This window comes from Pongo pygmaeus, chromosome 5, assembly GCF_028885625.2.
Source record: "Pongo pygmaeus isolate AG05252 chromosome 5, NHGRI_mPonPyg2-v2.0_pri, whole genome shotgun sequence".
NCBI classification, from domain to species: domain Eukaryota; kingdom Metazoa; phylum Chordata; class Mammalia; order Primates; family Hominidae; genus Pongo; species Pongo pygmaeus.
In genome coordinates, this window is record NC_072378.2 from 33,043,412 (window position 1) to 33,115,500 (window position 72,089).

At 39.6% G+C, this 72,089-nt stretch overlaps 2 protein-coding genes across 4 annotated transcripts; one reads left to right on the top strand and one right to left on the bottom strand.

Moving 5' to 3' along the window:
* Window positions 1–32,834: 32,834 nt before the first annotated feature.
* LOC129038029 (HLA class II histocompatibility antigen, DQ alpha 2 chain) lies at window positions 32,835–38,658 on the top strand. The gene is made up of 5 exons (XM_054490529.2): window positions 32,835–32,969; window positions 36,580–36,828; window positions 37,242–37,523; window positions 37,691–37,865; window positions 38,033–38,658. Exons 1-4 carry the CDS (start codon window positions 32,888–32,890, stop codon window positions 37,843–37,845), a joined length of 768 nt encoding a protein of 255 aa, XP_054346504.2. The 5' UTR covers window positions 32,835–32,887; the 3' UTR covers window positions 37,846–37,865; window positions 38,033–38,658.
* Window positions 38,659–47,575: 8,917 nt separating this feature from the next.
* On the bottom strand, window positions 47,576–55,011 carry LOC129038031 (HLA class II histocompatibility antigen, DQ beta 2 chain). Of its 3 annotated transcripts, XM_054490532.2 has the most exons (6): window positions 54,850–55,008; window positions 53,156–53,422; window positions 50,351–50,632; window positions 49,265–49,375; window positions 48,773–48,796; window positions 47,576–47,946 (listed from the first exon to the last, which is right to left on the bottom strand). In XM_054490532.2, the coding sequence occupies exons 1-6, from the start codon at window positions 54,956–54,958 to the stop codon at window positions 47,933–47,935; spliced, it is 807 nt and encodes a 268-aa protein (XP_054346507.2). In that variant the 5' UTR covers window positions 54,959–55,008; the 3' UTR covers window positions 47,576–47,932. The 3 variants fall into 3 exon arrangements, with proteins under 3 accessions (XP_054346507.2, XP_054346508.2, XP_054346506.2); XM_054490533.2 differs by lacking the exon at window positions 48,773–48,796 and having other exon boundaries at window positions 47,578–47,946; window positions 54,850–55,010; XM_054490531.2 differs by lacking the exon at window positions 47,576–47,946 and having other exon boundaries at window positions 48,726–48,796; window positions 54,850–55,011.
* Between the last annotated feature and the right edge of the window lie 17,078 nt (window positions 55,012–72,089).

A 72,089-nucleotide genomic window follows, 5' to 3' on the forward strand; every position in this document is an offset into this window, starting at 1 on the left:
ACAGACGTATTTAGGAGAGGTACTTCTAAAGGGTTCAGGGGAAGAATACCTGTTGGGGGTCAATGTCCTCCTAATTCTGGGGTTGGTGCTAAACTGGAGTGATAGAATGCCCAGAAAAAAACCAGCGAAGAAGAATACTTCTGAGATAATAAATAGGAGCATCCCGTGTCGGAGGTCTTTTTGGACAATTGTTGTGTGGTGGCCTTGGAATATACTGTCTCGGACAGTATCACGTCATCATTGATGTATAGTCAGTGTGTTGGTTAGTAGGACTAAAGTTAAAAGAGTGGTAGAATTAAAGTGAAATCATATGGCCAGGTCAGATGTTATTAGGAGAGCCGAGAGAGCTCCTGTGAGTGGTCAAGGGCTAGGTACAGCTATATGGTAGGCATGAGTTTGGTGGGTCATTATGTATTATCATGCAGATAAAGACTTACTAATAGTGCGAAGACATAAGCTTGAATAAGAGCGACAGCGAACTCGAGAATAGTTAGTAGAATTAGAATAATAAGAGATACTGAAGTTGCGGAGACACTAATAATTGATAATATTAGCACTGCACTGCCACTGTGGTCGGCGATTATCCCACTTCCAGGGCCAATCAGGCTAACAAATTATTTCAAACCTATTACAACTCCCTACAATGCTTCAAGCCCCAAGGCCCCCCCGTTGGAGGGCCTATAACTAAACACACCCCTCTTTTACAATAAGCCTCACTTTGCTTTTCAGCCTCTGAAGGAAATTTCCCTGTAGGATCCTTCACACCTAACCACTGCAACCGCACTATCATTATTAAACACCCCTCTGACCATCAGACTAACCAAGCTGACTACCAAGTATCACCTGAAGCAAATGGAAAGTTTCTGCATCTGGCTTGTTTTACAGCCTCTCCCTTAACCAATGCATCTGAACTAACTTGTGCTGTCCTTGGTTCCCACCTTTTTCCATGGCTCAATATCAATAATGCAACATCCAATCACATTAAACGTGGAAAAAATAACTCTTGCTATATCTCTACTACAGTGGATGTCTCCCTGGCCTCCTCCTTGTCCATCTGGAGTAATGAACCGCAGGAAAGAAACAACATCCAATCGTTAACACACTTTCTCTTTCCATATCTCTGCCTGTATTTACGACAAAGACTTGTTCTTTTTGTGTGGCACCAGCACATATCTTTGTCTCCCCACCAACCAGACCGGAACCTGTTCTCTGGTTTATCTTTCTCCTTCCATTGGACTAGTTCCTCCTAATCAACTTTTGTCTATCCCATCCATCCAATATGTTAGGAAAATGACAGCCATCCACATCATTCCTTAATGGCCACCTAGGGTATAACCTCTGGACTTAGAGAGGGAGCAGGTGGATTAGCCACATACTTTAAGATTCTTTCAACAGAACTACAGGGATCTCTAGAAGATATAGCCTGAAGCCTTGTAAGAGTCCAAGACCAACTAGGCTCCTTAGCTGGTGTAGTCCTCCAGAACAGACAGAGACTAGATCTTATAATGGTTGAAAAAGAGGGCCTCTGCCTCTCACTGGGTGAGGAAAGTTGTTTCTATCTCAACCAATCAGGCCTAGTAAAAGATGCTGCCGAAAAACTTAAAGAAAGGGCTAAAAAGCTTATATTCTCTTTTTTCCTTTTGAATAATAGCCATCCTAACATGTGTATGCACAACTACACATAAAAAAATGGTGAATCTCGTAAAAGCAATATTTATCAAAGGAAAGAAACAAATCCAATAAATTATTTTATTTATATAAAATTTAAGACCATGCACACATTTTTAAAAAGTAAATAATTAGCACAAAATCAGAGTAATGTTTTCCTCCAAGGGAAAGATGGTAGGTAGAAGGTGCACACAGAGGGCTTCTGGGAAGCTGGATAAGCTTTTTAGTCTGTGTCATTAATTATTTATTAAACTCTATATACATGTTTATGCAACTCTATGCTTAAGTTATGTGTCAGTCTAAAAGAAATGCTACTATTAAATCCTCAATTATGAAAATCTTACTCTTCAGTCATGAGCTGAAGAATAGCAATACAAGTTGTTGATCGCTCTTCTGGATAGAAATCCAGGATAAGAAATACAAATTGAATTTACTCTGAGAAATGTATCTTTCAAGACATATGAAGTATTTAAATTTAAGAGAGGTGAAGATACTTTTTACTAATATAAATTTAAGATCCAATTCCCTTCAAAGATGTGGACTTTAGGGAAAAAATTAATTGTTATTAAGGATTATGGTGATTATGGTGATTCTGCTCCATAGCAGCTTCATTAAAGGACCTAGTCTAAGTTCAAGATTAAAAGGTTATATGAGGCATATGTGTATGAGCAGGATAGAGAAAAATAGCAAAAATATCTTCTTTTGAACCATGGGACTCTTTGTGAAGAAGTTTCACGGTGGCAAAACCTCAAGAAGAACATCACCAGTGATGTTTTGTGGCAAGTTATATATATCAAAGTTAGTAAAGATCGGAAATTGAATGTGGTAGGCCTCTTGTGTATGACACAAAGCAAGACAATGAGGAAGAAGTAGGTATTTCATGGAAAAATAAAATACCCTGAGAAGAAAAAAAGAGGGAGGGGAAGTGAATCATTGGTATAGTGAGTTACTGAAAATGGCAAAATAGAGAATTAAAAATAATAAATAAGGCTTTTGTATCCTGCAGCTCAGAAGGGTATGTTTGGTCCAGATTTCACCTCTGCAGATAAGCATTGAAAAAGGCATGAGTGTGAAAGTGCAGTTTTGAGTAGCTTAATCAAAATTGTTTTCTCTTGAATTTTACATTGACTAAAACAAATCTGGATCTAAGCAAATTGTTTTATATTGTGTTGTGAAATTGTCAAAGATAAAAACTCGTACACTTGTATAGGGCACTTGAATGGAGCTTGCAGGGCTGGAAGTTGCTCTGGGTGAATCAGCGAGTGAGTGGTGAGTGAATGAAGGTCTAGGCCTTTATTGTACACCATTAAGTATTTCGTAAACACTGTACACGGCCTACACTAAACTTACAGAAAAAAAAGTCTTTCTTCAATGATGAATTAACCTTAGTTTAGTGTACCCTTTTTACTTTATAAACTTTCTGAATTATTATAAACTTTTTGACTCATGTAATAACACTTAGCTTAAAATACAAACACACTTAGAGTTATACAAATGTATTTTCTTTCTCTATATCTTTATTGTTTAAACTTTTTTCTAAACCTTTTACTTTTTATACTTTTTTTTTCTAAACAGTTAAGGTTCAAACACACACGTTAGCTCAGGCCTACACAGGGTCAGGATCATCAATATCATTGTCTTGCACTTTCCCATTTTGTCCCATTGGAAGGCCTTTAGGGGCAATAACACAAACACACATGGAGCTGTCACTTGCTATGATAACAATGTTTTCTTCAGGAATACCTCCTGAGGGATCTACCTGAGGCTGTTTTACGGTTAATTGTCTTTTTATAAGGAAGAGTACACTCTAAAATAACAATAGCTTATTTTAGCTTATTAGCTAGTGCAGTCCTCCAAAACAGACAAGGACTAGATCTTATAATGGTTGAAGAAAGAGGGCGTCTATATAGTGTATAGTATACTATATACATAGACCAGTACCGTAGTCATTTGTTGTCGTTATTGAGTATTGTGTACTGTACATAATTGTATCGCTATACTTTCATGTGACTGGCAGCACAGGAGATTTGTTTGCACCAGCGTCACCACAAACGTGTGAGTAATGCATTATGCTACAATGTTACAATGGCTATTATATAGGGATAGGATATTTTCAGCTCCATTATAATCTCGTGATGACCAACCTATATATGTTCCTTCCTTGACTGAACTGTCGTTATGTGGTACATGACTGTATTACACTGTAAGCTCTGGGTCCCATTAAAATTCTAGGAGAAGGTTGAATTTTTTGTTTTAGCAAGAACTAATCACATCAAGTTTAGAATGCAAGCTGTATCTCGCTTTCTGTGTAGTTCTAACGTCATTATAGTTTCCCAAGACTTTGCCATGCTGTTTGTGCCTGCCCTGTGCCTGGGCCTCTCAGCCACTAGTCTGGCACTAGGACTGTGATATTTGTATCATAGTTCAGCTCCTAATGGCTTTGATATGCTGGTGTGAAACTGTCCCCTCATGTGCGGCTTGGGGAGCCCAAGACCCTGAGAGTTATGATGGTTCATGTATAGAATTAGGGATCCCTTTCTCTCACTCTCTCCTCTGAGATTTTTCCCATACTCTCCAGTTCCCATAGGTCCCTCTTACCAGTTCCTCTGGCCAAAAAGGTTGGTTTCTCTCAAAGTATTGTCATGTGATTCTGCACAACTGGGGCTTCCCTTGAGGCAAAGTGGGAAGAGAAAATTGAGGAAAAATATAAAGGGAAATACCTCATATTCCTTAGGCCACAGGGTTCCTTTTCCCTAGTTCTTTTGGGATTTTTCTCTCAGAGTTTTTGATGGTTCCACCACAGCAGCCTTACTACAGCTTCCTGATTCTGACCACACTAGGGAAGAACTAGAAGTGAAAAAAGAAGTAAAGTTCCAAAAAAGGAATATTGCCCCACACACTCTCTGGAGACCCCCTTTGCAATCTGTACAGAAAGAGGAGGTGTCTCTTGGAGTTTCTTCTGTCTGCTCTCACTGCACACTGCCATGTCTGGAGTTACCTTCAAGTCAAAGCCAGGAGACAAAAGAGGAAAAACCCTAGGAACTCACTCCCTTACTATTATTTCTCCAAGTTCTGACTTCCATCCCCAATATTCATGCTATTGTGTACTTTTCAAGGTCCACAGATAGCTGCCTTTTATATTCTGCCTGATGTTTCCCATTGTAATTAGTGTAAGATACAGACTATAGTGGGCTTATTCCAACTTGGCCGTCACAGAAAGATCCTCTCAGCTTTGTTGCTGAAGGATGTTTTTACTGATTTTAGAATTCTAGGTTCGTGTTAGGGGTAGAAGTTTTCTCAGTGTATCTTAAGGTTTCATTCCAATTTCCTCCAGATTCCAAAGTTTCTATTGAAAGTCAGCCTTAATCTTTTTTGTTCTTTTTTTCCAAAGACAAGGCACTTTCGTCTCTGGCTGATTTAAACATTTTCTCTTTATCTTTGGTTTTGAGCAATTTATTATTTTTTTTTACATATGGTTTTATTTCACTAGTCTATGATTGAGGTTGATAAGTTTCTTGAATCTGTGTTTGGACATCTGTAATCAGTTTTGGAAAATTTTCTGCCATTATCTTTTTGTTTTCTCTGCTGCACTCTTTATCCCTTATTTTTATGAACAATTGTAAGTATATTTGACCATTAGATAATGCCTGCATGTCTCTGATGCTGATATCTTTCTTCTTCATTTTATCTTGTGCTATGCTTCAGAGTAGATGCTTTCTATTAAACTGTCTTCAAGTTAACTACTACTGCATTTGCCTGTGACCAGTCTGCTGTGAAATTCACCCATTAAGTTTTAATTTTAGACGATGTACTCTGATTTCTTTTATTTAGATTCCATATCTAAAAGATTCCACATTCATATTCTTTTTTAGATTGTAAATCTTTTTCTTTACTATATATTATTTCATATTTATGAATATATGGTTAAATAGAGTTAATTTAAAGCTCTTTTGTGCTAAGAGATTAAGTCTAGAGAGAGCTTTGTGTCTCCCCAAAAATTGTGGGTTGAGGCTGTTGGCATTCAGAGTATCATGGGATCAAATATATAAAAAACTCACAACATTTTTTATTCAGCTGTATTGGTAAAACTGCCACCAGTCTGAACTGAAAGAGACTGAGGTGGTTTAAAATGTAAAAGGGCAATGTATCTGCAACTCTCTATGTAAAAGAAACAGGCTGAGAAAGTTGTTCAAAGTGCTGATCATCCTATGTGCTCTTTAAAGGTGGCCAAGGAGGGAAACAGAAAAGAAAGTACTTTTCAAAGGAAAGAGCATAGAATTCTGACGACAGGTGGACTAATGAGAAACTCCCAAAGAAAGGAGTCAGGGGCTAATCAAGGAATATTGTCCACCTCTAGAGGGGATGTGCAAGGCAGCATTTGTTCAGTGGAATTTCAGAATTGCTAGGGATCAGTGACTGTTAAGTCCCCCATTCTTTCCGTTTTTGAATGGGCATGTTTAGTATCATTATCTTGACCCAGTTTCAGCACTGTATGTTGAGTGCTGACGGAAAGACAACTTTGTTGCTATTGTTGTAGTTTGTATGTCTTAGATTAATGAAAGAGGAGGCCGGTCGCAGTGGCTCAGGCTTGTAATTCCAGCACTTTGGGAGGCTGAGGCAGGTGGATCATGAGGTCAGGAGATGGAGACCATCCTGGCTAACACGGTGAAACCGTGTGTCTCTACTAAAAATACAAAAAATAAGCCGGGTATGGTGGCACACGCCTGTAGTCCCAGCTATTCGGGAGGCTGAGGCAGGAGAATCGCTTGAACCCAGAAGGCAGAAGTTGTGGTGAGCTGAGGTGGCGCCACTGCACTTCAATCGACAGAGTGAGACTCCATCTCAAAACAAACAAACAAACAAAAAAAAAAAAAGAAAGAAAGGAAGAAAGAAAAAGAAAGAGGAAAGAAACATGAAAAGGTGGCTCACCAGTCACGGCACGCTTATTTTAGAGAAAACAAACCAGAGAGGCGCCTTCTGGCCGAGTTAGGTCAGAGGCACGCTCTCTTATAGACTAAGTTTTTTAAGGATTCAGGGTGGGAGAGTTTATCCGAGGCTTGGACTGCATCTGTGTCTCTTTGTTGTGCTTATCTGGGAGGGAGAGTTGTGTGTCTGTTCCCATACATCTTTTTTGCAGCTGCAGGCATATCCCCAGAGTCTGCTTTTAGCTTCCCTATCTTAGTGCACCTGAAGGGAAAGGAATGTGCTTATTAAGGCCCACTGTTTTAGGGCCCGTTGTATGAGGGTGAAGTTTGGCAGTTAACGCAGGAGACCTTCCCCCCCCCACCTTTCTCTGTGCCCGAACTGTCTTATCTGTGTTTTACTGTCTGCTCTTTCTGGCTACTTGTAGTTAGAAGAGAAGTGATTTCCTTGAAATGCATGAGGCTAGAAAGGGAGCTGGAATTTAAAGTGGTGGTGTTTGTCCGAGATGACAGTGCTCTGGCTCTATCAGTATGTTTCTGGATTAAGGAGAACTGCACTCTGACCTGCATCCTGATTGTGAGATTTTGAACTTGATGGCTGATGCCATGATTGCATGAGACTTCTGGTGATCCCAGATTAGGGGTAAGCATATTTTTCATGTTGGAAGAATATGAAAAATTGTAGCAATAAAAGTGGACTGTAATAGATTATGATGATGATCCTAATTCATCATCCCTCCCTATACCCACGCCCTTTGCAATCTAACTTTACTATGCTTTCCCATTATGGATGGGTGACTTGAAGTGCCTCTCAACATTAGGCCTAACCATGTGTTGCTCTACAGCCAAGGAGTTATTAGCAAATGTCACACACTCTGGGCCTTGAAATTGACATATGTATTGGAGCTAACATTTTGCTTGCTTCTGCATTGCCATAAGGACATTTCTAGGCAAGTCCACCGGCCCTAAGAAGAGGATGAGAGGCATGTGAAGAAGAGTCCACCTTGGATACATAAGTGAGCTTGGCCAAGGTTAGCAGTGCCACCTAGCTGACCCAGACATAGAAGCATACTATTATCTGCCACTGGTGATTTGTGTTGTTTGTAATGCAGCATTGTTGTGACGACAGATGACTAATACACTAACTAATGTACCTTTTAAAAGGTTGTCTATGATCTGTTCCTACACCACTAAAATATACGTCCCATGAGGACAGGAATAATTTTTTCTGCCTTATATCTGTTGCATCTTTAGTACCTCCAACACTTTCTGGCACAAAGCAGTTTTCTCAAATATATATACACACACATATGTATATGTATATACATATATACACACACATATGTATATGTATATACATATATACACACACATATGTATATGTATATACACACACACATATGTATATGTATATACACACACACGTGTATAGGTATATACCTATACACACACACGTGTATAGGTATATACCTATACACACACATATGTGTATAGGTATATACCTATACACACACATATGTGTATAGGTATATACCTATACACACACATATGTGTATAGGTATATACCTATACACACACATATGTGTATAGGTATATACCTATACACACACATATGTGTATGTATATACATATATGTATATATAGTATATATATTGTGTATATACATATACATATATGTGTATATATAGTATACGTACACATATATATGTGTATATGTATATACACAATATATGTACTATATATATAGAGTCTCATTCTGCTGCCCAGGCTGGAGTGCAGTGGTGCAATCTCATTTCACTGCGACCTCTGCCTCCCAGGTTCAAGTGATTCTCCTGCCTCAGCCTCCCAAGTAGCTGGGATTACAAGCGTGCACCACAACACCTGGCTAATTTTTGTATTTTTAGTAGAGACAGGGTTTCACCATGTTGGCCAGGCTGGTCTCGAACTCCTGACCTCAGGTGATCTGCCCACCTGAGCCTCCCCAAGTGCTGGGATTACAGGTGTGAGCCACCACGCCCAGCCAAAAATACTTTTAATGAATAATGAATTTCAAATTTTAAAAATCTTCATATGAAAAAACCTCTTGGAGAGTTTAATGTACATACATATTCCAGAGTTTGGACAATTCAGTAGATTGGTACCTGGGGTATGCTGAAGAATACTGAAGTCTGAGAGTCAACTTATCTATATGTTTTTGAAACAGAAAAAATTCCATTGTTCCCTTTGCAGGGAGTACGATGTGGCTCTCTTCTCCAGTGCCTGCTGCTGACACCTCCAGGGGAGCATACAGATTGTCAGGCTGTGAGGCTCTGATCCCACAGCAGTGCCTAGGGGTGAATGTTTACAGCTCCTGAAGCCCCAGTGGTTATGTTCCTCTGCTGATGTGCTCTCTCTCAACGTTCAGCAGCTTCTGTCCCTGCCTTGCTAGGGTCTCAGGTTTTTATAGGCACAGGATGGGGCATGGCAGGCCAGAGTGGTCTTGGGAAATGCAACATTTGGACAGGAAATGCCTGTTCTCACCTAGGTCCGTGGGGGTGGAGCCCTAGCCAGGGACCATACCCTCCTCTACCCAGCACTTCTGTTCCCCGCTTCCCTATCATTTAAAGGGACCACACTCTTGCCTTCCTAGCACTCACGTACCATTTTCAAGCAGAGTAAAGAACAAGTAGCTACACTAGGATTTGCCTGACTTCCAGAAGGAAAGAGATTCATGTTTCCTTGGCAATCGACATAGACCAAAAGTAAGGGAAAGGTCTGGGGTCTGCTTGTCTTAGTATCTCAAGGCAGCCTCCAAGAGAAACAGATCATAGAAGAAAGAGGCTGCTAGTATTCCAGAGTGTCTAGTGACTGAGAATTCCATGAGAATGGAGATGCAGTAGCCCTAACTGGGCTCTGAACTAGAGGAGTGTGGATTCTCAAAGAATTCATGAAAATATTCACAATAGAGTCTTCTTATGCATCTGTTTTCCCTAGAATATTCAATCCAAGCACCTGAAATATCAGGCAAGTAAAAACTGTCCTCTTCTGCTCTTCATGCCTCAACTCGCAGGGGTCTGAAACTACATCAAGTAAAAGAAAGAGAAGCACAAGCTGTAGAAACAAAAGAAGCTAATTTTGCACCTTCACTGTTTGTGAGCTTCTCATCTGCAACACCCTTGAATAGGCAAGAGTGTGAGGCCTCAGTTTTGAATAAAATATAGAAATTTGACTATTGAATGGGGCTAATTGAATACCTTTCCTTTTTTACTTAAACATTATCAGAGAGGTTATGAAGCCTTCCTGAATGCTCATTCAAGGGAAGGAGTTGGCTAACCCCAAAGAACACATTGAAAAGAAAAAATGGTAATAGGATTAAATTAAATACGTTTTATTACATTGCATCAGTTTAGATGTTCAATATATTCTTTTTTAATAAAGAAAAGTTTATTTGGCTCATGATTTTCAGGTTGTACAAGAAGCATGGCACCAGCATCTGCATCTGATGAGGACCTCAGGGTGCTTCCACTTGTGGCGGAAGAAGGGGAGCCGGCATGTGCAGATATCACATGGAGAGAGATGAAGGAAGAGAAAGAGGAGGAAGCTTCCAGGCTCTTTTTAACAATCAGACCTCACAGGAACTAATAGTGTGAGAAGATGTTTAACATATTCTAATAAAAAAGATATTCATAATAAACTGCCGTGAGATAACTGCTGTATTAGTCTGCTCTCACGCTTCTAATAAAGACATATCCAATACTGGGTAATTTATAAAGGAAAGAGGTTTAATGGACGCATAGTTCCACATGGCTGGAGAGGCCTCACAATCATGGTGGGAGGCAAAAGAGAAACAAAAGCATGTCTTACATGACAGCAGGCAAGAGAGAGCTTGTTCAGCGGAACTCCCATTTACAAAACCATCAGATCTTGTGAGACTATTAAAAGAACAGCATGGGAAAGTCCCACTCCCCTGATTCAATTACTTCTGACTGGATCCCTCCCAAGTCATGTGGGAATTATGGAAACTACAGTTCAAGATGAGATTTGGGTGTGGACACAGCCAAACCATATAAACTGTAGGTTATTTTTTAATTATGACTCATATCATAAAGGAAAAGGGTTGCTCCAGTAATCTGTACCCCATTTCATATTCATAAGGAAAATATTCTTTTATTGGCTAATTGTTCGTGTTTAAATAAAAATCTTATAATTTTACAAGGCTTTGCCTTTTACACTTGATACTGAAATCAAGAAGTCTTTTAAAAAATAATTTTCTTTTAAACTTTGAGTACAGGTTTTCACTAGGATTGCCAATATGATGAAATGAAGATTTCTCTTATTTAAAGAATATATTAAAGTGTTTATTATTCATTACTCTTTTAATGTAAAGATTTTTGTCTTTTATGGTAATTTGACTTGTTTTGGTTTGGTTTCCATTTGATACTGAGGATGAAGGGAAATTAGAGCAGAATTGCTTATTTACATTATTTCAAACTTCCAACCATGAAAGGAAAAGGTTTGGGATCTTGTTTGTAAAACCAAGTGTGTGTGTGTGTGTGTGTGTATGTGTTTGAAAGGGGCTTATTTACACTGGGTTTTACTTTGCTATGGAGGTAACTCTTATCCAAGTGTGGTTGGTTCAAAGGACAAGTAGGGATGATAAGAGGCTGCTTGGCACTAAGGATTAGGTAGAGTTGGGGCTGAGTCATGGTTGTGTGGAAAGCTAGGATCATGGTTGGGGATGGAAGGAGGCTAAATCTACACAATTTGAAACTAGGGCATGATAGTGTGGCAAAGAAGAGATAGAGCTTGAAATAGAAGTAGTTACTTATTTAGCATGTGTATTAATTACTATATGATTAGCTCAGTGTCATCTGACTAAAATGGAGATTAGTACTAATGATTAATTTATATGGGTTTTGTTTATATTATTATCTAATATAGGCTATGTAATAATCTAAGTTAGAGAGACAATGTTTTATGAGACAAATAAGGTTGCTGCTATCAAAGAAATCAAATAAGTGAAGAATGTTTATCATATAGTAATGAGTGCTCTCAGAGGAGAAAAACAAAAGTAATTGGGAGTGATTTGAGGGAACTTCTTTAGGTTGAGTGACTAGAAATAGTTATTCTAGAAATACTCTATTTGAAAAGAGACCTGAATGATAAGAAAAAGCCAGCTATTCAAAATCCATAGCAAACCACTCCACACAGCAAGAACATAAGTGAAAATTGCTAAGGAAGGAACAAATCTGCATGTTAGAGAAACAGATAGGGAGTTAGTGTACTTAAGTTTATTGAGAGACAAAAAGAATGTTATATTGTGGAATAAGTAAAACTGTAGAGAAAAACACATTGTAGAAGAACTACTCGGATTGCCCTGTGATTTTCTGGAAACTTCCTGGCCACAGCCGACTGAAAGGGACATTGTGGTAATGCTGGCTTCTCTAGACTGAAACCAAAGCCTATGGCTTGAAAGATTAAAAAGAGATAATGAGCTTATCATTCATTAAAGAAAGCAAGCCATACAAATAGCTTAAAATATGGAATAAGAGACAGGCATGTCAATTATTTCTCCTTGGCACTGGATTAACAAAAACTTTGTGGTTGGTGTTGGTGGTATATTAAGTAGAAAAGGTCTATTGGGCCTAAAAATTATTGATATGCACATTATCTATTCTGTAATGACGCCATCCCTCCTAGTTTCCATTGCAGAGGATTGGATCTGGAAATTGTGTTACTAATACAAATGCAGAAGGTTTGAGTGTCCCTATTCCCATATGTAGTGGATTGTTATGAAACATACCTCTCAACCTCTTCTGGTGCATTTCTCCTGTACTGCAAAAGATGTACAATTGAAAAGAACATTTCCTGGAGAGCATTTGATGTCATTTAGATTTAGCCAATCAGAGGCATTCTGGTAAAGTTTGGACATGCTGAGGGGGTTTTTTTTTTGACCTGAAAAGGCACCAGTGTAGGGGTGCCTTATTTTCTGTGTCAGAATTAGGAGAGATTTTCATGTCTGATAACTGACTTCATGGATATAAAGAGGCAGCATGCAGGGTGTCTGTTACTGGTGCATATTGTAGCAGGTGATCATGGGGGCTTACTGAATGGAGGAGCTTCCCAAATATGGCTGTTCTGGGCAGCATGAGTTCCTGATTGTAGAAGAGGAGGTGGTTTCCTTGGTTGCCTGATTCAGTTCCTTCTGTTGTCCTGATGATTCTCTAAGCTATATTAAGGTCTGTAATAAACTCCTTTCCGCTCAAAATCAACTAAGGTAAATTTTGTTCTCTGTAGCTATTCAATACTCCATGTCTACCACTTGAACAGACAGAATAAAAAACCTTTTTGATGGCAACTCAACACCCTCTTCTGTAATAAATAAATAAATTGTGACTTGAACTCCTACTCTAGTTGGCACTATATGTAGGAATATGGATTCTGGGGTCGTGTCTGTTTTCAGTGATCATTTATTACCTTGATCAGAGGGAGTCCTCAGCATCTTCACCCTCAAGGCCAAGACATGAAGACCCTCCTCCCAATTGTCCCTGAAATTGATCTTCTTCTTGGGAATTTTCGTTCAGCACACTGAGTCCCAGTGGGTAACTGATGGCCTCTTTATTTTTTCATGGAGAACCAGAACAGAACGGAAGACTTGAGCAACATCAAAGAGTTAGCTATATTTGAAATCCATATAAAACTTACATTTTGAGTAATGAATAGGATACCATAGAGAACCCATCTCTTCTTGACATGTTTTCTCTGGTTCATAGAAATTAGATAGTAATTATTTTCTCTTGTTTCTGGCATTAAAAACCTAAGACAAAGCCTTAGAATAAGAACTTCAATATAGGCATATCCGGTAGGCTGAAAAACAAAACAAGAATGGCAGCTATAACATCTACTAGGTGTTTATTGTATGTCCCTTCCAATGCAGTAGAGACAGAAAAAGAAGAAGCTATAAAGTTTGAAGAGAAAGAAAAGCTATCATTTTTAGCAGATGTTATAACTATGTACAAAGGAAATACACAAAATAATTTCAAAGGTGGACTATGCAATTGATAAGAGTGTGTAGCAAGATTGTTGATTTGAAGGTCTTGTATGATAAAGCATTGTATTTCTGTAGAAAATACAATATTGAAGATTTTTAAAATACCATTTTAAATAACATCATTTCATATTCATAAAAGGGAAATGTGGAAAACACAAAAGTTAATACTGAATAATAATGATGGAATTCTGCCTTATGAAAATATTACCACCACTACCACCATATATGTGTCAATGGACAAAAATAGCCAAGAAAATTTTGCAAAGGAAAATCAAGAATGAGGAAGAGGGCACCCTAGATATCAAAGTATATTATAAAATAATAATGTGTGATATTGGCACAGGAGTACCAAAACATGCCCAAGAAAAGAGGAAAGATTTGAGAGACAGGTGAATTCCTGAAGAAAAAGTCATCATGTAGTCAACCAGCAAATATTTATTAAGCACCTACTGTATACCAGGCGGTGTTCTAAGTACTTAGAATATTGTTGAACAAAATAGACAAGGTCTCTCTTTCGATTTTATACTCTAAATAAATAGATGAATAAATGATAATGATAGATAATAATTGTAGATCAATAGATTGACAGAGACCAGAAAAATAAGAGATTATATGTTTATATTATGATCAATTAAGCAAAAACAAAATGACCAGGTAGAATATACAATTTCATTGAATTGATTTGTTGGTTTAACTGGCATATTTCATTTCTTCAGTAAACAAGCTGATGCCCGTGACATGCCAACAGCTCACAGCTGTTCTTTGGCCTTCCTGTATATTTCTGCTTCCATTAGTTGAGTTTAATGTTTACCAAAGGTTACTGGCTTTTGCTAACAAACCTGTTCATCTCTATTGACTTGTTATTGTAATTATATATTTAAATAAAGTAAATATTCATTATGAATTTTAAAAGGGAAATTTTAAGTTCTTAAATCATTAAATGCTTTGGAAATAATAAAGATAAGTTGTCTAATAAAATGTTATTAAATTGGATATAGGTAAAATAACTTTTAAAATGGAGAAAATGAGGTGAAAATCTAAGGGGTTTCTAAATTCAGAATTCTTTGTAATGTTTCACTCTAAATTCTCATAAACTTTTTAAAAAACTAGAATTTGATACGATAGAAAGTTTGTTATGGGTGTTGTTTAGGCATTTAAGATAACCTAAAACTCTAAACAACAGACACATTCTCCAAGTGAAGGTTTGGTTCTATGTCAACATACTGCCAAACAAATATACATGTATACATGTATTTACTTAAGTTAAAATAAAATGTTTACCACATTATATATTTACAAATAATTCTAATTATTCTCAACTGCAATTGACTTTTAAAAATAACTGTTCAACTACCAGGTCTTACAATTGAATATATGGCTGTCACAAATGTGATAACTGATATGAAGAAAATTAATATTTAATTAAGAGTAACTGAGTGGCAACTCCAAATTTGGTCATCAGGAAAATCTTTTCTTAGGTTATATTTAAGCTGAAACATAAATAACATAAAGGAGCTAGAAATAAGACAATGTACATATAACAATCAGGAAAAGAAATATTCCGGGCGGAAGAAACCACCCTAACGTAGACCAAACCTGAAATGTTAAAAAAACAGCAATGAGGTCAGTGGAAGAGATGGCTGGATTTCCACCAAAATTTGTGCACTCCTCCTCCTGCTGCTTAGAGATATTGCTCAGAAATGGCAGTCCAAGTAAGAACTCCACTTTCACGCTTTTTCATCTAGGTGGGATCACATCACTAGTTCTCACCATGAAATGTGACTGAAAGTGAAGTGTGTTGCTGGCACACCAAGGAATTAAGTAACAAGTGTGCCTTCTCCACCCTCTCTCTTTTGCCTTTCATCATTGGAAGCAGAGGGCAAAAAGTCCAGTAAAAGAGCAGAATCACTACATGTGAAGGGCCTGGGTCCCTGAGTCACTATGTGGAAAAAAATATCTAGACTATTAGCAATCTGGCAATGGACTGTTACGTGAATAAGAAGAGAATGTCTATTTAGCTAGTCCCCTGATATTTTTCTCTTTATTCTGGATAGCAGCTGGTGTTACCCAAACTGATAAAACGAGACAGTTAAAAGGCAGACAATGAACTCAGTAGTATGGGCAAAGGGCAGATCACAGAAGATTTTATTAGCCAGGCAGAAGATTTTATTAGCCAGGTAATATATCTAGGTTTAATTCTAGATGCCATAAGAAAACATTTGAGGTGTTTAATCATCATATAGATGTGATATAGTTTGAGTTTTATAAACATTTCTAGCAGTTGTGTGGAAAATGAACTTTAGGAATCAAGAAGGAAGTAGGGCGATGGGGTGGGAGGCTATTTCAACAATTCAGGAGGAAAATGGCAGTATCTTAAAGTCAACTGGTTACAAAGAAGATGAATAAAATGGACTAAGTTGAGAAATATTTTATCATTTAATTGATAGAATTCACCAACTGGCTGAATGTGGAAGTTGAGAATGTGACAAATCAAGGATAATTCCTCCTTGCCCTGATGCCTTTCTGTTATTTCTTTTATTAAATAAAACCAGTGATGTAAACTAAAAAGTGTGGAAGAAGCTAAAGGCAAAATATTCCCACACATCTGAAGTCATAGATAGGTAGGATCTAGTATTTCATAACTGTCCAATCGGATTATTTAAACCTGAAATAGGGGCAGGACTCCAAGAGCTAAGCTGCTATTGACTCCTCACTCCTCACTAGAAAACCTTAATAACAGAGCATCTTCAACCTATACCTGAAAACGTTCATAACCAAAGAGACTCACATGGACATGACAAATCTCAAATGATATTGATATCTGCCCTAATTTTGCCAACCGTATTTTCATTGATGACTCCCTCCAAAATAGACAGTAGTAGCAGACACATGTTGGGGACGGTGTGTGAGGAGTGCCCTGTTACATAACTCCAGCTGCTTTTGCATTTGTGTCCTAGTGACTCGTTCTTTCTCCATAAGAGATTACATCCCCATGAAACAGCAGCGGGCAACAGATTTCACCTAGCCTTTCAATACCTCATCACATTGCGTAGAAGTGATCATTAATTATGGTTTCATTGTGGTTATGTTATTATTTCCACCTGTATTGAAGGTAGATTCATCTATTATTTCATCATAGTTTGTAGGACCAATAAGAGCCATGTTCAAAGCAGTTAAGGAGAAATTCATATCACCAGAGTTCTTGGAGTTGGAGGTTTTTATAATTTGGGATTTTCTCATTTTAGAATGGGACAAATGAAGCTTCAGTTGTGTAAGAACTACATATATTATACTTAAAGGGAGCATCTTCTGAATTTTTTAATGTGAAAAGGAACAGAGAGAAACAGAGAGAGAAAGAGAGACTTCATATATAAGAGCTTTGTATGATGGATTATGATAGTTATTATTTTTATTGCCACTACTATTATTACCTATCCAGCCTTGTTCTTTTTCCATCTTTGTTTAGGAAAAAGAAAATCTGTATTCCTGACACAGAAGTTGGTTCAAATCTAAGGCCTGGCTAATCAGAGTCCCACATCGCATGGCAAAAGTGATTGGTTGAGAAACTGGAATGCCACTCAAGCTAAGCTTTCTTCAGATTATCAAAATGGAGCTGACATATTTGATCTGTTGCTATTCAGATGATGAGCTCAAAATATAAGATGTCCATCTTCGTAGCCATGTAGGAAATGTTTGACTTTCATAGGAGAAAATAAGAGTAATCAATAGGAAAAAAGCTGAACTCAAAGAGACCACACAGAGAATACAAGCAAGAGACAAAGAAATACTTACACACAAGGAGAAACAGAAACTGAAATATGCAGGGAAATAAACAACATAAACATAAAATATAGACAAAGAAAAAGACAATGAACAGATGGAATGACAGGGAAAAAATGGCAGTGAGGCACACAGGCCAGTAAAGAGATGGAAGCGGGGAAAAGAGGTGGACAGAGAGACAACCCAAGAGGCAGATAATAAATTATATATATACACACACACACATATATATATACACACACACACATATATATATATGTAAGAGAGAGTCACAGAGAGGAAAAAGAAACAGCAATTCAGAGAAATGGATATAGGGGAAAATGCAAATCGAAGAAAGACAGAAAAGCTATTAGATATATTAATGGGGAGGAGGTCTTTCAGACAGAGATAGAAAAGAGATTTGAAGAGAAAGGAAGGGACAAACAGTCAGAGAGAAATATAGAGTAGAATGAAACAGAAGTGCACTGAGAGAAGGGAATGAGGTCAGAAGGGGGAGAGAAGGGTCAGAGAGAGAGAGGGAGGGAACTGAAAGAGAAGAGAGAAAAAAGTCTCATTTGTGTCCAGTATCTAGGCATTTTTCAGAAGCTAAATTCACCTAGAAACTTTCTGATTGCATGAACCCCAAAATTAATTTTTCCCCTTAAGATGGTACTAATAGAGTTTCCATTATAAGCAACCAAAATGCTACTCTCTAATAAAACTTCCATTGGTAGTTATACAATTGGGTAGGTTGTATGGAATTAACAATCATTGTATTTTGCCCTGAAGAACACAGTGTACTCACCAGAAGATATTTGTGGTGCCATTTGGTTAAGTTAAGGCATTAGGTACCACGACTGGTGCAAAACAATTCTACTTGCACAAATAAGTGAAACTAATCAGACTATTGCAGAAGCCAGGAAAGACTGCTGCACACAATCCCAAATTCCAAGCCCCACTGATGATGGAAAATTAAATTTATTTCATATCTCATTTCACATTCTTATGTAGCACCTGACTTAGACCAAGTATGGGGACTCATGATTTTTGAGTGTCCTTGCCTGGACATTGTCTTCTTTGGGGGTCATAACTGAACTAAAGTTCTAGAATCTGATCCCTTTCTTAGCTCAGTGTTTCCCACCAACACCACTACCCTACTCAATCAGAATTAGAAACATAAGTGACCCACAAATCTATTTAATTTTGAAAAAGTAATGATTGAATTATAAGAAGTTTGACATTTAGTTCATGATCAGTTTTCAGAAACAGAAGAAGGTAGTAAAAGCTTATGAAAGTATTTATGGTCCAAACAGGGACAGCAGACAGCAGAGAGCAGAGCTCTCATTATCATGGTAATGAGCAAATATTTAGGAAATTTCTTGCAGGCAGGAATTTAGGAAAGACAAGAACAAGCGACAACCTGGCAACCACTTCTCAGTCACTGTGGGAGTCATGTCCTGATGGGTGACACAGCTGGCAGAAATGGCTTGCTCACAGGCCTGACAGAAGGGGGGCTGGGAATTACAGACAAGAGTAAAGCCAAGACAAGACAAGAAAGAGGTAACAGATCCCAGAAAGAAAAATATTTGCAGTCAATGCGTGAACCCTCTAGGAGACAGAAGAAACAATCACATGTCACACCAACCCCTGAAGAAACACAGCCCCTCCCTCCCTTGGGGCCTCTCTGCAGTTGTCAGGACACTAAGGTTGCGCTTATGTCAACACCTGCTCCTTGTTACCTTTCCTGATAACTGAGTAGAGATGGCAACAGGAATGCCTCATTTTATTGCGCTATGCTTTGTTGTGCTTCTCAAGTATTGTGGTTTTTTAAAAAATTGAAGGGTTGCATCAAGCAAGTCTATCAGCACCATTTCACCAATAGCATGTCCTCACTTTGTGTCTCTGTGTCATATTTTGGTAATTCTTGCAATATTTCACATTTTCATTACTATTACATGCTGATCTGTGATCAGTGATGTTTGATATTACTGTCGTAATTGTTTTGGGGCACCGTGAACTGAACCCATATAAGATAATGAAGTTTATTGTTAGATGTTGTGTATGTTCAGACTGCTCCACTGTCCAGCCATCCTCCCTCTCTTTCTTCCTCTTCTCAGGCCTCCCTATTCCCTGAGAACACAAGAACATTAAAATTGGGCCAATTAGTAAACCTACAATGGCCTCTAAATAAAGTCACTTGTCTCTCACTTTAAATCAAAAGCTAGACATGATTAAGCTTAGTGAAGAAGACATGTCAAAAGCCAAGATGGGCTAAAAGCTAGGTCTCTTGCTTTCAACAATTAGTCAAGTTGTGAATGCAAAGGAAAAGATCTTGAAGGAAAGAAATTAAAAGTGCTACTCAAGTGAACATACAAATGATAAGAAAGTAACAGTTTTATTGCTGATGTGGAAAAAGTTTGAGTGATCTGGATAGATCAAACCAGCCACAACATTTCCTTAAGCCAAAGTCTAATCTAGAGAAAGGCCCTCATTCTCTTTAGTTCTATGAAGGCCAAGAGATGTGAGGAAGCTGCAGGAAAAAAGTCTGAATCTAGCAGAGGTTGATTCATGAGGCTTAAGGAAAAAAGCCACCTTCATAATACCAAAGTACAAGATGATGTAGCAAGTGGTGATATAGAAGCTGTAGCAATTTATCCAGAAGATCTAGCTAAGATCACTGATAAAGGTGGCTACATTAAATCATAGATTTTCAATAGAGATGAAACAGCCTTCTATTGGAAGAAGGTGTCTCCTAGGATTTTCAGAGTTAGAGAGAAGTCAATGCTGGCTTCAAAACTTCAAAGATCAGGCTGACTCTCTTGCTAGGGACTAATGCAGCTGGTGCCTTTAAATTGAAGCCAGTGCTCATTTACCATTTCAAAAATACTAGGGCCCTTAAGAATTATGCTAAATCTACTCTGCCTGTGCTCAATAAATGAAACAACGAAGCCTGATAACAGCACACCTGTTTAAAATATAGTTGGCTGAATATTTTAAGCCTATTGTTGGGACCCATTGCCCAGACAAAGATATTCCTCTCAAAATACTACTGCTCATTGACAAGGTACCTAGTCATCCAAGAGCTCTGATGGATATGTACAAGGAGATGAATGTTGTTTTCATGCCTGCTAATGCAACATCCATTCTGCAACTCATGGATCAAGGGGTAATTTTAACTTTCAAGTCTTATTATTTAATACATTACATAAGGCTATTGCTGTCAGAGACAGTGATTCCTCTGATGGATCTGGGGAAAGCAAATTGAAAACCTTCTGAAAAGCCTTCACCATTCTAGATGTCATTGAGAACATTCATGATTCATGGGAGAAGGTCGAAATATCAACATTAACAGGAGATTGGGAGAAGCTGATTCCAGCCCTCATGGATGATTTGAGACGTTTAAGACTTCAGTGGAGGAAGGAACTATAGATGTCGTGGAAATAGCAAGAGAACTCGAATTAGAAGTGGAACCGGAAGATGTAACTAAATTGTTGCAATCTGATGATAGAACTTGAATGGATGAGGAACTGCTGCTTATGGATGAGCAAAGAAAGTGGTTTCTTGAGATGGAATCTACCCCTGGTGAAGATGCTATGAATGTTGTTGAAGTGGCAACAAAGGATTTAGAATATTACATAACTTAGTTGAGAAAGCAGCAGCAGGGTTTGAGAGGATTGACTACAATTTTGAAAGAAGGTCTACTGTGGGTAAAATGATATCAAACATCATCACATGCTACAAAAAATGTTTCATGAAAGAAAGAGTCAATCTATGTAGCAAACTTCATTGTTCTTTCATTTTAAGAAATTCTCACTGCCACCTCAAACTGCAGCAGCAGCCATCAACATCAAGGAAAGAACCTTCTATGAGCAAAAAGACTATAACTCACTAAAGGCTCAGAGGATTGTTAGTATTTTTATCCATAAAATATTTTAATTAAGATATGCACTTTTTTAGACATAATGCCATTTCACACTTAATAGACTACTGTATATTGTAAACATGACTTTTATATGAGCTGGGAAACCAAAAGATATGTTCGACTTTCTTGCAGTGCTCTCTGGAACCAAAAATCGCAATATATCTGAAGTGCACTTTACTCTGTTAAAGTGAACACAAAACAACAGCTTGAAGGGGCCTGTGGAAGGCAGAAGAGGATGTCTAAATGCTTTGGTGATGCACAGGTCGTGGACTAACTGGAATGGTAACAACTGTAATTCCCTCTCATCTCACCTACCACCAAGTTCAGCAGCACTCTCTGCAATTTGGGGATATGGGGGCATCATCCAAGCCTCACTGAATGACTGATACCACAGGTTGGGTCTTATTCTGAGGAATAATCCCTGAAGTTTAGAGCAGAGACTTTTCAGAATATTCAAGAATTTTTCCAGAATTTTTTCAAGAATATTCCAGAATTTTGTTTCATGCCACATTCATTCAGTAACAGCAAAATAACTGAAGCATGTTCAAGTGTCCAGAAAAACCCACTCAACTCTTTTTTCCACCTTATGTGTGTCATATTTCTGGGCAAGGAGAGCAGGGATCTTATCTGTGAGCGGAGCCCTGTCTATTTAAGAATAACCCTCCACCACTCACTTCTGTAATGATGCAGACATGACCCAGGCCAGGCAGCTCTCAGTGTTCCTAATTTCTGTGATCTATCTCCATCCCACCTTAGCTGCCTTTCCATTATAGAGTCAGACAGGACGAGTTACATCAAAAAGCTTCAGTCCCAGCACCAGTCTCTCCATCTTCTTCAAAGGTGCCTTACCTTTCTTATTCCAAAAATGGCTGGGCCACAAGGCCCAAACCAGGAGAGATCAGCCCCAGCACAAGACCCCGAAGGCCACTCAGCATCTTGCTCTGGGCAGATTCAGACAGGGTCCCTGGGAAGTGAAAGCCTGTGTGTCAGAGCCTGTCCCCACACCCCACAGTGTCCTCATCTGGAAACCTGGAATCCTATCCAGGATATAAGAGACAGAGGTAGTCTGTCACCAAGCAAAGGAGATGACAGGCAGGCAAAGACCCCAAGGGGCAGCATGGATGGATGAGGAGGAGGGGAAAAAGGGACAGCAACTCCTCAAGGATAGGTCCTTCTATAACCCCACAGACCATCTCCAAGACATCAGCCCTAAGGTCAAAACCCAGAACTTCAACACCTCAGAAGGCACACCAACAAGGCTGACCTGTAGTCTGGGAGTCAGGTGATACAAAGGGGCCACCATAATAACCTGGGAGAAAAGGAGGTCAGTTCTCAGCAAGTGCCTTTTGACTTGAGACAATGGGATCTCAGTCTTCCATGACTACTAGTCCAGAAATTATATCGGGATACAGTTGTGCAGGAGAGAAGGTATGAAAATGTATAACAAGCAGAGGTTAGTAGTGACCTCACCCCTGCAAGACCCAGAGTCCCTCCGCCCTTCCTTTTTTCCATTGAATTTATGATATCAATAAAGTGCTGCTTACGTCATCCTACTGTGATGGGGCTCTGGAGGCTGGGGTGCTCCAGATGGTAGGTATAGACATCTCCACCCTGGGGTATTATTTCTAGCATTGCAAGAATCTGGTAGGTCTAATCCCTATTCTGAATAGAAGGTGTGGACACAACTCCAGCAGTCTCCTCCTGTTTTTTCTGGAACTGTCTGACTTTTACTTGGCAAGGAAAGAAATTTTTCACCAAACAGACCAGCAAGTTGTGATGGTTGACCTCTGTCCTAGCAGAGGAGATGGTCACTGCAGGCTCCACTAGGAGGAATGACAACAGGAAAAGAAACTTAGAGGGTAAGGCAGCAAAGAAATCCTCAACATGGGCTTACATCCCTCCTTTGATACTAAAGTGGAGAAGACAGCAGATATTAATTAGTCTTCTACTCCAATCCCAGATCTAGGTTTTAATTAGCTAACTTGTTGGCCTACTCTTTAGAAAAGCAATACTTTTATTCAGTGGTCACTTGTTTATTAAACCAGATCATTCATGTGAAAGCTCTTTGTAACACAGACTGATAATATTTCAAATATGCGTATATACATATATGTGTAGGTATGTGTACTTGCCGTCTTATGTCTGGTAAAAATAATAATTAAAAAAGGTCTGACAATGTGTAACTATGTGTGATTTCTTACAAAACAAAGATCTTCATGTTTAAATAAGTCTTTAGCTCCATTATTCACAGGTTGTAGGGAAAACTGGCTAGCCATATGCAGAAAACTGAAACTGGACCCCTTCCTTACACCTTATACAAAACATTTTTGACTTTTCTATTTCTCCTTTCATTTCTATCGGCTTTTGTCTCATGTATTTCGAAGCTCTGCTGTTAGGTGCATACACACTTAAGATTGTTATATGTCTTTGGAGAAACAACCCCTTATCATTAAATAATATCCCTCTTTATCCCTGGTAATATTCCTTGTTCTGACATCTACTTTGTCTAGTATTGACATAATTATCTCATTGTGGTTTTGATTTGCATTTCTCTAATGACCAGTGATGATGAGCTTTTCTTCATATGTTTGTTAGCCACATAAATGTCTTCCTTTTGAGAAGGGTCTGTTCGTATATTTTGACCACTTTTTTATGGTTTTTTTTTCTTGTAAATTTGTTTAAATTCCTTGTAGATTCTGGATATTAGCCCTTTGTCAAATAGATAGATCACAAAATTTTTCTCCCATTCTGTAGGTTGCCTGTTCACTCTGATGACAGTTTCTTTTGCTGTGCAGAAGCTCTTTAGTCTAATTAGATACCATTTGTCAATTTTGGCTTCTGTTGCCATCATTTTTGATGTTTTAGTCATGAAGTCTTTGCCCATGCCTATATCCTGACTGGTATTGCCTAGGTTTTCTTCTAGGGTTTTTATGGTTTTAGGTTTTATGCATAAGTCTTTAATCCATCTTGAGTTAATCTTTGGATGAGGAGGAGGAGAAAAAGGGGACGGCAACTCCTCAGGAGTATGTCTTTCTATAACCCCACAGACCACCTCCAAGACATCAGCCCTAAGGTCAAAGCCCAGAACTTTAACACCTCAGAAGGCACACTGACAAGGCTGACCCGCAGCCTGGGAGTCAGGTGATGCAAAGGGGTCACCATAAAAACCTGGGAGAAAAGGAGGTCAGTTCTCAGCAAGTCCTTTTGACTTGCTTAAGAAAGTGGTCCAATTTCAGTTTCTGCATATGGCTAGCCAGTTTTCCCAACACCATTTATTAAATAGGGAATCCTTTCCCCATTGCTTGTTTTTGTCAGGTTTGTCAAAGATCAGATGGTTGTAGATGTGTGGCATTACTTCTGGGGCCTCTGTTATGTTCCATTGGTCTATATATCTGTTTTGGTGCCAGTACCATGCTGTTTTGGTTATTGCAGCCTTGTAATATAGTTCAAAGTCAGATAACGTGATGCCTCCAGATTTGTTCTTTTTGCTTAGGATTGTCTTGGCTATACGGACTGTTTTTTTGGTTCCACGTGAAATTTAAAGTAGTTTTTTCTAATTCTGTGAAGAAAGTCAATGGTAGCTTGATGAGGATAGCATTGAATCTGTAAATTACTTTGGCCAGTATGGCCATTATCACAATACTTATTCTTCCTATCCATGAGCATGGAATATTTTTCCACTTGTTTGTATCCTCTCTTATTTCCTTGAGCAGTGTTTTGTAGTTCCCCTTGAAGAGGTCCTTCACATCCCTTGTAAGTTGTATTCCTATGTATTTTATTCTCTTTGTAGCAATTATGAATGGGAGTTCACTCATGATTTGGTTCTTTGTTTGTCTGTTATTGGTGTATAAGAATGCTTGTGATTTTTGCACGTTAATTTTGTATTCTGAGACTTTGCTGAAATTGCTTGTCAGCTTAAGGAGATTTTGGGCTGAGATGATGGGGTTTTTTAAATATACAATCTCTTGCCAGTCAGAATGGTGATCATCAAAAAGTCAGGAAACAACAGATGCTGGAGAGGATGTGGAGAAGTAGGAATGCTGTACACTGTTGGTGGGAGTGTAAATTAGTTCAACCACTGTGGAAGACAGTGTGGTGATTCTTCAAGGATATAGAAACAGAAATATCATTTGACCCAGCAATTCCATTTTTGGTTATATACTCAAAGGATTATAAATCATTCTACTATAAAGATACATGCACATGTATGTTTATTGCAGCACTGTTCACAATAGAAAAGACTTGGAACCAACCCGAATGCCCATCAATGATAGATTGGATTAAGAAAATGTGGCACATATACACCATGGAATACTATGCAGCCATAAAAAAGAATGAGTTCATGTCCTTTGCAGGGAAATGAATGAAGCTGGAAACGATCATCCTCAGTAAACTAACACAGGAACAGAAAACCAAACACCACATGTTCTCACTCGTAAGTGGGAGTTGAACAATGAGAACACATGGACACAGGGAGGAGAACATCAAGAAAAAAACACAGAATATTATAACACTGAAACTGTGGTGTGTAAACTACTCTTATTCTAAGTGGTAAGACTAAGTGATGAACCAATAAAAAATAATAACTACAACAACTTTTCAAGACATAGTACAGTAAGATATAAATAGAAACAACAAAAAGTTAAAAAGTGGGGAGATGAAGTTAAGGCAAGTTTTTATCAATTTTCTTTTGATTTTGTTTTCATGGTATACAGTTTCATTCATTTTACTTTTAATGTAGGTATGCCTTTATATTTAAAATGGGTTTCTTGTAGACAGATTATAGTTCAATTGTGCCATTTTTACTGTCTGATCTTCTTTATCATTTAATTGGTGTGTCTAGGCCAATTATATTTATGAAATTATCAACATGGTTGGATTATTTTTGCTAGATTTTTTTATTAATTCTATTAAACATTTGTTCATTTTAAAATTGTTTTTCTGCCTTCTTTTGGATTAGTTTTTGCCCTAGGATTTTACATATATGTATAATATACTTTCAAATATACCTTAGCTCAGTATGCTCCAAATTTCTCTCTCTCTCGTTCATTGTGCAATTGTTATCATATATTATACTTTTTTATATTCCATAAACACACAATACATTGCTACTAATTTTGCTCTAGACCCTCTGTTACCTATTAGGTAACCTTGCAAAGACAATTCCGTTTGTTATTTAATATCATCTCCACTAATTCTTTGTCAGTAACAACTCCTATATGAATGAACTAGTTGCTTTAAACAACTCTCTTAAATAAACTGCACAATAACAAAAAAAATAGTATGGGGAAAATGCTGCTCCCTAATAGTCTTCTGTGGGAAAACACGCAAAATTACTCCCATGTACAGATCTGCTTTCACCATAGCCCCAGGTTACTCTTCAGCTAAACAGAATAGGTTATTTGATAAAGACTTTGTGCAGAGACTATAGTATGTAATCAATAAATACTTGTTGAGTTGAACTGAAATTCTTAATTCATCTGAATCAGGTTGTAGAACTGACTACCGGGAAACAGATAATATTCCTCACGCCTAATAGTGATTGATTCTTTTCCTAGGAGCTCTCCAATGCTAATGTACATATTGTGAACATTCTTTGAATAGATCTTTTCATTTATTTATTTTTAGAGATGGGGTCTTTCTACTGAGACAGCCAGGTGGGAAGGGGTCCACAAATAAATTCCAGCCAACCTGAACACTGGGAGGAGTGCAAAATGGGATGGAGCCACAGAAGTTTGCACCATTTGCGGCAGGGAGGAGCCTGACCCCTCCTCTTTGAGTGAAACGTGGAATTCTGTCTGTGAGGTGGGAAGCCCACCAGCAGAAGAAAACACATTCTCTCACTTTGCTAGGAGCCTCTGTTTCCCCTTTTCTTCCTTTTCACCCAATACTCATCCTTCAAGTTGTCCTACTCACCCTTCAAGTTGTCTGTGAACCTAATTTCTTGTAGCTGTGTGGCAAGGACACTGTCATTAGCTGAACTAAGGAAAAGTCCTGTAACACTATGTTTCCCAGGCTGGCCTCAAACTCCTTGGCTCAAGTGATCTTCCCACCTCAGTCACCTGAATTGCTGGGAGTATAGGCACACACCTCCACAGCCAGCTGTACAGTTATTTTTATTTAGCATTAGTGATTTTAAAATGGCAAATAATTTTAAATCGAAACTTTAAAAGCAAGTGTTTATATGAAATTATTCGTACGTATTTACCAAATGTCATCATGTATATGTAAAGCATTTTACCTAGAAGTTTTAAGTTGTGATTTAGCCAGAACATAGAAATAGAATAATTATAGAGTAGAAAATAGAATAATATAAACACAGAAATAGAAATAATAACAAGAATAATTCAAATGTTTTAATAACTGACAATTTTAGGGAAAAATGAATCCAGATATGTGTGATGTTTGGGGATTTTGAAAAATACTTCAAACAAAAGAAATATTTTATAAAATTATTTACAATAATACAAGTTGAGTAAAAATTATTCTTGCTGTAGTATTTCTCTAAAAGTATTCCACTGACTAAAGAAGATTGGCAAGGACAATCTTGCACCTGAGAGATGGTGGAGCTTGAAAGGGCTTACAATGGGCACTAAAGAGAGAAGATGGGGGCAGGGGAATGCTTCCACTCTCATTTGTCCTTTTCTCCATGCCTATGCACTTCATATAGTCATGCATTCATTACTATCTTTGAGTCATGGGAATATTGGTGTCCATGGGATTTTTGCACCATAAGAAATGTAAAAGGAAGATCTTCACACGGTAGCCATATGATATCACACAGAAACCTGGATCTATACAAAGAAATAAACGCTGGAAATGAAACATTTTTTCACATTTAAAAAAATGGTCTAAAATGAGGCTTCTCAACCTCAGAACTACTGGCATTTTGTTTCAGGTGATTATTTTTTTGTAGGAGGCTGTCATGTGCATTGCAGGATGTGTAACAGCACCCCTGGCCTCTACCCAATATATGCCAGTAGCACCCTCCCCAGTAATGACAAAAAAAGTATCTCCAGACATTGTCAAACATCACTTGCAGGAATTTTCTATTGGCCCCATTTTAGAATGTCTGTCTTACAGAGTCATATGAAGATACTAAATCGTTGTTGGAAGTCATTAAGTTTTGGAATCGTTTGTTACATAGAAAAATCTGACAGATAAAACCGTTTTCAAAGAAATTGTGTTTCCTAGAAATCTCTTAGAGTTTCTGTGGCTCACAGGCTCCCACATGCCTGAAGTGCCACAGGGAGAAGCTTAAATGAATGAAGAAAAAGCAATAGGCTGTCCCAGCCCAATGCATGATGTTACTATCATTATCATTATTAACATTTGTCTTTATGTAGCAGCTCCTACCTGGGAATAGTTGCTAGGTGTCAGGCACTGGTCTGTATTTAACTGTATAATTTGTACTTATCTATCATTTCATCATATTAATTATCATCTAATAGTTTTCATCCCATATTATAGAAAATAAAGCTAAGGCTCAGATATTCTGAGTGGCTTGCCCAGAGTGATGGAGCTGATAAAATCAAAAGCTGCATGGAATACATATTTATTTTATTACAAAATGTATATTATTTTTATTTTGCTATCCTAGACTCTGTTATCATTGTGAAGCACCTTTAACTACTGCAAGATAGAAGTCTTGGCCTTCAGAGTAAAATTTCATCAATGCATAAAATTAGACCTAAAGAATAGGGTCTTAGAGAATGTTGTAACTGCTCCTTAGAACTAACATAACTTCTGCCTAATTTCTTAGAGGGCCCTTAATAATATCAATTATTAATGGCACATCCCATTGATATTTTAGTTATGAAATCAATGGCATGTCAATTAGTGCTTTCTAAGAAAATTATTAGACAAAGTAGTATTTTAAGCTTCAAATTTTATTCCCACTATTACTTTATGAAAAAGACTTTTTTCCTTTTCTTTTCTTTTCTTTTTTTTTTTTTTTTTTTTTTTTTTTGAGACGGAGTCTCATTCTGTCGCCAGACTGGAGTGCATGAAGTGTAGTGGTGCGATCTTGGCTCACTTCAACCTCTGCCTCCCGGGTTCAAGTGATTCTCCTGCCTCAGCCTCCCAAGTAGTAGCTGGGACTACAGGCGTGTGCCACTACACCCAGCTAATTTTTGTTTTTGTTTTTGTTTTTTGTAGAGATGGGGTTTCACCATGTTGGCCAGGATGGTCTTGATCTCTTGACCTCGTGATTCGCCTGCCTCGGCCTCCTAAAGCACTGAGGACCTTTTCTATTTCTACTAGACAAAACTAAGAAATTGGTTTCTGTTAAAATGGTATACTGTTCTTCTGAGTCTAATTTACTGATTATTTTATCTTGCATTAAAATTATGACCTGAAAACAGAAGCAAATAGAACAAGGTTCACTGTATTCTGGCTGGATAAAGCAGGAGGAGAGGGACACAAAACCAGGTTAAAGATAGAAAGGGCACCTATTATCTTTTAGTCAATGACCTGGCCTTGCTTGGACTTTCCCTCCATCCCACAGGATGAGAGATCTGAGACTGAACCCACAACTTCCCTTCTAAGATACAATTCTGATCCCACATTTAACACCCTGACTTCCTAATTAGAGTTGAGTTTTTTAAACTGTAATATTAATAGGGGAAATTCTGGAGTACTATCAGAAAAGATTTAGTTCATTTGCCAAAATCTTAAGGAATTTCTGTGAGATACAAAGCAGGTAAGTCTGGATACAGGGCAAAAAACATAGAAATGTGTTATTTACTACACAGCAAAGAGGATGCAGCATGGTGAAGGGAGCACAGCTCAACTGCAACCTCAAAAACCCTCTTAGTTCACAATGGCAGTGGCTAGAAAGAGTGATAAGGCCACATACAGTGTCATATATCTCTCCTAATCGTATTAGGTCACTTACTCTGAATCCACACAGAAGGAGATACCTTTCACCCCTCATGAGGAATCATGGCTTGCCCCTGTAGCATCCCATCTCTACTACTTACCAGCCATGTGACCCTGGGAAAAGTCCTTTACCTCTCTGGGCTTTAATGTCCTCCCTGAAAAATGTGGATGATACTAAAGTATGACAAGTATTTATAAAGAGTAATTCATTCCAAGTGCAGTATATGCACATTCCTCACAACTGCCTAATGAGATACCATCAGTGCCTCCAGCCAAACACCACCAGGAGCATACCCTTGAATGAACAAGTTGGCTTTATTGTTCATTGTAATGATGGAGAAAACTCACCATGGGGAATTATGCAGCAGTTCAGTAAGAGATTGTTGGAACCAAAGAAGTAGAACCAGGAGAACACATATATTAAGAGAATGACTGAAAGGAATTAATTTGTGCAACTGTGGGGGTGGACTAGGCAAGTCTAAGACCCACTGGGAAGCGGTCATCAGGAAAGGTCGATTGAAATTCTTGGCACAGGCTGACGCGCTCTCCACAGTGGAATTTCTGTTTCCTCAGAGAAGCCTCAGCTCTGCTCTTAAGACTTTTCCACTGCTTAGACTAAGCTCACCCAATTTATCTCAGATAAATTCTTACTTAAAGTTAACCGATTATGAACTTTAATGACATCTACAAAATATCTTCACAGCAACGCCTAGATTATTAGTGTGTGAATAACTGGGGACCACAGTCCAGTCAATACATAAAATTGACCATTAATCAATTGTAAGATTTGTGCTTGTGTTAGGTAATTTTGAGGAGGATTTAAGAAAGAGTGACTTCACTTTTAACTGGATTCTGACAGAAAGTAGGGAGTGGGGGTGGCAATGCTATGGTTGGCCTAGAGGGACAGAAGACTATCTTGAGGCTACGGCTGTGATTGGTAAAGAAGCAGCAATCACTCTCGAGAGATGTGCCTGGTTATTTTTGTGGTTTGGACAATATTCATGTTTTGTCTGGGTGCATCATGACTGAGTGGCCTTGGTTTCTGTCTTAATCCATTGCGCTCACAGAGTACCTGTCTGATTCTGATGTTATATGAAATTGATTATCTTCAACAGGAGAACCAAAACCAGCTGTGAATACCAGGCTAGATCCCAGCAACCCCAAGGCCTTGTTAATTGCATCTGGGCAGCCTCCAGGTATCAGGACACTTTTTTATTTTACCTTTTTTTAGTTTCTGCCGTTGGGAGGCAAGACAACATGCTGAGAATCTCAGAAGGCCATTTAACAAGGACAGAGTGATTCTAAACGAAACCTCCATTACTAACTTGTTGTTTCTATAACATACAGAAAATAGATTCATCTGAAAAAAGGTAAGTTTCCCTGTAATTACTACCTTTTAGCTCATTCCCTAGTCCCTTGCAAATATCTGAAATTTTAATGTGGTTGGATAACAAATATGAAAAGATCCAGTAGTTTAAGAAAAGTAAACCTATTTTCTAAGTTAAAGCAATTCTCCTTCTTTTACTCTCAGTATTTGACTTGACATTCTTAAATTTTAAAAAAATTACTGGCCGGGCGCGGTGGCTCATGCCTGTAATCCCAGCACTTTGGGAGGCCGAGGTGGGCGGATCACGAGGTCAGGAGATCGAGACCATCCTGGCTCACACGGTGAAACCCTGTCTCTACTAAAAATACAAAAAATTAGCCGTGTGCGGTGGCGGGCGACTGTAGTCTCAGCTACTAGGGAGGTTGAGGCAGGAGAATGGTGTAAACCCGGGAGGCGGAGCTTGCAGTGAGCCGAGATAGTGCCACTGCAGTCCGGCCTGGGCGAAAGAAGGAGACTCCGTCTTAAAATAAATAAATAAATAAATAAATAAATAAATAAAATTATTAGAGTAATGTAATCAATGTCCCTAAATTTCCTTTAAATATATTCAAGCAGCACCAAAACACAAGGCATAAAGATTACTCGAAGCAAAAGAAAAAACCGTGTAAAAGATCGGTTACTGTAGGCAGCACCGCATGACAGTCTAACCCCTTTAATTGCCTTGGTCAAAAACACCTGGAGCTTTTGAGAACTTGGGGACTTAACCAACTGGATTTATACAAGTAGAAAAGGCAAAGGTATTGCTTGGCTACCACCAGCAGAGATCCCTAGAAAGGTGGGGTCAAGTCAAAATTTGGGGAATACCATATACACTATGGAAGCAAAAAGATAAACAGCTAACCCACATACAGAAGCCAGAGAAAGGGGAGTGCATGGGGACTGCCAGGGAGGAAAATCACTTCAGGGAAGAATTCCTGGAGAATGTAACCCAGAAAACCCTGAAGGATGCCATATTATTGATGACCTTACCTATCCAAGAGGCTGCTCAGAAATTCCCGCCCCTCTTGACACTAGCAGATATGCACACATGAGAGAAGATTCAGATTTAGCATCTTCCCTTTATTTATAGAAAATTTCCTCAAGACCATGCTGTGTGGAGGATGTATCAGAACCAGAGGATGTCCCTGTCTTCTTCCAGGGCTCTTAATGTAAACTCTGCAACTGGCAAACAAGATTGTCACCATAGGGGATTTTTCTGATTGGCCAAAACCTGACGTGGCAGGGTTTGGTTTGGGTGTCTTTAGATTTGCTTGTCTCGAGGTCCTCACAATTGCTCTACAACTCAGTACAGCAACTGCTGAGGCTGCCTTGGGAAGAAGATGATTCTAAACAAAGCTCTGATGCTGGGGGCCCTCACCCTGATCACCGTGATGAGCCCCTGTGGAGGTGAAGACATTGTGGGTGAGTGCATGAGTGAGGGATGTTCTCTGGAGCTGAAAAACAGTAAACTGAAGGAAAAGAAAGAGTGCAATTTGCTAAGAAATAGTAGAAATTTCCCAAGGGTCTTTTCAGTATTAAGAAATTTTAAAATTATGGCTGTTCCTCCTTCAGGAAACCAGAGCTCCAACCGACTCTCTTTGCTACCTGTGCTATTAGAGTTTACCAAGGACATTGTTCTGTTTATATTATATCCAGGGACTATAGCCTGGAGGTCTGTATGGCATTCCATCATGATTGCCTCAAAGATCAGGGATGTTTCCATCAATGGCGTATTTTTTGCTATTAAAAATTTCTGAACTATTACTCCCAAATTTCTCTGAACAACTTTTGAAGCTTTTCATATGCCTCCTATAGCATATGTTGGGGTAGATAGTTCCATGAAGTATGTATACTCTATAGATATAAAGAAAAAGGTTCTTTTCTTTCTCTCAGACTTACTCACATTTCCACATGGGAATTGGCACACGTGGGGAGTAGGTGAAAGAGCCCAGCAGGCTGAATGCCTTCAACAATCATTTTACTACGTGGTAAATGTGGTACTTACTCTCTGCTACCTCATATGTGTCACCTCGCTTATAATCAAATAAAATGGGCATGTAGATGTGCTTTATAAATAGTAAAAACATGAATGTCAACTTTTTTAAACTTATTCCTATTATAGGTATAACTTCATATTTTTTCTTTAGCGAAGTAAAGACTATATTTTAAAATTGAGAACTTTATGATAAAATGCTTGGTAAATTATTTTATTCTCAAATTGTCAACCCAAATTACTTGTTCTTCACCTTATCTAATGAAGTCTTATAAAGAGAAAAATGGGCAGGCACAGATTCATTATTTGGTCCCTTAGTCCCCTCTGCCTTTGTTGTCCATCTCTTTCCACCTCTCTTCATGCATCCCTTTCTCCCTCTTCCCTTTTAGGATCCATCTCTGACTCCCTGCTCGTTTATAGACATGGGCAGTGGGTTTGTAAAACAAAAGTTAGAAAGTCAAATAGTTAAAAGGGGAAGTGAACTGGAAAGTGCTCCAAACTTCCACAACCTTATTAACCATAGCTGCTCCCATTCTGATTTTGTTTGGCAGTGGAAGTTTCACCTGCTTCTCCAGAGCACTTGGCTTTTTTGTTTCAAATTTCCTTTCTTCAGCCTCACACCAGAGTGCCCCGGTCAGGCTCGACTTATCCATTAGGAAGAGTGTGGGCAGTGCAGGGGACCCTCCAAACTGTAAAGCTACAAGAGAAAGTTTTAACTCCTTTTAAAATTAGAAGAAAAATGAAGTTTTAGAGCCTATGAAAATGTTTTAACTTTTTTTTTTTTTTTGACGGAGTCTCGCTCTGTTGCCCAGGCTGGAGTGCAGTGGCACGATCTCGGCTCACTGCAAGCTCCGCCTCCCGGGTTCACGCCATTCTCCTGCCTCAGCCTCCCGAGTAGCTGGGACTACAGGCGCCCGCCACCACGCCTGGCTAATTTTTTGTATTTTTAGTAGAGACGGGGTTTCACCGTGTTAGCCAGGATGGTCTCGACCTCCTGACCTCGTGATCCGCCCGTCTCAGCCTCCCAAAGTGCTGGGGTTACAGGCGTGATCCACCGTGCCCAGCCTTAACTTTTAATTTAGCCTAGATTGTATTTGTCTTCATACCAATACAATCAGAAGCTGTAATTTTCTGTATTTTTATGGAGGAAGGTGTCCACAAAAGCAACAGTGCTCGGGGCTCACAAGTCAAAATTCAGCCCTGGGCATCCCTCATCCTGGGCTTTGCGTGGTTCTGCTACCTGTGTGCCTGTCAGTCTTCCCCAAAATCTATGTAATTGTCAAAAATTGCAATTGTCATTCGATACACGTTTGAGCACATGATTAGCTAACTTTTGGGAATTCGAAGATAAAAAATCATGCTGTCTGCCTTGCAGAGGGTGCACAAACCAGTGATGGAAACAGTATGGGGCACAGGAAAGCAGAAGGCCCTGCTGAGCAGGACAGTGGCCCAGCAGAAGCTGAAACTATAAAAATGACTTGGTTCCAGCTGGGCCAGTAGAGTGACGTCCTCCAGCAACACTCAGCGCCCAGGACAAGTACCAGATGAAAAGAAGGATTGCATGTATTCCACATATATTCATGTTTGAACAAGGAGTCAAGGTTTATTGTAAAGATAAGGAGTCTTTGTTGGTGGCCTGTTAAGTAACCAACCAGGGCAGTCATGCTGGGTAGGGAAGAAGGTGAGCTGGAAGAAGAACAGACAAACTTGGAGAGCCAGACATTGAGATGGAGGCGTTGGAGGTCACAACGCGATCAAAAACATGTTAACTTAGTTAACTTAGTTGTTAACTAAGTAGAAACCTCAAGGATGAATTTTAAGATTTCTCCAGGAAATCCTAAAAGATAACTTCTTTCAGGGAGAAAAAACAGACCCTTGCAAAGACATGAAAGGAAATGTAGTTTGGTTTGATTGGCAGATAGTTGTGAAGAATGTTGGACTGTAAGGCTGTCAATATCCTCCTCACACAACTCCCCAAAGTACACTGTATTTGCTCCCTTACCTACCTGACTCTCCCACCATTCAGTTCATTCCTTGATGCTGTTTTAAGCAACCCCTGCTCTGTCTGACACTTTTGGATGCTCAGTAAATGAGGAAGGAAGGAAAGATAAAATGGTAAAGGGCTCACACATGTCTTGACAAAAATGTCCAGTTCGGCTCGTTTGGCTGTACTTCATGGCTGCTGCTCTGCCCTGGCATCCTCGCACAAGCTCACTGCCCATTCGAGGAAAAAGGGTTTAATTTACCTGAGTCTTCGAGTGAATGCAAGTGTTGAATCAGAACACTATAGACATTTAGTAACCTCCTTTAGAGGGGAAAATAGTGGGGGGAATGACAGAAATTCAAAAACCAGTAGAGCTTCCACTTTTCATTTCAGAAGAAATCAGCTGCTCTCCTCTAAGGACCACTACTATTAACAAAACAGAGACCTTAGAATAATTGTTTATTTGTTATAAATGTATAATGTTGCTATTCTTGTAATAGTCTTTCTTATACCCTATTTTGTTAGAAGAAATTCTTTTAAGTTAATACGTTCCTACATGCTTTTCTTTGGTTTTAAAAAAAAAAAAAGGAAACTGTGTAGAAAGTGTCCTGTTCTGATCTAGTCCTGACAGGAAAGGAAGTATAATCAACTTGTTATTAACTGAGAGATAAAACTTAGGAAGTAGAGGGAAATAAACTGAATCTCTGAGTAAGAAAACTAAATCCTATGATAACTCATTCATTCCTTCTTTTGTTTATTGCAATATTCGTCATAAGCTTATGATGTGCCAGGCACTAGGTAGGCACTCAGGAAATAACAGACATGTGACGTTCTGCCTTCGTGGAGCATATGCTATAGGGGGAAAGACAGAATCAGTTCTAACCTGATGACTACCAACGTTAGGCAAGGAGGAAGCAGGTGCTGGGAATATTGTTCAGGGACTGTGCCAAAGATGAAGCCCATAATATTTGAAAGTGAGTTTCTTCAATCACTTTCTGTATTAAGGTTCTTTCTCCCTGTGTTCCACCCTCCTGCTTGTCACCTTCACTCATCAGCTGACCATGTTGCCTCCTATGGTGTGAACTTCTACCAGTCTTACGGTCCCTCTGGCCAGTACACCCATGAATTTGATGGAGACGAGGAGTTCTACGTGGACCTGGAGACGAAGGAGACCGTCTGGCAGTTGCCTATGTTTAGCAAATTTATAAGTTTTGACCCGCAGAGTGCACTGAGAAATATGGCTGTGGGAAAACACACCTTGGAATTCATGATTAAACAGTCCAACTCTACTGCTGCCACCAATGGTATGTGTCCACCATTCCACCTCTCTTTACTGAAACTAATCCTTCATACCAAGTTTTACTCCCTTCTTCTCAAGAGATTTCCAGATCTTCTCATGGTAATTGCTGAAATTGTATCATCTCCCATCTCTAAAATCACATATTCCCATGTAATACAAGGGTCTTTCCATTATGCATTCATTAAATCCTTCTAGGAGAGATCTCATCAACCTCCTACTTTATTAAACATGCCCACAGAGAGAAGGGCGCAGGAATAAAGCAGAAGCAATGTGTCGTTGCTCCCAAGCAGAAGGGAAATAAGACCTCTTTGACTATCAGGTGGTGAAATGCTGGTAGGAGGGCTCTTCCAGGATGTAATGCAGAAGCTCATGGCAGAGCTATTCACACTTCACATCAGTTCTGTTTCCTCACCACAGAGGTTCCTGAGGTCACAGTGTTTTCCAAGTTTCCCGTGACGCTGGGTCAGCCCAACACCCTCATCTGTCTTGTGGACAACATCTTTCCTCCTGTGGTCAACATCACATGGCTGAGCAATGGGCACTCAGTCACAGAAGGTGTTTCTGAGACCAGCTTCCTCTCCAAGAGTGATCATTCCTTCTTCAAGATCAGTGACCTCACCTTCCTCCCTTCTGCTGATGAGATTTATGACTGCAAGGTGGAGCACTGGGGCCTGGACGAGCCTCTTCTGAAACACTGGGGTAAGGATGAGTTCCACCACTTCATGAGTTTCTAATAATAGATTTCATTCTTCTCCCTAAGCCTGGGGCCTTGAGTCTTGCAGAGCCAACCCTCCACCTCATCCCATCCCACACACATGCACATGAGCACACTGCACATTCTGACCTCAACAGCTCCACTTTCACAGAGCCTGAGATTCCAGCCCCTATGTCAGAGCTCACAGAGACTGTGGTCTGCGCCCTGGGGTTGTCTGCGGGCCTCATGGGCATTGTGGTGGGCACTGTCTTCATCATCCAAGGCCTGCGTTCAGTTGGTGCTTCCAGACACCAAGGACTCTTGTGAATCCCATCCTGAAAAGGAAGGTAAGATTGAGATTTGTTAGAGCTGAAACCTCAGTATGAGAGGGAAGAAAGTGGGAGGGGGTTGTGGACACGAATGTGGTTGAAAGTTGTAGGCGAATTGGGAAGTGGCATGATGATGACACAGGAGGCCCCTCAGACCCATCGATCTCATGTCTGTCCTATTGCAGGTGCATTGCCATCTACAGGAGCAGAAGAATGGACTTGCCAAATGACCTAGCACTATTCTCTGGCCTGATTTATCATATCCCTTTTCTCCTCCAAATATTTCTCCTCCCACCTCTTCTCTGGGACTTAAGGTGCTATATTCCCTCAGAGCTCACAAATACCTTTCAATTCTTTCCCTGACCTCCTTTCCTGAATTTTTTTATTTTCTCAAATGTTACCTACTAAGGGATGCCTGGGTAAGCCACTCAGCTACCTAATTCCTCAATGACCTTTATCTAAAATCTCCATGGAAGCAATAAATTCCCTTTTATGAGGCCTCTATTGAATTTTTCCCATCTTTCATCTCAGGGCTGACTGGGAGCATAACTAAGAATGGGCGACTCTTATGTTTCAGGCCAATTTAATATCATTCCCCAGATAATATTTCGTGTCCAGTAACACAGGAGCAACCAAGTACAGTGTATCCTGATAATTTGTTGATTTCTTAACTGGGGTTAATATTTCTTTCTTCCTTTTGTTCCTACCCTTGGCCACTGCCACCCACCCCTCAATTCAGGTACCAACGAAGACGGTAATTGATAGCCTCTGCCCTTGGCTCAGAATGGTTATAGCAGAAATACAAAAAAAAGTAAAAATGTCTGTACTAATTTCAATATGGCTCTTAAAAGGAATGACAGAGAAATAGGATAAAAGAATTTTGAATCTCAAAAGTTATCGAAACTAAAAAATATTGTTACCAAAAGTCAAACTGCATTCTCAAAACTTTAAATTTGTGAAGAATGACAACAGTAGAAGCTTTCCTCTCCCCTTTTCACCTTGAGGAGATAAAAATTCTCTAGGAAGGAAAAGAAATGGAAGCCAGTTAGAAAAACATTGAAATAAGGCCAGGCACGGTGGCTCACGCCTATAATCCCAACACTTTGGGAGGCCAAAGTGGGCAGATCACTTGTGGTCAGGACTTCGAGACCAGCCTAACCAACATGGTTACACCCTGTCTCTACTAAAAATACAAAAATTAGCTGGGCATTGTGGTGGGCACCTGTAATCCCAGCTACTCAGGAGGCTGAAGCAGGAGAATCACTTGAACCTGGGAGGTGGAGGTTGCAATGAGATTGTGCCACTGCACTCCAGCCTGGGCGACAGAATGAAACTCTGTCTCAAAAATAAATAAATACATATAAATAAATTTTTTAAAAAAAGAAAAATATTAAAATAAGGCAATAATATAAGTGGGTATCTGAAAAGGAACAAATGCTTGCTCCTTACTTAGGGTTAGTGACAATGGAAAATGGATAGAAGTAGAAGCTACAGACCTATTTAGGGGCCCCAGCCCCCTGCTCCTCACCCCTCCTGGCTAAGGAAAGCATGAGCCTATGAGAGAGAAATCCTAGGAAGAACAAGACAGTTAAGACAATGTAGCAGCAGTAGTGGGTGCTATGTCCTACACTGGATTCGTGGTCTCCTAATAGAAACTCTCTCAGAGGAAATGGGTCCACAGGGACCTCACGGCTCTCAACAGCTATGAAATCTGCCAGGATATTTCTGTCCATGCTATCTGCATCAGTGAGTTTAAAATGTAATAGGAGGAAAAAAAGACAAAACATTAACATAATAATTGATATGACATAGTTTTGTACAAAGAAACCTAAATCCAAATCCATGACCCAATATTTTGAAGCTAATATTTTAAACTTTACTGGGTAAAGTATCTGATTGACATTTCTGAACCTTATTTTTCTCATCCACAATGTGGGAGTGATAACACTTTCCTTGCAGAGTTATTAACGGAATTTGAATAATCTTGGTATATAGACAGTGCCTTACACATAGTATATAAATACATAAGAAAGCACTGCAGTTATGTTTATAATGGATTTATTAAAAAGAATGGATCATATTATATGAAAAGTACATTTGTTTTCCTTAGCCCTTTAATGATTGAGGAGATTCAAATGTAGACGTAAAAGTGAGTTTCTTTTCATATGTTAACTGGAGGACTTTTTCTTTCTTGAGAGGCTGAGATTGGGTTGCTAAGAGAACTCTTAGGACAAGAAGTTGTAATATTTGACTTCGGTTTTTAACTCTCTAAGGGGTATATTCCCTCCTTATGGCCCATAAATTTTAAGTCAAGGTGAATTATATGCAACAGCAGTTTATCCATATTTACTTTGGGGAGGAGGTGGGGAGACTCTGGGAGAAAATAATTATAAATGCAGACTGGGAATTAGTAAGTGCAGGGAACCTGAACCAGTGGTGATCATGATAATGTCCATTACAGAACATGGAGGATTTTTAGGGCAATGAAACTACTCTAGTTTTCTTTAGGGCAATGAAACCACAATGGTGAATAAATATCATTATGCATTTGCCCAAATCCATAGAATGTACAACACCAAGAGTGAGCCTTAATATAAACTGTGGACTTTGGGTGATAATGATGTGTCAGTGTAAGTTCATAGGTTGCAGCAAATGTACCTCTGTGGTGGAGGATGTTACTAGTGGGGGAGGCTATGCGTGTGTGGGAACAGAGAGCATGTGGGATACATCTGTACTCTACAATTTTTCTGGGAACCTAAAACTTCTCTAAAATAAACACTATTAAAAAAAAAAAGAAAAGAAAAGGTCAACAATAATGATCCCAAATATATAAAATTAAAACTGTAGTATAAAAATTGTCACATGAAAATGCATGAATGTGCTAAGAACTTTTCTGCAGTAGGATTTAAAATAAATTTTATATAAATTTCAATGATTCATGAGCCAAGAACCCAGCATTCTGGAGGTGTGTGCGTTTGTATGTGTGTGCGTGTATGTGAGTGTGTGTGTGTAATATAAGGCTTACATTGAATGGCATTATGACCAGAGTCATACAGAAATATACAAATGCTCCCCTATTTAGAATCCCTCCCCAAGAAATACCGAGGAAAGCAAATATAATGGTGGTTGGATTTTACTGAAAGAATGTATTCAAAAAGTATTTATATAATGTTAAAATAGCATAATTAAAATTAGTTTTATAAAATAGAGCAAATATATATTTTTACCAGCTAAAAGTTAAAAGTGAAATCATTATTATATTATTATAATATTATTATAAGCAAAGTTATGAATCAGGCTGCATGATTTTAAATCAAATGATTCTTAAAAATTATTTGTTATCTGAATTATTTCAGTTTACATACATAAAGTATGACTTCATTAATAGGTAATATCACATTGCTTAAATTTTACAAAATTTCCAGTCACAATGGTTCATGCCTGTAATCTCAGCACAAGGTTAGGGTCCCTTAAAGCCCAGGAGATGGAGACCAGCCTGTAGTCCCAGCTAGTAGGGAGGCTGAGGCAGGAAGATTGCTGCTTGAGCCCAGGAGTTCGAGGCTGCAGTGAGCTAGGATCGATTGCACCACTGCACTCGCTCCAGCCTGGGCAACACAGCGAGACTCTGTCTCTAAAAATAAATAAATAAATGAATGAATAAATAAAAGTTACGAAATGTAAAAATCACTTAAACTATTTCAGGTTTGTACTTACCACATACAAACTAGAGATATGAAGAATTAAACATTACAAATAAAGCACTTCACACACAGACTGGCCCATAGTAAGCAGTTTATAGATGACAACAAATTTGTGTTATAGTGATTTTCTGGAGTCCAAGTCAAAATCCCATGATGAATGACACCACAAGGATATAACCAACAAAATTCAGAATATGAGAAGTTCTACTAGATTAAAAAAAAAGTCTCCAGCAAACAATTTGCAAAAAAAATTAAAAATAGAGAAAAAAGCTATACACTTGAAAAAGACTGAAGAAATATAGTAACCAAATGCTGAGCTTTGTTTAGATTCATATTCAAACAAAACATCTGTTAAAAAATTTATATGAGGCAATCAGAAAAATTGACACTGAGTGTATTAAGGAATTATTTATCTCATTTTAAGTGTGTTAGTGGCATTGCTATTATGTTTCTAAAAAGCCATTATATTTTAGATTTTCATAATAAAAATGTATAAATGAAATATGATATCTAAAAATATCTTCAAAATAATCCAGTATGTGCCTGTATGGTAATTGGGTGGGTTTACAAAATTGCTCATGAATGGATTATTGTTAAAGCGAGGCTGTTGATACATGGAATTCTTCTCTCTACTACTGCACACAGTTGAAATTTTCTGTAATACAAAGGTTTTTTTAAAAAAAAAATGTATTCAGGAAAGCCCCATAAACATAGGCAGAGAAGCATTCTGTTTGAAGTTATGTTAGTTTTTCAGTTTTTCTCATTTTTATCACATTTAGGAAACCCTGTACAAATCCTGCCCAAGACTGTAAGAACCTCTCAGGAATGCAACTCTAAAGAATGTGTATGCAGGAACTGATAATAACAAAGGAAAGCAAGTAATGCTTGCTTTATTATTGGCTGGACTAAGCCCCCAGACTTGTTGATACATTCACTAATTCATCAAAAATGCAAAAATGGTCATTGATTACCAGTGCTGTAATAAGTACTCACAGTTTGTTGAATGTTATTAAAATAATGTGAAAACAATTACAATCATTATCTTCATAGAACTTACACTCCAATGGGAGGAAAATACATATATTACATAATTCCACAAACATAGTTGCAAGGTCTGAAACATTTATAAAGAAAAAGAATGAGGTAAAATGAGCGAGTGTTGCACAGGAACCAGGCATAATTTGGGGGAGTTTAGAGGTGGCTTGGAGAAATGTATCTTGAGATGAAATAAGATGGTATACAGTAGGTAAAGGACAAGGTTGAAGAGGGCAGAGCAAATGTTTGAGAAACTCTTACAATATGAAAGAGAAGATGAGAATAAAATAACGTGAAAATTATCACATTTAACAGAAAGTTCATGTAACAGCAAGCAAGTTTAAAGTCATTCTAATTAGAATTCTTATCTGTAAAAGTAATAACAGAATGCTAAAAACAATTGAAAAATTTAATAGAAGGATTGGAAAATTAAATCAAGAAAATCTCACAGTAATTTAAAAGGCAAAAAAATGTAACACATGGTAGAAAAAATAAGATGGAGAACAGACCAAGGAAGTCCAACATCGAGTGACAGAGCTAGAGAGGCCAACAGGGAAGATGAAGGGAGAAAATGATCAGAACAAATAATAAGGGAAAATTTTCCAGAGATAAAGGATTTAATTCTTCCATAGAATAGTCTTGTCAGGTATTTAGCAAAATTAACAGACTCACTTCTGAATATCTCATTTTCAAAATTTCAGAACTTCAGGTGTTAAAGAAAGATCATAAAATATTCCAGTGGGGGAAATCAAAATGAAACAAACTGACAACAAACAAAATACTTCTATTATTAAGATAATGAGAAAGTCTTTGAAGTTCTAAAGGAAAATTTTTTTTTATTAATAAATGTAGACCTTTTCAAAGTCACAATCAGGCATGGAGAAAGAATAAAAATACCTGTGAATGTAAAAGGACATAAAATTTACCTACCACGCAGAGTTTTACTAGAAGTTGACTAAGGATATGACCAATTGAGATTGTTAATCAGGATATGGGAAGGTAAGGAATCCTGGAAACTGGGTTTAACCTGGGATCTCACTGAAAAGGGATCCTACTACAGCAGTTTCTTGGCAAGCAAAGAATACCTGACTACATAAGTGATATTTAGAAAGTGATAAACGTTTTTTTCAAATTTAGAATGAAGCTGTGAGCAAAGCCCAAGGAATCTTACTGCTACAGCAGAATGTCAATATTTTCAGCTTTGACAATATTGAAAAAAAAAAAAGATGTAGATACCTCATTTTGGCAATTGGAAGCATAAAGGAGAGGGGAAAGGGAGGGTAACAATGCCAACAACTTCATCTTCCAAGAAGGAGGGAACGAGACATTGCCCATACTTACAGAAGTCACAAAGATCAGTATATTTAAATTACAATCACAACTGAAAAAAGTATGTAAAATGACTCATGAATTAGAGCAAGGTTTTGGAAATTGGACTATTATTTCAGTTACAAAAAAAAATGGACTGTTATCCTTCGGCCTAACTAAGCTATTCGGAAGCTGCAAGAGCCCCTCAGAGTTGGTCCAAATTAGAGCAGGGTTTAAGGCTTTTATACCCCTAAACTGACCAGTCATTATAGGTGGGTTCCTCCTGGGAAGTGGAGTAAAATCCGATGAGGCAGCTTTCATCACCTAAGGCAATTCCGGGGCATGACTGACAGCTGAGGGCAGTCAGCCAGCAACATTCCCAGCAATGAGAGAATAAATCGTTCAGTCTCAAAGGGAGGAGTTTAGGTACAATGGAACAGCACTGACGACAGAAACACTGTTCTAGTTCCTGGGAGTACATATACATTCATGTGGAAGAAAACAAACAGATAAAATTCAGCATCTATTTAAAAATTAAAAATAAAACTACCACATGATCCAGCAGTTCCACTTCTGGGTACATATGCAAAGAAAATGAAATCTGTGTCAAAGAGATATCTGCACTCCCGTGTTTATTGCAGCACTCTTCACAATGGCCAAGAGATGGAATCAACCTAACTATCCATCAGCAGATGAATGGATAAAAAAAATGTGGTGCATATACACAATGGGATACTATTCAGCCTTATAAAAGAAGAAAATCTTGTCATTTATAGCACGGATGAACCCATTGGACATTATGCTAAGTGAAATAAGCCAGGCACAGAAAGACAAATACGACATGACCTCACTTATATGCAGAATCTTAAAAAGTCAAAGTCATGGAGGGGGTGGGGTGTGGGGAGAGGGAGAAAAAGGAATGAGATGTTGGTCAAAAGGTACAAGTTTCAGTTAGAGAGGAGGAATAAGTACTGAAGATCAATTGTGCAGCATGGTGACTAGTTAATAATATCATACAGTTGTCCCTTGGCATCCATGAGGGATTGGTTCTAGGACCCTTCCTGGATACCAAAATATAAGAATGCCCAAGTCTCTTATTAAAAATGGCTTAGTTTTTGTACATCACCTAAGCATATTTTCCCATATACTTTAAATCATCTTTAGATTACTTATAATACTTAATGCAATGTAAATGCTGTGTAAATAGTTGTTATACTGTATTGTCTTTTAAGTTGTATTATTTTTATGTTGTATTGTTGTATTTTATCATTTTTTCCAAATATTTTCAATCCATGGTTGGCTGAATCAGAGGATGCAAAACCCACAAATACAGAGGGCTAGCTGTATTGTATATTTGAAAATTGCTAAGACAGATTTTAAATATTCACACCACATAAAAAAATAAGTATGTGAAGTGATGGATATGTTAATTAGCTTGATTTAATCATTTCATAGTGTATACATATATCGAAATGTCACATTGTACCTTATAAGTACTCATAATTATTTGTAAATTAAAAATAATTTAAATTTTTTGAAATGTAACATTCTTAACTTTTTCTTGTTCAAATAAAGTTTTCTGTTCTTTATTTTCAAAAACTTTTTTGTTTAAAAATATCATCTCAATCATCTCAATTTCTATTAACTCAATTGATTCACCCTATTAACTTATGAACTCTCCTCTGAAGTTAAACATTCCATGATTTATCGAGAATGGTAAAGTTAATGTGCAGTAAGATCTTAGCCCACAGTAAAAAGCAAATCTCAGTGATGTCACTCAATAAAGAGACTTAATTCCACAGTTTCTCAAGTGACTCAGGTTACATGGAGTTTCCAACGTCTCATCGTGCATCTACTTGCAAGTTCCATTGGCTAGTATTAGTCAAATGATCCCAACCTAACAGCAGAAAAGACTGGGAGATGTAAAGAACCTTATGGCATATTGGCGAGCACCATTGTCTCTGAAAGATATACTGATATTTCCTAAGGTAAGGACAAATGCTCACATCTGGCAGGTTGTTCTCTAGAACACCCATGCACTTTCCTCCAAGTTATATGCCTACTAAGACTCAATTCTTCTTGTTAGCAAACTTATTTATAAAAAATGTACTTGTTACTTTAATTATCAATTAAAGATTATACTACCCAATGAAATCTGGGTGCAAAAAATAATTGTTTCTATGAAACTGTCATTGGAAGAAAGGGAAAAAGACTTTGATCCTCTCATAACCAGGATGTGTTCAGTGTGACAATGTTGAACTGAATGTTCTAAAATCTGTGTTGGACTGCATTAAATATGGTCATAGGCTACATGCAGCCCGCGGGCTGAGGGTTGGAAAAGCCTGTCTGCCTTAATGACAAACCCAGAGACTGAGATGTAGACCATCTTCAGGGCTGAGCCCACATCAAAGGGGTCACAGTGTGTAGTGACGTCCCTCATAACCGGGAAGAGGGTGTCATCAGGAATCAACAGGTTACGATGTCAATGACAAAGGGAGCTCAGACAAGGAATGAGATGGCTGTGAACAGGTATCCCCACTGAGGGACCCTAGAACCAAAGGAAGCTCTGCCGTTTGACCTGTGTGCTCCACAAGAAACAAACTCCCCCCTACACCACTCCACTGTGAGGAGGCTCTGGAGGCTGAGGTGCTCCACATGGCTGGTGTAGACATCTGCACACTGGAAGTCATTTCCAGCATCAGAAGGATCTGGAAAACCCAGTCCTCCTTCCTAATAAGAGGGATGAGCACGCTGGCTGGCAGCATCCCGTGCACAGGATGGTGTGTTTGGGAGGTGTACATGTTACCCAGGCTTGGACAATCAGAATCCTTCCCCAAATTATTAAAACTCTGGTAGACACTTCAGAAACATATACAACAAAGACAGACACACACACACGCACACACACTCACACGAAGAGAGAGACGAGATAAGGTGTGAGGTGATAAGAGAGATGCAGAAAATAAAGAGATGCAAAAAGAAAAAGAGAAAGAAATGCAGATAAATAGTGACAAAGGATTACAAAAATAGAGAAAGGCAACAATGCAGTGAAAGAGACACAAGAAGGGAACAAAGACAAAACTGGAGAGAGACATACAGAAAGAACTACACAGGGACAAAGAGACACACGGAGAGAAGAGGAGGATGCACAGATGGAACTATAACGAAAGAGAAGAGAGAGATGAAGATCTCATTGAATATCTGGAACTAGTCACTTCTGAAACCAACTTTCCTTGTAACATGAATCAAATATCTTTGGGTTGGGTGTCTATCATTTGGAACCAAAAATAGTACTTTCATTGCTGGTTATGCTTTCTTAAAAATAAAAATTAGTCTTGATTGATGTGACTTGCCAGCCAGAATATATTTGAAACATCAATCACTATAGTTGTCCCCAAACAATTCCACCATGCTTACTTAGACAACACTTGCCAAACCAGAAGAGAGGCTGGGATGTCCTATTGCACTGAACATCATTATTAAAGAACCATGAATGATGTGATGACTGAATTGATTTTCTACCTTCTCTGCCTACCCTTACTTTGCACCCCAAGATGCTTTCAGTGTCTTTTCAAAGTACAACCCTCTTTCTAGCCACAGTTTGGCTGGGTCACCTCAAGGTATGTTCTTTCACTTGGCAGTGATTTCCTACCTCTGTTCAGTTAAGGAAGTTCCAAATACAGATAACTCAGAATCATGTTTAATTATGGGAAAAAGCACTAAAGTCAGGTAAATGATTTTGTTTGTCGTGCTTCTCTTGACAGGTCTGTTGGGGGAGAATGGAAACAGAGAAGCCCCTTGGGTCCTGAGTAGACACAGCTTGCAGTGCATAGGTGGAGGCTCTGGGTCAATGCAGGAAGCAGAGTCACAGCCAGTGCCTTGGGGTGGGGATCACAGAAGGTGACCTGGTGGCTGTGTGAGAGCCACTGTAGGACTCTGACCTCAGTGGGACAGGGTGACACAGGCAGCTAGGAATTCTGGGCAGGGGCAGGTGGGCATTACAGAAGAGTGATGACCAATCCAGACAAAAGTCCTCAGGAGTCAGTGCAGGAGCCCTGGAGAAGAGAGACGAGGCATGATCAGCACAGGGTACCCTGAGGGACACACCCTCTCCCCCACTCCTCAGTTTCCTCTGCAGCATCAAACAGAGGATGCTGAGGTCCGGGGCATATCGTCATCACGTTCCCCAATATCTGTGTAAAGGTAAAATCAGCTCATGAGGACACAGAACTTCAGCTTGATGCAGATATGTGGAGGTGGGGAAACAGCAGTTACCCTTCTGGGTAATATGAAGGGTTTGATTTTTTTAGTAAATTCGATGACACTTCATCTCCACCACTAGCAGCCTCTTTTAGTCACTGAAAATGCCTACAGGCCATAGCTAACAAAATGTGGCACAAAGTGGGCATCACCCTACTATCTGACATTCAAGATGTGGCTCTGTCCCCACATTTCACAAAAAGATGCCACCAGAGTTAAGGCCTGGTTCTGGGAAACAATCTCTGGAGATTCCTAGAAACTGGCAAACTTCTCCCCTAAGTCTTAACCCTCATAGCAGCAAATAGGCCATGAACAGAGACCACTGTGCCCTGGAACACTCCGCTCATGCTCTTCTTTTTTTTTTTTTTTTTTTTTTTTGAGACAGAGTCTAGCTCTGTCGCCCAGACTGGAGTGCAGTGGTGCGATCTTGGCTCACTGCAACCTCTGCCTCCCGGGTTCAAGTGATTCTCTTGCCTCAACCTCCCAAGTGGCCAGGATTACAGATGCACACCACCACGTCCAGCTAATTTTTGTATTTTTAGTAGAGATGGGGTTTCACCATGGCTCTTCCCTCTTATGCCTGTGCCCTCTCCCCCAACTGGATCACGGCTGAAATATTACCTGCTGGTGGAAGCCCTCGAGGTCCTACAAAAGGAAGTTATACAGAGGAAGTTCTTGTTAAACAAACAACCACTATCTCACCCCAAAGGAAAATGACACATGTAGTTTAATTGGGGTTATATCCTCTTCCCTCCCATGTTCTTTAAGTCCTTAAGCACCCTAAGTTAAAATCCCCCAAAACAAAGGAAATCGTCACTAGAAGGCAAGGAGGCCAAGGCTCTGACCCTCTTAATGGAGGAAGCTTTTAGAAAGGAGCCAGTGAGACAATGATGAATGGTAAGGACACCCTGGAATAAGCTCTATCAGTCAGCTCTGGCAGCACAACCATTCACCCAGTAAAATCAGATTCCAATGCCTCCTCCAATCTTGTCCTGTCTCCTCGTAATTCCTCTCAGGGTCAGGAGGAAAGAGCTACATCTAGAAACAGAACCTCTCTGAACAGAGGGTCTGGGTCACAGCCCATCTTCCCCATTTCCCCCTGGGGTTCCTCACCTTTCTGACCCCTGTGACGGATGATAAGGCCCAACCCGAGGAAGATCAGCCCCAGCACGAAGCCTCCAGCGCCACTCAGCATCTTGCTCTGGGCAGATTCAGACTGAGCCCCTAAAGAGCAGAGCCTGAGTGTCAATGTTTGTCCCCATACCCCATAATGTCCTTGGTACAGGAGGTGGAGGTGTCAGGGGACACTAGTTCTCCAGTCTGACCACCCTAGGGAAGGGAAAGACCAGCCAATAGGTCTTTGGACACAATGGGTGGGTGAGGGAGAGGAGGAAGCACACCCCTGCCCCTCAGGACTTCATCCATAACCTTAAACCCTAAGGCCCCAGTCACCAGCCCTAACAGTCAGTCTCTCATAGCTGTCAGAGCTGGGTTCTGGGGCTTTAGCAGTGTTGATATGGTTTGAATCTATGGCCCCACCCAAATTTCATGTTCAATTGTAATTAACAATGTTGGAGGTAGAGGCTGGTGGGAGGTGACTGGATCATTAGACCAGATTCTTGTCACCATCTTCCTTAGTACTGTGATTACAATAGTGGGTTTTCATGAGATCTGGTTATGTAAAACTGCGTAGCACCAACCCCCTCTCTCTCATGTTCCTGCTCCTGCCATGTGAGACACCTCACTCCCTCTTTTCCTTCTGCCATGATTATGTCATGAGCTTCCTTATGCCTCCCCATAAGCAGAAGCCACTATGCTTCCCCTACAGCCACAGAACCATAAGCCAATTAAACCTCTTCTCTTTATAAATTACCCATTCTCAGGTATTTCTTTATAGTGGAGTGAGAAGAGGCAATTAAACCTCTTTTCTTTATAAACTACTCAGTCTCAGAGATTTCTTTGTAGCAGTACAAGAATGGACTAATACAAATGTGTAGAGTGATCTCCCTGGTATCTGGAAAGACAATGAGATCAGGATTCATCTGATGTGCTCGCCATGGGGCAACAGGTGCTCTAGTCTCCTGTGATTCCCAGCTCAGTAGTGATGTCAGGGACAAGAGATGGGATGGGAAGGATCAGCGGGAGCTCTGCCATTTGTCTTGTGGGGCCCACAGTAAAAGGAAATCAGTTTCCCCTCACGCCACTCCACAGTGATGGGGCTCTGGAGGCTGGGGTGCTCCACGTGGCAGGTGTAGACGTCTCCACGCTGGGGAGTCATTTCCAGCATCACCAGGATCTGGAAGGTCCAGTCACCGTTCCTAATGAGGGAGGTGGACACAACGCCAGCTGTCTCCTCCTGGTCATTCCGAAACCACTGGACTTTGATCTGGGCTGGATAGAAATCTGTCACCGAGCAGACCAGCAGGTTGTGGTGGTTGAGGGCCTCTGTCCTGGATGGGGAGATGGTCACTATGGGCTCCACTGAGGGCAGTAACAGACAGGGAAAGATACAGGAGTGAGACGTGAGACCACACAGCACACCTGCCATGAGGAAGGGTCCCTCCTTGGAACCAGAATGGAAAGATACCTGGAGTCCAAGTCTTGGATTAAGGTTCCTTCAACAAATATAAATTTGACAATCACTGAGAATCCAAAAACAAACAAAAGACCCTGGTTCCTGCCTTTATAGAACTTGCAATCTAGTAACAGAGACCAAAAAATTGAATGTTATTTCAAAAGTTTGTAATATTTGAAGGAAAAGTAGGCGGACCTTGAAAAAAACTAACACTGATCAAACATCATGTTTGCCCATAACTCAGTTCCTTTATCTTCTCAGAGTGCTGCTCATGGTCAAAAATGACACATCTTTCCCTGCATATTTTATACATCTTAACCTTTACCTCTCTGGCCATTTTACTGCGTTTCCTTTATTTCTTTAGTGTAAAATTATAGTAAATATTTAATGTATGCTTTATTTACTTGGTAATATGTTCTCTCATTTTCCTGCTTTTTCTTAATTTCCTTTTAACACTCAAGATAGTTTAATTACTAGCTGCCTACCCTACTCCATCCCCTTGCTATTGAGAATTACTTTCTTGTTCTGAAATCAAACATTATCATATATGTTCTCCATAGGAAATATTCTGAGATCTGTGAGAGGTTGGCCTGGGTGAATGTGCCTGTAATGCGAACATATACATATAGCTGGGATTGCTGAGGTCAGTAGGTGGCACCTCAATTAAACAGCACTCATGAGCCATTGTCTGGAAGGAATCATGGTTCCTGCTTGGACTTGAACTTTTCTTTAGGTCCTCCTTCCTGGAGTCTGACGAAATAACAGTCAGCTATGTGAGGACTTATAAGATTTGCTCATCTTCAAAAGATTGAAAGTAAAAATAGAGGGCACAAATTCATGAGAAAAAAATAATAGAATAACTTTTATTGAAATAGACTTGAAATGGCAAAAGTATAGGTACTTGACAGCATTAGGATGTGGGTCAGAAGAAGGCAAGAAAGTTTTGTGAACCTGTATAGATAACACTGGGGTCAGACTAGGGATTGATTAATCAGTGAATTTTCAATGCCTTGAAAGTATCACTTTGTCCCATTAACAGTGAAAACAGGCAGGAATAGACTCACTGCTGTTTCTTATCAAAATTGGCTTTAACAAGGCTTTACTTCCCTTAGGCTGTGTCGACAAGTAGTGAAGAACATAAAGAATGCTGTGCATTTTGGAGGAGGCTTCAGGTCCTGGTGCATAATTGTGGGTTGATTACTTAAAGTGTTTATCATGTACCAATATTAGGATATATAAAGTGGTGAAGCTAATCTCTAATGCACAGGTAACTGTGCTATTAAATGACATAACATAGATGGTGTTCGCTAAGGCAATTGTCTAGAAATAAGTGCTCACTAAGTGGGTAAAATTGACGTTCAGAATGTTTATCCCTGAAGTGGATAGTGATGGGGGGAGGGAGAAAATCTACTCCAAAAGCAACCTGAAACTATTTTTATTCAATAATTTAGTGGCTTCAATCTATTTATTTCAAAGCTTCTGCTCTTTTCATTGTGCCATTTGTTCAGCTTTTCTAAGAAATTAAAACTGCCTTATAACACGATTCAAGCGTTGTTTTTATTTTCAGCAAACACCTTTTTCCCTAGACTGCATTCACAAACCTTATTAAGATCCAAGTCAATAAGAGTTTAAAGCATTAAGCAAAATAATAGACAATAATTGATAAAGTCCATCTTTAAGGCTCTATTTATCCTCTGCTTTCTCTTGAGCCTAAGTGGAAGGCCAGCTGAGCACATTTATTCATTAAACAGAAGATCATTGAGCTCATACCACATGCCAGTCCACGAGTCAGGTACCAGGCATGAAATGATTAAAATACTCTCACCTCAAAGAGCTCTGCCATGAATGACAGCCATTTAAGAAAACAGAATTACGATGAATAATAATTTGAAGCCAAAAGTTAAAATATCTTATTTCACAACTGTAATTGTTGGATGCCCTGCGCGCAGTTGTGGAGCAGCCCTAACTCCACCAGGCCAAGCCTGAAGCTTCCTGCGGCGCGAGCTGTGCAAGTGGGCCTTGCTGGGTGGGGCAGTGCTAGTGGGGCTGGCGGGCAGGGGAAGACGGCGGGCATTCGGGGCAGAAAGAACTGCTTAGCGAAGGTAAGGCAGGAGGAGGAAAACGCATAAGGCACGAGGCAAGAACATGCAGAGCAGAGGACAAGGCCGATGGACGGGGAGGCTGGGGACACACTGGGCAGCCTAACCCAACCCTGCAGGGAACTAAGGGCTGCGTTTGTGCATCCCCCTGCTCTGCCCTAGATCCCCGCCCCTCCGATACTACCCCCAGCCTCCATACCCCCGCCACCTTCCTGTACGCTGGGATGGACCAGGGCTCGGTCCTTGAGGCCGCGCCGTCCTCGCCCCTCTGTGCGCAGAGACTCGGGCCCCGGCCAAAGGTGAGCCCCGCGGAAGGACGACGACGCTCACCTCGCCGCTGCAAGGTCGTGCGTAGCTCCGCCTCGTAGTTGTGTCTGCACACCTTATCCACCGCGGCCCGCTCCTGCTCCAAGAAGTCCTTATAGTTGTTCCAGTCCTCGATGCTCCGCCCCAGCTCGGTCACCGCCCGGAACTCCCCAACGTCGCTGTCGAAGCGCCCGTACTCCTCGCGGTTATAGATGTATCTGGCCACACCCCGCACGCGCTCTGTCCCGTTGGTGAAGTAGCACATGCCCTTAAACTGGACCAAGAAATCCTCTGCGGGGAATCACGGCGGGTCAGTCAGGCCCCAGCCCGGCCCTAGCCCCAGCCCCCAGCCGAACCGCACCCTGCAGCCGCCGCCCTGACCCGGCCAGCAGCTGCGAAACCCGTCCACGCGAAATTGAGTTCTTGGCTGGGCCCGTGCCTCGTGCTCTGGACCTGGGATCCTCGAGGCGTCTCTGCCCCAGCCCTGCCCGCCCTCTCTGAGGGCCTCGGGAATCTGCCTTCCTTTAGGGAGGTAAGAGGGAATGCCCAGTCCCTGGCCTGAGCCTGTGAACCAAGTGAAGAGGGCAGTCGGACCGATTCTACACTGACCTCTGCTCTTAGATCAGGGCGTTCTCGCATGAAATCCCATTTTCCATGGAGCTCCTGGGAAGCTCAGAGTTATCCACATAAATTTGAGAGTTCAAGGGAATAACGAGAAAGGTTCAGGAATTAAGCTTGTTCTCGTCCTGATGTAAGTATTCTCTTGGTCCCTGGGCAACAGACCAAGTAAACCCATGCCTGGATTTACTCCCTTTCTGCTATACCCGCCTAAGTGCCCTGTGAGGTTCACTCACTTCTGTGTTAGAAAGGACTTACACCTCCGGAGTCCTAGAAGGAAACATTTATTCATGGAAAGAGCCCAAGCTTTTGAATTCTGTAGAGTCCAATTAAACTGAGTCAATCACCAGCTTGGGCAGGTTACTTAACAGAATATCCATATCACAAGTATAATTACGTAAAAGGAAAATCATGATACCTACACATAGGATGTTAGCAGGAGTGAGAGAGAATTTATAGAAAGTATTGTCCTGTGTCTGAATGGAGTGGTTTCTCAATATGCATTATTTCCCTTCTTTACCTCCTCCTTTCTGTCATACTAAATTCAGTCCACCATCAACTCAGGTCCCTGAATCCCACTCAAGTCATCTTTTGCCCATAAATGAGTGAAACCCGAAGTAAGACTCCCTGTTTGTGGTCATCCAGTCACCTTCCCTCAGCACTAAGAGTTTGCCTCCACAAACTCTCCACTCGAGTCAGTAGTATAGACTCCTTTACCTCCAATACAGACACTACAGACACCATTGCTGCCTTACATTTCCCAGTGCAGAAAAATCCTACTGTGTCTTTGGGGAAATGCACATCTTCAAAAATCGCTCCACGGTCACTTTGTCCTGTCACGGGTAGTAAATGCACATTTTGTCTCCTCTTTCCTCTCTCCTCCTTCAGGCTTAAGCCTGTGGGATTGGGGTTGGATTATCCTCACCTCACCCATTATAAGGTGGAAATAAAAATGCAACATAGCTCTATTTCCCAAAAAGAATAAATGGTGATAAAAGACTGTGTTCTGAGATCATGGAGATCACCATCCCCCATACCCCGACCCAAGGAGAGCCTGTTCCCAGAGTGGTGGCTCTCGAGAGCAGCTGCCCTGCACTTACTGGGAAAGTCTCTGGCCTCAGCCACTGGGGTGCTCAGCATCACCAGCATCGCGGTCACAGCTGCTGCCCAAAAGCCTCCAGGGATCTGCAGAGCCATCTTCCAAGACATAATTGAGACCAAGGAAAAAGCAGTGGTAGTCAACACAGCTCAAACCTAATGGATCTTATGTACCTGCCGGAAAGAATAAAAACCTCTGGATGTTTCCATGTGTGGTAGGACTGGGGAGTCCCTAGGAAGGGAACCAATCAGCACTGGAGCTGAAGGACCTCATCTGCCTCTGGGCAGACGTTTTTCTGTGAAGATTCTCACTCCAATGCCTGGCACTGTTTCTTCTTCAAATTGCACTAGATGAACATTTGAGGGGAAGATTTCTGAATAGCTGAAGATTGAATGGCTTAGGGGTTTTAAGAAGCAAAAGACAAATGTGATTCAAGAGTAGACATCTTACAACCTATTGTTCTTATACTTGGGATTTTTAGTAGGGCAAATTAAGTGAGGATCATATTTCAGGGAAAGGAAATTGTTGTCACAGAAATGTTCACTTCTATTAGACACTCTGAGGAGCCTTAAGTTTTGGTGAGAAGAGCAAAGTTCTTAGAAGGAAGTGATGGTGAGTTGCAGTTCTACCACTAATGTGCTTTATGAGAGTCAACAAATTACTGAACTCCTTTTCACCCCCAGGCTTCTCTTTGCAAAATGTGGATCATGTTTTATGCATTTTACATCTAGATCTTCACATATACAAATTTAACATTAATATGACTAGTTTAATATTACAAAAGGCTCCTCCACTGTTATGTGTATCTATCAGGTTAATAGGAGGAATAAGAAAAAAAAAAGTTGACACCCAGCCCTACTGGCAAGTGATTCTTTATTATGCAAGAATGTATTGCATTCATGCTCTTTGAGTGAAAGTATTTGTTGACTTTTCTCTTTTAAGTTCTTCAGCTGCTTAAATCCTCCCTGAACCACGAAACAGGTGCATCCGATATGAGCAAAGGCACAATACACAAATTTTACAGTATTCAGACACAGTCACATTTAGTTTTGAGGATAGAGAGCAAAAGCTGTGAAGAAGAATTTCCTGGGGGCTGAATCGTATTAATGATGGAGCAAATGTTTAGAGTTACGGGTCGTATTGGGCCAGCCCTAAACATCAAATCCAAAATGGCAGAGATACCAATGTGTTTTTATAAATAGATTTCTTACTTATCAGGCTCATGTTGCCCATGGCTAGGGGCAGTACTAATGTTTATAAAGCAATTAAAACAATGCCTGACAAACATTACTGGTATTCCTAACCAAGACAATCAATGTCTCCACCTCTCTTCTTGTCTCCCTTCCTCCCACTGTTCCCTGTATATTAGTAAAGTAGAAGATAGATGGGATCTAAAAGCAGAATATGTTTACCAGGTAAAAAGAAACAGGGAAGAGACAGTAGCAAGAGGTTTGCAATAGTGGCACATGAAAGCATTGAGCCACTCTAATATTCTATATTATTCTGTGCACAGGTTTAGATCACCTGAGCCTGGGAATGTTGTTACCGGGCTTCCAGCAGCAGTGGTGTACTCAGGATCAAGGTAACCCCCGTCTAAGGAGGATCTCCACTGGTGCGATGGAAGCATAAAGAAGGAACATCAAACTCAGACCTAGAACGGAATTGGGGGCAAGAAAGAATAGGCAGAGAGGGACCTGAAGATGCCCTCAGTGTCCTCTCGGTCCCCACCTCAGCGTCCCTCAGAATAGAGGCCTCTGGCCCATCCCTCCTTCCTGTTCAAAGGGAGAAACTTCCCTTAGGTTTATTCTGGGGCTGTGAGGCAAAGTCTACGTCAAACCTAGGGACTCCCCAGTTCATGGGCCTCTTCAAACAGACTTTTTTCTTTTCTTTTCCTTTCTTTTTTCTTTTTTTTCTTTTCCTTTTTTCTTTTGTTTTCTTTTTCAGGGACAGGGTCTGGCTCTATCACCTAGGCTGGAGTACACTGGCATGATCGTGGCGCACTGCAGCCTCAACCTCTTGGGCTCAAGTGATCCTCCCGTCTCAGCCCCCCCAAGTAGCTGGGAGTACAGGCATATACCACCATTTTGTCTAATTTAAAAAAAATTTTTTTATAGAAACAGGGTTTTGCTATGTTGCCCAGGTTGGTTTCAAAGTCCTGGCCTCAAGCAATCCTCCCACCTCAGCCTACCAAAGCACTGGGATTATAGGTGTGAGCCACCACACCTGGCCACACAGACTTTTCAGCTAGCAACGAAAGTGTCAGCTTAGAGCCATTTTCTGACTGGCTAAAACCTCATCTGAGGCCGGGTGCGGTGGCTCACACCTGTAATTTTCTAGAGCTTCAGGAGGCCAAGACAGGCAGATTACTTGAGGTCAGGAGTTTGAGACCAGCCTGGCCAACATGGTGAAACCTGTCTCACCAAAAATTAAAAAAATTAGTCAGGTGTGGTGGTGCATGCCTGTAATCTCTATTACTCAGTAGACTGAGGCAGGCGAATCGCTTGAACCCAGGAGGCAGAGGTTGCAGCGAGCTGAGTTAGCGCCATTGCACTCCAGCCTGGGGGACAAGAGCAAAACTCTGTCTCAAAAAAAACAAAAACAGAAACAAAAAAAACCAAAAAACACCTCATCTGAAAGGCTTTGGTTTGGGGGTTCTGCCGGCTGTGTCCCCCTGACCCAGTCTTCTCTATAGTTCTTTGCAATGTTCCTATCCCTGCTCCATTACTCAGGGCAGCCACTATTGACCTGGCCAGAGGAAGGCAACTCAGACAAGCATCCTGATTCTGAATGCCTCACCCAAATCACCAGCCTGGCCTCTGTGGGGACAGAGCGCTTAGGATAAGGCCACATACACCCCATGTGGGAAGATGGGATAAAGACACTGCTGTTATTATGGGTCAAGGTTACAGTAAGGAGACTCTCCCCAGGGCACATCGTCTCTTCTTTCAGGGCAAAAAAAGTTTGTAGACTCCTTCTTTGTGGAATCAAGGGAGAAATCATCTTCCCTGGTCAGCATCTCTTAGAATCTGTGCCTGGTCAATGCGGTTGAATGTAAACACGGGAGTCATCCTGTCACCAAAAGGATTATCCAGGACTCTATCCTGCAATTACTTCCAGAATCAAGAAACACTGTATAGTCAGAAAGGTTCTGTGACCTCCTTAATGCCAGTGGTAACATAATTAGAAATACGGCCCCAGAATATCATTTTCCTTTAATAAAAATTTATCAAGTAATTATCTCCAAATTTTTTAAAACCTTGTGAAGCTACTTACATATTTCTCTTATATAAACTTTTAGTTAACCAGTTACATGAATTTTTCATGACACATATAAGGTAGGCCTTTTCTCTTTAAACAGTTATCTCTTTAAAATGACAATTTAGAAAATCTGAAGAGAGAGTCTGTAGCATTCAGAGGCTGTGCTCAAACAGTGCCTCCTTCAAGCAAGTAACCGTGGGGAAACTCCACAGTGGAAGTCAGGTGAGGACTTGGAGGATACCACAGGGTGAAGGACTAGGAGTGTAGGAAAAGCTTTAGCAGGAAGATAGAAAATCAGATGATACAAGGCATTTTGGACACTTGAGGGAAATGGGGAAGGTGAGTGATCTCTGGCACAGGAGTCCAGAGCCCACCAGTCTCATGGCTTCTCATGCAGTATGGAAATGGCCCTTGAAAACAAGAAGACAGGGATGAAAACCCAGGCTGCCTGCTATGGATGTGCTGTACAACGGAGCTTTGTTTCCTGATCTGTTTCTACAGGTTTCTTCTTCCAGTCAATCTCATCCATGCATCACCTCAGCTGGACCACTGATGATTTCATCACCCAGAGCTAACCTACACATGTCACTCTTTGCAACATACCTGTTTGTCTCTACTTCTGGTTCCCTAGTAAAGCCTGGGATATTTCCAGAGACAACTCTTCCCCGGCTTCTAGATTTGTAGTCATCATGTTCCTTCATTCCCAGACAAACCTTAAATATCTCTCTATGAGATCTTTATAATGTCTTCTTCTTCTACAAGTTCTTATCAGTAGAGAGAAGAACTAATATTCAGGTATGTAAAAAATATTTCAGTCTTATTTAAGCTCATGTCCAAGTACTCAAGAATTCAAGTGTCCAGCTCAGCTCAAGGTCATGGTTCATGCAAAAAAGCAACATTAGCAGTAATATTTTGGGGGGACTACTCATATCCTCAAATAGGAAAACTTAAGATATTCAATTTAAACCTCAATGACATATCAATCCATGCCTTTCAGGATGACTATTATCAAAAAGACAAAAAATAACAAGTATTAACAAGGACGTGGAGATAAGGGAACATTTGCACACTGTTGGTGGGAATGTAAATTAGTATGGCCACTAGGGAAAACATTATGAAGGTTCTTCAAAAAGTTAAACTACACAAGGCTGGCCTGTCAGTTTGGGCCTTTACCAACAAAGACCAAGCATTTTAGAGTCAATAAACAAGGATTTATAACAGGCAGTGCCATTCTGATTTCTAGTAGAACCCAAAACCCTCTCTGTATTTCCACGCCAGATAACACATTTTACTAATATAGATTGTACCAACATTTCCGATGGCCAATATTAAAAATTTAAATGTGTGTATAAAAAAAAAGTGTGTATAAAAAAAAGTTAAACTAGAACTGCCATATGATGTAGCAATCCCACTTCCAAGATACAGACGAAGGATTTTAAATCAGTATGTTGAAAATATATCTACACTCCCATGTTCATTGCAGCATTATTCACAATATTCAAGGTATGAAATCAACCTGTGTCATTCAGCAGATGAATGGATAAAGATAATGTATGTATACACAATGGAATTCTATTCAGGCTTTAAAAAGAAAGAAATCCTGTTGTAAGCCAAAAAGTGACTGAGGCAGGTCTCAATGAATTAGAGGTTTATTTTGCCAAGGTTCAGGATGCATCTGGGAAAAACACAAATCACAGGATCGTCTGTGATCCATGCTTTTTCCCAAGAGGTTTGAGAACTTCCATATTGAAAAAGAAAGAGTAAGCAGGAAGGGAAAGAGAGAGAAAAGAAAAAAAGGAGGGAGGGTAGGCAATGACACAAGTGGTTACATTCTTGTGAGTCTGATTAGCCTCAGTAATTCTACATTTTACATGTGAAAAGAGGGAGTAGAGGAAAAAGTCACTTATGCAAAAACAATAACATTGTAGAATCTTCCCAAAAGATTCACTTTCTATTCTCACAGACCAACAATTCCACTCAAGTTAATTACTGCAAAAGCATCCTAACTGATCTTCCTGCCTCTACTTTATAATGTTGACATTGCTCATAAATCCAAGTTAATCTCTCTGAGTATTAGTTTCTTTAACTGCAAAATGAGGATATTATCTATTCCATAGAGTAATGCCAAGGATTAAATGAAGTGGCAAATATATAGCATCTAAAATAGTTTTGAACACATAGTAGATGCTCAATAATTTTTTTTACATTTTTAATATAATTTTAATTCAATAGCTTTTAGGATACAAGTGTTTTTTTGTTATGTGGATGAATTGTATAGTGGTGAAGCCTGGGATTTTAGTGAACCTGTTACCTGAGTAGTGTACATTGTACTCAATATGTAGTTTTTTATCCTTCACCCTCCTTCCCACCCTCCCCTTTCTTACTCTCCATTGTCCTTTATACCATTCTGTATGCCTTTGAGTACCCATAGCTTAGTACCCACTTAGCTCCTACTTACAAATCAGAGCATATCGTATTTAGTTTTCCATGCCTCAATTAGAAGTTGTAAATTTTGATGGAGTCCAATTTATATATTTTTTTCATTTCTTGCCTATGCCCTTAGTGTTATGTCCAAGAAATCATTGCCTAATCAAATGTCATGAAGATTTTCCTTATTTTTTTTTCTAAGAGTTTTATGGTTTTAGGTTTCACATTTAGGTCTTTGATTCATTTTGAGTTCATTTTGTCTATAATGTAAGGTGAGAGTCCAATTTCATTCTTTTGTATGTGGACTTCCAGTTTTCCCAGCACCATTGTTTAAAAGGCTGTCCTTTCCCCATTTAATGGCCCTGGCACATCTGTTGAAAATCTTTTGACCATATGTGTTAGGATAATTCCCTGATTTTGATATTGCACTTTAGTTATGTAAGATGTTACAATTGGGGAAAACTGGATGAAGGCTATACAGAATCTTATTGTACTATCTTGGTAACTCCTTTTGAATCTACAATTATTTCAAAATATAATGTTAAAAAAGCAAAGCCAACTGAAATAATGTTTATCTTTTAACAAACTAATTCAATAAGATACCTAATAAAAATTACCCAATGTGAAATACAAAGAGAAAAGAAGAGTGAGGGAAAACAGAACAGAGCATCCAAGAGCTGCAGTGCTGTATTGAATGGTTACATCATCTTTATTTGTTTGTTTGTTTGTTTGTTTGTTTTGAGACAGGGTGTCACTCTGTTGCCCAGGCTGGAATGCAGTGGTGCGATCACAGCTCACTGCATCCCCCACCAGCGCCCCCAACTCAGGCAGTCCTCCTGTCTTAGCCTCTTGAGTAGCTGGGAATACCAGCACCATGCTTGCCCACTTAATTTTTCTCTTTTTGTAGACAAGGTCTTCTTATGTTGCCCAGGCTGCTCTTTAACTCTTAGGTGCAAGCATTCCTCCTACCTCAGCCTCCCAAAGTTTTGAGATTACAGATGTGAAACACTGTGCCAGGCTTATTTTTAATGTACTTTTACTCTCTTTCTCTCTTTGTGTTTCACTCTGGGTAATTTTTATTGTTCTATTTCAAACTCATTGATTCTTCCCAGGGCTATACCACATTTGCTGATATGAGTTTGTCAAATGCATTCTTTATTTTTGTTAATGTATTTTTATTTTATTTCCATTTCGTTCATCCTTAAAGCTTTCATATCTCTGCTGAAACTATCTAATCTTGCATGTTGTCTACCTTTTCCATTAGAGATTTTAGTATATTAATCACAGTTTATGAAGCAGGTTTACTAATTACCAATACCAAGGGAGGAAAGGGAGGACTTCCACTGCATGGAGAATAGAAAAGATCATCACTATGCCAACCACCAGGAAAAGAGGTCCAGATACTTCTTCCCACTGCATTCTGAGCTACTGTTTATGTCCACCATGCACTGGTTACCTATTTATCTGAGTCTGGTGAAACACAACACACTCACACACAAATTATGTGAAGCAGTTTTATTACTTACAGATCAGTAGCAAGGGAGAGAAGAAGCCTCAGCTCCATTGTGTGTCAGTCTCCTAAAGCTCAAGAAAGCTGCCTAGGACAGATGAAGTCTTAACCGCACCAATTACTCTATTATAGCCTAAAGTGTAAGTCACAGCTCAAACTCTTGATCACTTCATTCATATTACATGTTCCAAAATATAACCACAGGAAAACTTCTCCAACAGTAACTTTGCATGAACTCATGTGTTCTGTCAGTCGAGAAGAATGGCAAGTCTCAATCATTTTAGGAGGTTTATTTGCCAAAGTTAAGAATGAGCACCCAGGAGACAGGTCTATACCTTTCTCTGAAGATAATTTTGAGGGCTCCAAATTTAAGGGGAAAGGGTAGGGATATTGAGAAGTACACAATTTTCATGTAAGAGAAGGGTAGGGAAAAATAGTCATTCATGCCTTTGTCTGGCTCAGTTAATCTGCATTTTTTTTACATAAGATGACATAGACAAAATGGGGGAAGGGGAACAATTCGATATGCATTTGTGGCTGGGCGCGGTGGCTCATGCCCGTAATCCTAGCATTTGGGGATGCTGAGGCAGGTGGATCACTTGAGGTCAGGAGTTTGAAACAGGCCTGGCCAACACGGTGAAACCCCATCTCTACTAAAAATACAAAAAATATATATATATTAGCCAGGCATGGTGGCAGATGCCTGTAATCTCAACTATTTGGGAGGCTGAGGCAGGAGAATCGCTTGAACCTGGGAGGCGGAGGTTGCAGTGAGCCAAGATCATGCCACTGCACTCCAGCCAGGGTGACAAAGTGAGGCTCTGTCTCAAAAAAAAAAAAAAGATATGCATTTTTGTCTTCTGGGCAGGGAGTGACTGCACCTGTAAAGATAAGCTACCAATTTACATTGCCATGGTAAAATTTTAACAGAAACACCTTAGAGTAAAGATCTTGAAGCTCACAAGGACTTTCCTTGTAGACAAAATATGAGGAAGGCATGTAGCTTTTCATTTTGTAGCCATCTTATTTAGGAACCAAAAAGGGGGAGGTGGGTTTTTGTAACCTCCTTCCCAGATTAACTTTTCCCTTAGGCTTAATGAGTTGGGGTCCCAAGATTTAATTTCCTTTCATAGTTCTAAAACTAGAACCAAGTGTTCATTTCTTCCTGATAGGCACTTAGCACACTGACCTTGTGCCTTAAATTGTCCATATGATGCTAAGAGCTATAAGATCCATGGAGTCCTAAGTTTGGGGATACCAACCACAATCCATCTACAACTGAAGTGGTGCCTTTGGAACCAAGCTTGAACAGCTCTAAAAACTAGGTGGTTCTTCTGGTTTAGTGACAGAGACTACTATCACAGATGAAAATACAATAATCTTTTAGTACTTCTATGCATGGTCATGTCTGTCAGTAGACACTAAAACATCATAATTCAAGAACAGAGTAAATAGTAACATAGACTCTTCTGGAATAGTTGTCTCTGTCACCAAAACAGAAAAACAAACTCGACTAAATTCAGAGGATGAGGGGAATCAAGAATAGCTTGTGAAGGAGGGAAACAAATACTAGTTATAGTCATAATGACAACTACAATAGTAGACACTGTAGCAAATTTCACTAACTTTCTTGCCTTAATCTTCTAGGAGATCACAATTGGTCCCTCTTCTACCTCCCTTCTTGAAGAAAAATTAAAATGTGTTAATTTTCTCAGGAAAAAAAAATGAAAGGCACCATATTGGACTATGGGAGCTTGGAATTCTGAATCACCACCTGGTGAAAAGTGACTCACAAATCTTCAGTATCCTCCTTCTGCTACATTAGTGAGTTATAAACTTCTACTATATTTCAGCCATAATACACTTTTGAGTCTATTTGTTGCAGCAGTTTGGCCTATTCTAATTAGTACAAAAAGAAGAAAAAATAATCATAGAAAAAAATTAAATGAAGAATATAACAATTTTAATGGTTTCTCCTTACCTAGACTCACCCGAAATGATCCTCATTCTTTGTTTTAGGATTAGCAGAGATGTAAGACAGAATTTCATGAAAATATTCAACCTGGTGGATGATGCCAAATTAGCAGTTAGCGTGTGTGCCTGGAATTCAAACCATACAAATCCTCCCTGCCCACCTCTCATCCTATCCTTTAGAGCAGAGCCTTTCTCATATATTGCCCCCAAGTCTGTATCAATCAAATTAATTTTTACTATCCTGAAAACACCTATAGAAAGACTAACATGTTGAAAGTTTTAAATATGGGCACTCTGCTTCATACTCTTTTGCCAATATTACTTCAAAACTGTACAAACCTATATTCTTTGCATTTGTGGGAAATTATTATATTGTAGATAAGGCTAAAATATTTTGTGAATCAAAACATACTATAAAAAGTTGGAAAGAAAGACTTCATTTGGATGTAAATACATGAAAATAGCAGCCCAGACACTCAAGACAAGAGGAATAATAACTAAGTGACCACAGAGGAAATTTTTTATCACATGCCTGGCTGTTCCAGACAGGGAAGCTTGCTTTACCTGAAGGAAGTGGTCACTAGACCAGAATGTAACCAAATACAGGATTCTGCTTTAAAAAAAAAAAAAAAAAAAGATTCACAGAAGTCATGTTTAAGTTAAACCATTAAATACTTTACTCTCCAACCAATGAGAAGATGTGGGGCCGCATTACTTCTCTCTGGCAGATTAGGTCAATGAATCCATTCCAGAAAAAAAAATTATTGAAAAGAGCAATAAATATACAAAATATCAAAGCAGTCATGTGTGCAATCCAAAGAAAAGAACGGAAATTTACCCAAGGACAGAAAGAAGTTTAGTAAACAATGATACCACTTTCTTGGACAGGGCAATTTGTGTCACTTTTCCAGACAAAATACATAGATTTGGTGATGCTTTAATCTAAATAGTAATAAGACAGTTTTATTAACAAAATGTTTCTAACTTTCAAGAGCAGTAAATATACAAAAACAACTATTGATAAAAATAAGGGGAGGTGCTCTAATAGATGTTTACAATGATTATAAAGCTAAACAATTAAAACATGTTCATAGTGCCCCAGAAAAAGGACAACTGTGGAATGATATTGGCTGCACATAAACAGAACCTAATTTATGTTACAATTAATGAAATTGAAAATTTTGTTTACAGTGGCCCTCTCTTATCCATGAGAGACACGTTACAAGGCACCCCAATGGATGCCTGAAGGCATGGATGGTACCAAACTCTATATATGCTATGTTTTTCTACACGTACATACATATGATAAAGTTTAATTTACAACTTGCGCAGTCATAGGTTAACAACAATAACTAATAATAAAATAGAACAATTATAACAATATATTGTAATAAAAGTTATGTAAATGAGGTCTGTCTCTCTCTCTCTCTCTCTTTCTGTCTCTTTCTCTCTCCCCCCCTTCTCAAAATATCTTACTGTACTAAACACCTATATTTTCACACTGTGATTGATTGACCACCAGTAACTGAAACTGTGGAAAGTGAAACCATCGATAAGGGAGGGCCACTCTATTACATTTCTAGGAAGTCGCAAACCCTTTGAGAAAATTTTGGGATGGGAGAAAAACATATTTCTAAGAAGCCTTCAATGTTACAGGTTATATTCTTCACTTCTTCAAGGTACAGAAGGGCCCACTCTACTCTTCTGGAGTCAATCCAGATTTGTAGGGTAAAGGGCTGTAGCTAATCAGGAATGGAACTCAGTGGCATGTCAGGGGTCCGGAAAGAAGTTTTTTGAAATATACTTGATTGTCATGACACCAATATGGAATGAAAGAGAAAGCAGCATAGTGATGAGGAAATTATGGTGAGATTTTTAGGACAAGAAGCTATTTTAAAAGAATTTTAAATCATTTTTCTTGGTGTTAGAAATACAATCCTAATTCCATATTTTTCAAGAGGTTGCAATAATAATTTGAAGTGTTTGAAATGCAGTACCGGGAAATTTGCTCTGGTCTCTTTAAAGAACATCACACTGGGACTGCTTTCAAGGATAGAACAAGTTATCCTGCATTTATGTTGGATAAATTAAGAATGTAGTGCATAATAAAAGCAAACTTTTAATCCAGTGGAATAGGAAAAATTACTAAAAATAGTGTTGAGTCAATTAGTGAGTTAGTGGGATAGTAAAAAGAGCCCATACATACACACATGCAGAGATTATATTGAGGCAGATTAAAAGTTTAAATGAGAAGGAACTCAGAACTGAGGAGGAACCACCCAGAACATGCTTGTGAGTAACACCTCTTCCCACCTCCTTATGAATAGTCATGTAAGACTCCCATATAGGGAATTTCCCCAGTAACATTCAACACTGTCTCACCTGCACAAGCAACCTGCCCTGAATTGTCTCTCCAGGTGTACTGTTGATTCTTCACCTAACTTTCAGAGTATCATTTCTCCTTTGCAATAAATTGCTCTATGGTGCATCTCCTTTGCTGTGTGTCTCTTGTTTAAATTCTTTTAAACTAAGAAGACAAGAACCGAAGTTTCATGAAAGCTATCAACAAAAATATAGAAAAAAATAAGTAAATATTTACTTTATTAAAAAGTGATGAGATGACTTTAAATAACAAAACAAAGAAAGAAATTGTATGGGAAAGTATTCTTAGACTATATTAAGAAAAACTAAAGAATTAATATGTGAAAGGTATATCAATTTTAAGCATTCTGTTTATGTCAAAAGGTGCTTATGGTGCAGTATGTAAAACTTAAATAAGCAAAGCATATTGCATTAATTTTCTAGCCACTGTCATAACAAATTAGTAGAAACTTAGCAGCTTCAAACAACACCCATTTATTATCTCAGTTTTCTAGGTCAGAAGTCTAGGCAAAGCTCAACTGGGCTCCCTGGTTAGGGTCTCACAAGACTGAAGTCACAAGCTGACCTTATAATTCTCATTTGAGTATGGAGTCCTCTTCCAAGCTCACTGCCTGTTGACAGAATTTATTTCCACATATGATTGAGGTCCATGTTTTCAAGCTGGCTGTCAGACAGGGATCCCTATCAGCCGCCAGTGACCACTCTCAGTTCCTTGCCACATGGCCCTCTACATCTTCAAAGTCAGTAATAGAGAGTCCTTCTTATGTTTAATCTCCCTCTTCAGGAAAAGTTCAGTCCCTTTCAAGGGCTCACCTGATTAGTTCATGCTCACCTACAATAATTTCCTTTTCACAAGGCTAATTGCAGTCAAAACATAACCGAATCACAGTAGTGATTATCCCATTACATTTGCTGGTTCCACCCCCACTCAAAGGAAATGAATTTTATAAGGTATGTACAACAGGGGGTGATAGATATTCCTGGGGGCCATCTTAGAATTCTAGGCCCGCTTCTGACCTCTTCAGCCTCTGGCCACCTTTAATTCATGTCCCTCTCAAATGTAAAATACATTAACCCCTTCTCAGACTTTGGGGGGACCCCCCAAAGTCTCATTCCATTACAGCCTCAGGTCAAGTCCAATATCCTGTCTAAATCTTGTTAGCTCAAAGTCCAAATTCTCAGCACCTTCATACCAAATTACAGGACTTGAAGATGTGAGAATTAGGAACTTGACAGAATATCCAATTATAATTGCTGACAGAGTCGTGAAATGAGTTTGTTGATTAAAATCTTATCTGGGAACCAAGTGTATAAATGTTATTGAATCCCTGGGGATAGAGACAGGGAAGGACAGGGATCTGATGATATTGACAATCACTTAACAAAAAACACTAGGTAGTATTTTTTTTAATCCACACCTAACTTTGCTGGCATTGAGAAGGCACACCTAAGAGAATAATTAATCATACCTACAGGACCCCTTTTTCACCAAGACAGAAATAAAAATAAAGTCATTATTATTGGTGTCATCTGCACTCTACTTATTTATACTTTTATACTTCATATACTTACATAGTATATACCAGAACACTTAAATTAATTTCATCTCCAATTATTATATATTCTTTTTTTTTTTTTTTTTTTGAGACAGAGTCTCGCTCCATTGTCCAGGCTGGAGTGTAGTGGCGAGATCTCACCTCACTCTGCAACCTCCATCTCCTGGGTTGAAGTGATTCTTCTGCCTCAGCTTCCCGAGTAGCTGGGATTACAGGCATGTGCCACCACACCCGGCTAATTTTTGTATTTTTTGTAAAGACAGGGTTTCCGCATGTTGGCCAGGCTGGTCTCGAACTCCTGACCTCAGGTAATCCTCCTGCCTCAGCCTCCCAAAGTGCTGCGATTATTTTGTATTCTAGATGTCGATTTTGCTGTGTTAATTAATTTCCTGATGATTGCAATAGAATACCTGAAACTGGTAATTTATAAAGAATCAAAATTTATTTCTGGAGGCTGGGAAGTCCAAGAGCATGGTGCCAGCATCTGGCGAGAGCCTCCTTGCTAGTGGGGACCCTCTGCAGAGTCCCATTGTGGTGCAAGGCATCACATAGGAAGGAGGCTGAGAGGGCTAGCTCAAGTATCTCTTTCTCCTCTTATCAAGCCCTTAGTGCCCCATCGCCCCATCGTCATGACCTCATCTAATACTAATTACTTCTCACATGTCCCGCCCCTGAAATATCATGGTCTGTTTTCGTACCCTCTTATACTGTTACAATAGGGATTAAGTGTCTACATAAGATTTAGAGGAATAAACATTCAAACCATAGCATTTCACCCCTGCAGCCTCAAAACTCATATTCTTCTCACATTCAAATACATTCATTTTATCCCCAGAGCCTCAAAGTCTTAACTTTCTGTAGTACCAACTCAAAAGTCCAAAAGTCCAAAGTACTTGTCTGTAAGCCTGAGATACTAAAGCCAATTATCTACCTCCAAGATACAATGCTGGGACAGGAGAAATGGGCCAGAAGAAAGGAGTAACAGGCCTCAAGGAAGTCTGAAACTCAACAGGGAAAGACATTAAATTTTAAAGCTGGAAATAATGTCTTTTGACTCCATGTTCCTCATCCTGAGCACACTGGGACAGGAGTTGGGCCCCCAAGACCTCAGGCAACCCTGCCCTCATGGCTTTGCTGGTTGCAGCCACATATGGCTGTTCTCAAGGGTTGGAGTCAGGTGCCTTGGGTTTTTGAAGCTGGGACTGCATGCTGGTAGCTCTACAGTTTTGGAGTCTTGGTGGCAGTCCCACTCTCACAGCACCAGTAGGCATTTCCCTGGGGAGGACACCCTGTAGCAGTTCCAACCCCACAGTTCCTCTCAGCATTGCCCTAGCAGAGGCTTTTGGTGGTGGCCCTGCCCCTGTGGCAGGTTTCTCTCCGAGTTCCCAGGCAGTCTGATACATCCCTTTGAAATCTAGGTGGAGGTTTCTATGCCTTCCCACTAGTCTTGCATTCTGAAGACCTGCAGAATTAGCACCACATGCATGTGGACATTGCCAAGGCTTACTGCTCATGCCCTCTGCAGCTACAATATGAGTCACATCTGGGGTCACTTGAGCTATGACTGGAGCAACCAGGATGAGGGAAGCACTGTCCTGAGGTGGCATTGGGCAGCAACCCCATGGAGGACACCCCAGGCCTGTCTCCTGAAACCATTCTGCCCTCCTAGAGCTCTGGGCCTGTGCCAGCAGGGGTAGACTTGAAGATCTCTAAAGTGCATTCAGTGTTTGTCTCCCATTGTCTTGAGGAATAGCTTCTGGCTTTATTCTATCCATACAATTCTCCTTATCAATCAATCCCTCCTTATCAATCATTCCTTCAGACACACCCTTGGTTTCCTCTGTTGAAAATTCTCTTTCAGGGCCAGGCTGCAAATTTTCCCAATCTTTCCACTTAGCTTCCCTTTTAATTATAAATTCCACCTTTAAGTTATTTTTACCTCTCACAACTTTAATGTAAGTAGTTAAAAGTAGCCATGCAGCTGCCTGACTGCTTTGCTGCTTAGATATTTCTTCTGCCATATAGCCTAATAAAGCCCTCAGATATAGACACAATTCAGAGGCAAGTTTTTCACTCATTTATAACAAGGATGGCCTTTACTCCAGTTTCCAATTCCTTGTTCCTCAGATCTGAGACCTCAGCAGAACAGCCCTTACTGTCCATATTTCTATTGACATTCTGGTCCTGACCACTCAAATCATCACAAAGGAATTCCAGACTTTTCCTAGTCTTCTTGACTTCTTCTAAGCCCTCACCAAAATCACCCTTTATCACCAGAATTGACATTTAAGGCAATACAGGCTTTTTCTAGCCTGCCCCTTTGAGTTCTTTTAACCTCTACCCATCACCCAGTTCCACAGCTGCTTCCACATTTTCAGATATTTGTTTTTAGCAACAGCCCAACTTTTTAGTACCAATTTTCTGCCTTAGTCTGTTTTTGTTGCTTGTAACAGAATGCCAAAAAATTGGGTAACTTATGAAGAAACAAAATTTATTTCTTATGGTTCTGGAGGATGAGAAGTCCCAGAGCATGGTGCCAGCATCTGGTGAGAGCCTTCTTACTGGTGGGCCCTCTGCAGAGTTCTGATGAGGTGCAGAGCATCATGTGACAAGAGGGCAAAGGGGTATAGCTCAAGGTCTCTGTTTCTTCTCTCAATGCCCCACCCTCATTACCTCATCTAATCCTAATTACTTCCCAAAGGTGACACCTCTCAAATACCATAGTTGGATTTACAGCCCTCTTAATACTATTACAGTGGGGATTAAGTTTCAATATGAGTTTCAGAGAAAATAAACATTCAAACCATAGCATTGCCCATCTCTTTTACTCTCCTCCCTCCTCTTCCTTTCTGTACTCCACTCTCCCTTTCCAGAGGTTTTATACAGCCACTCCACCTCAGCCCATCAGGCTTCCAATCAAAATCCCAGTTCTTCAGTGGTCATTCAGATTTATTGTCCTGTTGTAATACCTGGAACAATAACAATCTTCTCAGGACAGCTGTTTCTTATTTGCTTCAGTTCCTTTTGAGAAAGTTATTCTGTGTCTTCTCACTTCCCTATATCTATAGCATACAAGTGTTAAAACATTCTCCTCAACCTCCTTTAAAATCATGAGGAGCCCAACCTCAGCTCCTAGCCAGAAGCAGAAAGTCAAAATTTGGCTCTCTTTCCTCCGTGGAGCACTTTTGGTTTCTTTCCCACTTAGGAATTAAATTCCCAGTCAATAATGCCTACTTTCAGGCATAGAAGTCAAGACTTCAGCCCTACTCACCATATGCATATCTATCTTATTTGAAGTTCTCAGGAAGAACTTTTGTATCTACACTCATGCTTTTTAATCCTTTTTAGTACATTGCTTCATATAGCTTTCTTGGTGGTAGTTGTACTTATTACAATATATACATATAACTTATCACAGTCTACTGGTATTGATGTTTTACCACTTTGAGTGAAGCATACAGTCCATACCTCTAGTACCATTAGCATATTTTACCCTCTCTACTTTTTAAATGCAATTGTATTAAGTATTTCTTCCACATATGTTCCCATCCACAGTTTGGATATTTGTCCACTCCAAATCTCATGTTGAAATTTGATCCCCAATGTTGGAGGCAGGGCCTAATGGGAGATGTTTAGACCATGAGGGCAGATCCCTCATGAATGGCTTTGTACTAATGCCATGATCCTAATGCTTGTTTTATTCCTTAATGTCATCATTGATTCAACCATAGCTTTTATTTTTAATCTGCTTTTTGTTTGTTTGTTTTCTTTTCTTAACTACTATTTTAAGTTCGGGGTACATGTGCAGTTTTGTTACATAGGTAAACTGTGTCATGGAGGTTTGTTGTACAGATTATTTTGTCAAACAGTTATTAAGCCTAGTACCTATTAGTTATATTTCCTAATCCTCTCCCTCTTCCCACCCTCCACCCTCTGATAGGCCCCAGTGTGTGTTGTTTTCCCTTATGAATTCATGTGTTCTCATAATTCAGCTCCTATTTATAAGTGAGAACATACAGTATTCAGTTTTCTGTTCCCCCATTAGTTTGCTAAGGATAATGACTTTCAGCTTCATCCATGTCTCTGCAAAGGACATGATTTTGTTTTTTTTATGGCTGCATAGTATTCCATGGT

Excerpts from the sequence above, each read along its gene's own strand:
- LOC129038029 (XM_054490529.2), top strand. The coding sequence starts at position 32,888 with ATGATTCTAAACAAAGCTCTGATGCTGGGGGCCCTCACCCTGATCACC. Across the intron at positions 36,829-37,241 it reads CTCTACTGCTGCCACCAATG|AGGTTCCTGAGGTCACAGTG; the intron begins GTATGTGTCCAC and ends TCCTCACCACAG. Across the intron at positions 37,524-37,690 it reads GCCTCTTCTGAAACACTGGG|AGCCTGAGATTCCAGCCCCT; the intron begins GTAAGGATGAGT and ends CCACTTTCACAG.
- LOC129038031 (XM_054490531.2), bottom strand. The coding sequence starts at position 54,958 with ATGTCTTGGAAGATGGCTCTGCAGATCCCTGGAGGCTTTTGGGCAGCA. Across the intron at positions 49,376-50,350 it reads CCCCATCACTGTGGAGTGGC|GGGCTCAGTCTGAATCTGCC; the intron begins GTGAGGGGAAAC and ends TCTGCTCTTTAG. Across the intron at positions 48,797-49,264 it reads CCGTCACAGGGGTCAGAAAG|GACCTCGAGGGCTTCCACCA; the intron begins GTGAGGAACCCC and ends TTCCTTTTGTAG.